Source organism: Galendromus occidentalis, unplaced genomic scaffold, assembly GCF_000255335.2.
Source record: "Galendromus occidentalis unplaced genomic scaffold, Mocc_1.1 scf7180000075836, whole genome shotgun sequence".
NCBI lineage: Eukaryota > Metazoa > Arthropoda > Arachnida > Mesostigmata > Phytoseiidae > Galendromus > Galendromus occidentalis.
Genome location: NW_003803826.1, coordinates 162,663 through 223,610, shown reverse-complemented (window position 1 = coordinate 223,610; position 60,948 = coordinate 162,663). Strand labels below are relative to the sequence as shown.

At 50.8% G+C, this 60,948-nt stretch overlaps 6 protein-coding genes across 6 annotated transcripts; 1 reads left to right on the top strand and 5 right to left on the bottom strand.

Moving 5' to 3' along the window:
- Positions 1-359: 359 nt before the first annotated feature.
- LOC100908341 (GATA-binding factor C) lies at positions 360-25,559 on the bottom strand. Its single transcript, XM_003738229.1, has 4 exons — positions 25,373-25,559; positions 2,420-2,724; positions 1,257-1,621; positions 360-432 (listed from the first exon to the last, which is right to left on the bottom strand). The coding sequence occupies exons 2-4, from the start codon at positions 2,663-2,665 to the stop codon at positions 360-362; spliced, it is 684 nt and encodes a 227-aa protein (XP_003738277.1). The 5' UTR covers positions 2,666-2,724; positions 25,373-25,559.
- Positions 25,560-32,750: 7,191 nt separating this feature from the next.
- Positions 32,751-34,559, top strand: Syn2 (Syntrophin-like 2). The gene is made up of 4 exons (XM_029112988.1): positions 32,751-32,942; positions 33,210-33,485; positions 33,590-33,778; positions 33,885-34,559. Exons 1-4 carry the CDS (start codon positions 32,751-32,753, stop codon positions 34,557-34,559), a joined length of 1,332 nt encoding a protein of 443 aa, XP_028968821.1.
- A 1,079-nt stretch (positions 34,560-35,638) lies between these two features.
- RpL37A (ribosomal protein L37A) lies at positions 35,639-36,012 on the bottom strand. Its single transcript, XM_003738213.1, has one exon. The coding sequence runs from the start codon at positions 35,946-35,948 to the stop codon at positions 35,670-35,672; it is 279 nt and encodes a 92-aa protein (XP_003738261.1). The 5' UTR covers positions 35,949-36,012; the 3' UTR covers positions 35,639-35,669.
- Positions 36,013-36,631: 619 nt separating this feature from the next.
- On the bottom strand, positions 36,632-39,458 carry Uba3 (Ubiquitin-like activating enzyme 3). Its single transcript, XM_003738212.1, has 10 exons — positions 39,333-39,458; positions 39,075-39,176; positions 38,817-38,979; positions 38,569-38,682; positions 38,153-38,409; positions 37,886-38,049; positions 37,572-37,773; positions 37,319-37,454; positions 37,073-37,238; positions 36,632-36,918 (listed from the first exon to the last, which is right to left on the bottom strand). The coding sequence occupies exons 2-10, from the start codon at positions 39,119-39,121 to the stop codon at positions 36,833-36,835; spliced, it is 1,335 nt and encodes a 444-aa protein (XP_003738260.1). The 5' UTR covers positions 39,122-39,176; positions 39,333-39,458; the 3' UTR covers positions 36,632-36,832.
- A 1,329-nt stretch (positions 39,459-40,787) lies between these two features.
- Positions 40,788-43,624, bottom strand: LOC100905752 (monocarboxylate transporter 12). The gene is made up of 11 exons (XM_003738211.2): positions 43,468-43,624; positions 43,292-43,372; positions 42,994-43,125; positions 42,767-42,882; positions 42,486-42,642; positions 42,139-42,297; positions 41,845-41,985; positions 41,669-41,749; positions 41,426-41,551; positions 41,203-41,315; positions 40,788-41,078 (listed from the first exon to the last, which is right to left on the bottom strand). The coding sequence occupies exons 1-11, from the start codon at positions 43,592-43,594 to the stop codon at positions 40,845-40,847; spliced, it is 1,467 nt and encodes a 488-aa protein (XP_003738259.1). The 5' UTR covers positions 43,595-43,624; the 3' UTR covers positions 40,788-40,844.
- A 1,646-nt stretch (positions 43,625-45,270) lies between these two features.
- LOC100908059 (long-chain-fatty-acid--CoA ligase 4) lies at positions 45,271-48,717 on the bottom strand. Its single transcript, XM_029112990.1, has 5 exons — positions 48,592-48,717; positions 47,680-47,902; positions 47,296-47,508; positions 46,936-47,102; positions 45,271-46,827 (listed from the first exon to the last, which is right to left on the bottom strand). Exons 1-5 carry the CDS (start codon positions 48,715-48,717, stop codon positions 45,613-45,615), a joined length of 1,944 nt encoding a protein of 647 aa, XP_028968823.1. The 3' UTR covers positions 45,271-45,612.
- Between the last annotated feature and the right edge of the window lie 12,231 nt (positions 48,718-60,948).

Genomic DNA, 60,948 nt, shown 5'->3' with positions numbered 1-60,948 from the left:
TGGAAACCGATCGACCTATCTCGGATTGGCGTTCTGTGTGGGATTTTCGCTTCTGATTCAGGGGAGGAACTTTGTTTTGCGGTTCCAATGATCCGTTGTGATTTAAGGCACAGTGCTCCGATTGAGGAGAAGGTCCGGGGACGCAACGGTGAGCCTAATTCTAATGAGATTCAGTCAGTCGTCAATAAATAGCCTCAAGGAACATGTGGACACGCTCAGTCACGCGGTGGAGCAGACGTTTTCAAGACGTAGGAACTTCGTCTCGCGTTCTTTCTTTTCTAACGGAGATTCTCGGTAGCGATTGACGTAGATGTCGAGATTAGCCTTGCGCCGCTCCACAATCGGTTGCTGACACTTCCTCATAGATCTTCGTTTGAAGACTGCGATATACTCAGCGCGGATTGACTGTTTGAAGGCATGGCAATAACGAGTCTGTAAGAATGAAATTCGAACATTATTATTATTATTATCATCAGTCGACGTCACCATCGGAAGCCTGGGACTTGCTCGTAAATCGTCAATAATATAATGAAACTATTTTCGAGAAAACATAGGTAGGATGCGGCGGATGGAAACCCCGGTTTCCCTCCGGTGAAATGACCCATAATTTCATGTTTGCAGGTGAGCTACGACGACGATATGGGATCATCCGTGAGCGATTGATAACCTCAATCTAACACGTCGCAGGAGATGCTGACCTCGATCAGCGGCGAAATACATCGACCTCACGGAAAATTCATATCGGGAAGTATTTGCTCCATAGCTAACTCATTCGAGAATATCATCGATATCTCTTTATCTTTCCTCAATCAATCCTTCACCGCGTAAACGATCCGAGATGCCGAGCATGATTCGGCTGAATGAAAATGCGCGATTTCTCGGTTATCAGTAAACTTGGGACTGAGCTATGAATACGGGCTCGAATTACGATTATTTTCACTATCCGAAAACCTCCTCTAGTGTCACTATGAGCGCCGACTTCGAGAATACCCAACGACGAATTTCGCCCCGTAGAACCTATCTGTGGCTCGGCCGGCCGGCCGGTCGATCGATCCAACGTGGGTTTTTCGAGCTCAGAAGAAAGTTCGACTCATGGGATTTATTTGCATTCGAGCAGATATGTTAGGCACGGATTTTATTCAGCGCACCATTCCGCGCAGGTCGATACACCGCGCTAGCTGAGGACGTATTCTTTCCCCGAGACTATGACCGCACCGACAGATATAAGCATATCGCATTCGATTGAGCTAACTCACCTGTCTGATGGAGATTGACTTCGACTGTGTTGCGGAGTCTGATTGCCGGCGACTTGGACCATGAGCTGTCTTTGTTGTGAGGGCTGCGGACTCGATATGGGCCGAATCTGGAGGCTCTGATTCAGATTCTGCAATGATGTCTGCAACGCCATATTCTGTCCGAGCATCTGCCAAGCGGCTCCCATGGAGGCCGTGAGGAGTGAGGGATTTAGAATAGGAGGGACCCGGTCTCCGAGGGAACTTCCACCGCCGACATTGATGATGCCCGAAGAAGCTGGGAGATCTTTCTTTTTCAGTTGACCTCCACCGCTTTTCCGGCGACGAGTTTGAATGTCCTTCTTCTTGAGAGCCAGCGGTCGGTTCGTCTGCAATTAAGCAACATCACGATTTGGTATTCGAGGAGACACAGAATGATAGGAAGGGAAGTCGCGATGATCACGGAAAGTTAGAAAGGAGATTCGGGCAAATCAACTCTCCATCAATGCCCGATAGCGGATGAAGAGAACGAATATTTTTTCCGCTTTCTACTCTCACGGTCTAGACCGAGAATGCGAATTTTTCCTGTTCGCGGCCAAGCCTCCTTTTCGTGAATTCGGTCTCCTTTCTTCATCGCACTTCATTGGTGGTCGATGAAGACGTTCAAGCCGAAGGTACGGCATCCGCAGAACAGTTAGCTCTGATCGAAGCTCGCAATGAAGCTCGAAGATGGCTGAATCAGACGATATTCAATCTGGCCGACCGGATGGCCGAGCCCGTCCTCAGTTGCCATTAATAACCGAGTCTTCGGGCCAAGACAGCCGAACACTTGGTCGGTGAAGGAAGAGGGCACCTCTTTGCGGGGTAAATAAATGAATAGATAGGATCGACATCGACGTCTTCAATGCAAACATCGCACACCGAATCAATCATCATGTTTTATGCATGACGCCAGTAGTCCTCCGCGCTATTGCAATTGGTGGACATGCGCAGAAAAATCTGCTCGGCGATCAGATCAGGAAAGTGAATGAGACAAATGGATTATTTCCTTCACTTGTGACTCGTGACCCTCGACCAAGGCGGATCGACGCATCACCGAATCGATAACTTTATCAAACCTTCCGGAAGCTAGAGGGCTCTTCATTTTTTGAACCCCACCAGCAATGAAAAGTCGCCCGGATACTCACATTGTGCAGCTTATAGTAGAGGCCACATGCATTACAGACGGGGAAACCCTCGATGTTCCTCCGCCATAGTGTCGTGGTTGTCGTGTTGCAGTTGTGGCAAACCATACCCGCAGATCCTCCGTTGCGTTTCTCGCGAGAATTCCAATCGGATTCACTCCGAGGGGGCGCGCACTGAGCGCACATTTTACACAGAGTATTCCCGCCCTCATCGACGGCCCAATGGGACGAGTGGGTCGCGCCACACATAACGCACTCAACATCGGGTCGGATCTCCTGATCCTCGGCTTTTATTTGAATCAGAGGTGCTGTAAGGGCAGACAAGTTCTAGTTGATACGGTGAGCTCTCCGATATCTATCACGAAGCATGCAGAGCGAAAATCGGTCGTGCTGGATTCGGATGCGAAATGAGCGGAGCTTTCATCACCGTCTTTGGACGAGGCCGTGCAACTAATCGTTAGGAGCTGTGACTTTTCTTCTGACAGTGCCTCGCTCCGAACGACGAAGAAAGCTATCAGAGACATAGCGAGTGAAAGACAAATCTTAAAGGTTAGGGTGAAGGAGACGAAACAACGACGAATTTAATGCTATCCGATGGCGATGCGGTGTGACGCTGGAAGAGTACCTGGAAGGAAATCTCTTTTTAAAATATTGAAGTCTCTATCAGTCGCAGTCGCAAGTTTTGTTGGCGGCGTCCGTGTGACTTTCGGGTACACAGCTCTGTCTGTGACCGTCGGCATGAACGATTGCGATCGTTAGCGTCGCTGCCGTCGCGGCACTACTGAAGTGCGTTGAAGTGTCGTGAGGAATTCTGAGCTTCTGCGCGGGCGTCTCCGTCGTCATGCTGAGCATGCGGTAGAAGAAAAACCCGAAAGAGTACTTTCGATGGATAACCCTCGAACCGTGACGCAGTCAAGAGAAGTGTCATCAGGCTCCCACCATAAGCCACGGAAAACACCTGAAAAAAAGAAGAAACATTCGGTCAGATCTCGAGCATCCGGCAAGACTCACGTCGGAAGCTACTCGGGCTGATCAACTTCAGCTACAATTCACTACGGAAGGGAGAAGATCGCGTGGGATCTTCCTTGCTCACACTCGTCTGGGGCGAATACTGAATCGCACAAATCTCTTGCCCCTCGTGCCAACGGAGGACAAGGTTAATCACCACCCGAGAGCGGGGCGACATTCCAATGCAACGCCACCGGATACAGCCGGGGAGGAAGATCGTTTGCTGAACGGATGAGGAGATGGAAATGCGCGGACCGAGGGCCGCAGGCCGGATTCTCTATCGGATCTTCCTCTGCTCTCGTCGTCTCGGTGGTTCTCGATTTCATCTAGAATGAACCCTTGATCTTGACTCCTAGTTCATCGTCTCTCTCGGCTCATCCGCCGGCCCGCCCCTTGTCCGGCAGCAATACATTTTAACGAAAAGCAACGACTGTGGTGATGACGATTCAACCAATGTCACGGTCAAATTTCTTGTAGCCAATCGACATATCGAATATCTTCCAACGAACACCGCCGATTCCCGCAAAAGTGGCCACAAACGAGTAACCACAAAACCCTATCTCGAATTACTCCAACACACAGAAGAAATGATGAGACGGAAGGTTCATGGGCAGGAAGTCTCCGCTCCTCTCGCAGTCACTGAGATTGTGACTAGGATTCAACCGAGAGTTGAGACTGAAAACCGAGTCATGAATATCCACGAGTTACTCGGCTTTCACAGAAGCTTACTGAGAACAGGCTGGCCCGCTTGCTATCGCCGGACGCTCAATCGCTCAGACAGAGAGAGATGCGGTTCCGCCGCCAGCAGGTCGTCTGCGGACCGCGCGGCGAGAACGAGGAGGAGAAGAAGAAAAAATCCTCTGGAAGCGGGTCCGCAGCCCTCCGCCTTCACACAAAGAGAAAATTCTCAACCATTCCGTTCAAATTTCTTCGTTTTTCTGGGCAGCCGCCGCTTGCCGTCGCGTCCCTGCAGGATCGCTTTTCGGGCTGAACTTTCCGAACTGATCACCGCCAGCTAGCAGTTGCTCGGCTCTTCAGTCAGTGAGTCAGTCAGCGCGTCGCAGGGGAAGCAGATACCGTGCGAGGAAATCCTCGGCTTTTTGAGTTTCGTACTTCCGAGCTCAATCCGTATTTGTGCGCGTCAAATCTTGGTCGGATCGTAGTCAGACTCTAAGATGGTCAGATTTCTGCGCCGGCCGCCGTTCAGCAAGACTACAGATGGAGGCTTACGGAATGAGAGAACGCTCCCCGATTTTTTGTCTCACACCTCTGCTTCCGGGATCGAGAGTGTCAAAGGCCGGGACCGCGAGGGGAACACGAGAACCGGGAATTTCCTCCGGCTGAATTATATCTACCCGAAGGGAAGGAACCGCGAGTTTCGCGTTCACCCACAAACATGCGATCTCTCCTTGACGGCGACACCGGCGCGGCTTTCTGAAGACCTGGGCCAATTCCACGGATTCCAATAATTAAATTTCAAATCCGACACCGCCTTAACCCCATTCACGAACGTTTCCACGAAACATCGTGGAAAACATCGTGCGCGACGGCAGAGTGTCTACGCTTCTACGTATAATTTGAATAGTTTCGAAGCGGCGTTTCTGCCGACCCTCGCAGCGGAAGCATGGATGGCATCAGTCTGTGTTTTTGCATGCAACGCCCTGATCGTCATTTCAGGCCCGCCTTCGCCTCCTCCTCGACGGCTCCATCCACGTCGAGCGATCGAAGACGCGCCTGATGATGATGTCGTCTCGTGGCGGCCGCCACCGCCGTCGCTCACTTGTGTAAGGGATGAGCGGCCGAACAGGCAGCCAGCAACATCAGGAACAACACAGTCAAGTGATCCGTCCCGCATGATGCGTGGAGACCCACGGCAACTGATAACACCCGACACAGAAGCCACTCTCGTGCGCGCCTACAGGCACAGGGCGACTGTCGTTCGCCGCGACCGTCATCAAGAGCTCCGGGTATTCCTGAACGGTATTAGAGGAATCCTTCGACGTCGCCGTTGAGCTCGATGTTGGCATCGTGGAGAAATGACAGCGAGCTAGGTCGGCATCATGGCGTCACCGAAATCGTCGATTTCATTATTCCGATCGGTACCAGCTGGAGATCTCGATGCGAAGGAATCGCTCATTCAGTTTATTTCGACGATCATTCGACGCTAAGCCTGGCCAAGCCTGGGTCAGAGATCCCTGCTCCGATTCCCCCGATCTCCTCCCTGACCCATCCCGAAGGAACCAAATCGTTGGAATTCATTTCCGGTATCGAGCATCCTGGAATTCACGAAAAGTCGCCTTGACCGCCCGGTCTCGTCGAAGGCTGGTCGCGGCTTATCGTCGAGAAAACGTCAGCGTCGGTTCCTCACCGAATTATATATTCCCCATCGGGACACTGCACCAAGTTCTCTGATTGAAATTCATTCTGCAGCTCATCCTCAAGTCGAATTGTTGTGAACGATTCTTGTTTTTTCAACCCGTAAATCCCAGCCTCAAGAGACCGGCCCTGAATTCATCCGACGTCGCATGATAATGCACTTGGATGATCCAGAGGCAGAACCCAAGATCAGCTCAGAGTCGAAGTAAAAACTCAGGATGACTTGGCCTCGACAAATCAATCAGGAGAAGAGTACACCACAACAAATCGGAAAAGTCGAGCGCTCATGTCTCATGGTCGCTCCCTTCGCTGATCCGGTTAGCTGTGTAATTGAGAAGCGCAATTTTTCTTCCCCGACTCGTTCTCTTCGTACGCTCCTGTGGTGTGGCACGTCAATGAAATCGAGTGATTTTCTGCCAAGGCACGGGACCCATTCTCTAGGTCGGATCGTATACGAGACCGGTTTCATCGAGCCCCAGCAACGACTGCTGCCTGAGACGGCCGCGCGGTCGTGTCGACCTGCGTATCGACAAATCACAAGAAACGAGCGAGTTTCTCCCTTTTTCAATTTTCCATCAAAAACTTGACAGCGAGATGTGCTGCCAAACGTTCCACTTCTCGTCGCGGGTATTCGGTTCTCGATGACCGTTCCCATCGTAAGATGTCGACGATGGGAAGATGAGCTCATCCAGCCGAATACTCAGCGAGCGAAAGCATTCTGTCGTGTAAAAAAGAGTCACTCGGAAATTTTGAGCGCGTTCCCGGAATGCAACCCGCGATATTCCGATCGCGTCGTGGAATCCGATCGATGGGACACCCAGGCAGGCCGGTCAATTATCTGCGGACCACGCAAACAGAAAGAAGAAACAACAATGAATGTACCTACACGGTCGCGAATTGTTTGTACGGCGCCGGTAGGGGGGGATCGTCACCGGCACCAGGGACAAATATTTAGTCTGTCAATAGCCTCGGTCAGTCAGTAGAACGATTTCCTCTGTTTCTAAATGATCCATCACTGGGGTGATTCTCTTCAACAATTTAAATATATTTTTTCAGGGCTTGAATCAGACGTGAGACGTGAGGAATAAGCAATGATGATGCGACCACACATGAACAGCTCTCGGCGGGAAGTTACGAGCAGTTTCTGCCCAGAACCACGGTATAGATACTCCGAAAAATTCATACCGGTCCTTGCATGCTGGTTCTTGCAATCCTTCTTTCGATTTCCGCAACATTGCAAACGCGCTGGTTTCTCACACCTGCTCCACTGCCCTTGAATTCTCGCGGGAATATAATGCGATTCTATTTCAACGGCCGAAGGAAGCGTCAACGATGGTCGCTTACGAATTGTGAGTCGTAATGCAGCCCCAGCGCGGAATTAAGTCGATACGATTGATGAAAGTGATTCACGAATCGAGTCGAGTCCTTGCTGACGTCAAACCGGACGGCTCGGGGGCAAACGGGAAGGAAGGGCTGATCGACTGAGGGATTATTTCTGCCCATGAGCCACCCACGCGCAACCTAGTCCTGACGATGCCGGTCATGGTTAAGCGCTCCATGGAAATGTCGTCAATCGACCCTTTTTCGAGCACCCCGTTGCAATTCATGTCTCGGTTTCGACCATCGTCAGAACATCGAAAAAAACAGCTCATCAATAGAGCGAGTAGTTTGTCTCGCCGAGGCGGTCCTGATCGCCGCTATAAATAAGAATCGGGGGTCGAACGGTATAAGACCCATCGCTCAACGGTTCCCCTCCGCTTCCAGATGGAAATACTTGAGAGTAGTCGCGAACTCCTCTGAGGCGAGACTCTTTCTATCATTGATCCGGCTCAGGGCTGCGAATGAGCCACCTTCATGAACTATCGGAGGGAGATTCTTCTCCTCGACCCACTCGCATCAGACAAGAATTCCGGTTTGGATAGAGTCAAAAAGAGGCAGCAGCTTCTATGAAGATCTTCCACGCTCTTTTCGAGATCATCCCGAGCTTTCTATCGAATAAAAAGCGCCCGAGAGAGGTAGCCCATCTTGTGACTGCGGGCCACATATCCAGCAGGCCGGCTCGGCTCTCGCCAATAACGTCATGAGATGGATCGATTAAAATTATTTGGCGCTCAATCATTATTCAAGACCAGATTCCTTGGTCGCATCGATATTGCGTCCTCGCTTCGTCGACTGAATCGGTGAATCCAATGATCGGACAGCCGATTCGAATAAATTCGAATCACCTCTGCTGGAGCCATCCCTCCGCCCGCATGAGACCAGTAGAGAGGAGCGCATAGCGCCAATGGGCATCGAGCATAATCGATTTCGGCAAGAAAAAGAAAACGGCGCACTGAATTAATAAAGATCCTTCCTGGATCGTCCCCGGCGTCCCGCCCGGCGGGCTGGCGTTGCAAAGATCACCGCGCCCTCGCCGCTACTCTCAGGTTCGCATACTCCCGCAATGCTGGCGATATTAATAAAAGAAAAAGTATCGCAGATGGAGTGATGACTGCATTTGACGATGAGAAATTTACAGTCCCCGAAACTAATAACAAATAAAAGTCCGAAACGCCGGCCACACATCGGTCTAAGAACATCTGATCCAGAGTTTAAAACGTCCATAGGACCGAGCAGTCCCCTGACCGCAAAACTTAGCGAACACCAGCGGAGCTTGACAGAAAATCCAAATATTTCCGGGCGGTCGTCACCCTCTCGGATTCCGGGCTGTCCCACAGAAGCTCTCTATCAATCTCGATATCTGCAACGGAAGTCGAAGCCACGATGGGTGACGGAAAAATCCGACAGCTGCCACCTATCTGTATCTAAGGTAGGGAGCGTGATGATCCGACCAGCTCGCATACCGGGACCTATTCCAGTGCCGGGAACTGATCTTCTCCGCCCGAACCATCCCACTGGATACTGGATGAAGCATGGGGAGATATGATTTGACACGCACAGCTAGAAGCGGCCACGTCTCTCGGGAAGCCGAATTAATCAACAAGCTCAAGTCGAAGACGCGACAGGGAGAGCGAGCATGGGGCGGCTCGGTCGAGGAGCGTCTGAGACCACGGAGTCAGATGTTCACGAGCTGAGCGAGCTAGAATCTCCGAAATCTCGGCAAGGAACAGCGAGCGCTCTTATCTATGGTTAGACATCCTCTCTCGCAAGTGATAAACATTGTCTAAATATAGATCCTCCACCCGGTCGGTAGGTCGGCCGCAGCTCGTCTGGCTGAGCGGCAGCTCAGCGGCCGTAGCTTGGGCCTCGCGTCTCAGATCTGATCCGCTCTCGTAGTTCTCCGGAACATCAACGGCGGCGACCACGACGACGATGATCGGACCGAAGAGACCAGTTGGAAGCGAGTCAGCGAGAGTCTGACTGGCGAGCAGGGAAGTTTTCCTCAATAGATTCCGGGACCCAATCGGTACGCGCACCGAACGCGAATAAACCGAGAGAACCGGGAGACCAGCGACACGCATTAGGATAACATTCTCATCACGACCGTTTCTAAACATTAGAAGAAATCCCTCCTTCCGGCGGGCTGACAGTCAACCGAGCAGACGCATGTGTTGGATGTCGACGAACTCCGATATTTTGACGGGGTGCTCATGAGATTGAGATCATCGAGTTTCCAGGAACTTCGATTGGCTCCTGCTATTCCGAACTAATTGATTGCTTATTCCCGCCGATCGCGTCCGAACGGGACACGGATCAAACCAACACCGAGAGCTGATTAATCGAAGCAGGACGTCTTCCAAAAACAGGAGACTGAAAATTCACAGGCCGGACGGGCAACGATCCCTTCAGAGCAGGAATGGACACATCCCTCTCGACTAACCTGAAGACCTGAGGAGATGCTGTTAACAGACACCGTTGACGGAGGTAAACAGAGGCATTGGTGCTTCGGAGAAGATGCGAGTTTCTTCCCAGAGCCTCTATTTGGATCTTGGACGCGCCAGTCGAAAGAGTTCCCCAGGAACATTGGCACCGAGAATCTTCCTCCATTCCGGAGCACTCGTTGACGCGTTGAAGCCAGTCCTTGGGCACCATTAAATTCCCCCGAATCCCTGAGTCACAAGTTTCCTGGAAAATCACGATCGGTATTGAAGATCACTCGTTCGGCGGATCTATTGGAGATAAGTTCGATTGAGGTATCCGAGAAGAGGCCTGAACAGCCGGCGGTGCTCGGTCGATGCGGAGATCATCGAAGCAGAGAGAAGCTTTACACAAGGAACACGGGAAAATCGAGAGTAGAATAGAAATGGGTCGCGAATGTTCCGATAGCTCAGCTGTCCGCCGTTGTCAAATTCGAGAGATAGTGCCAAGAGCCACGGCGACTTACGCCGGCTCGCTCGTCGAACGTAACATGATCATTGATCGTTCGATCTACCGGATTTAACATTCTTTCCGGATCAAGGTAGAGATTTGGATCGCTCCGCCGCCGATCGCGTTTGCTTCAGTACGGAATTTCCCTCCGGTTCCTCTGGGGCCAGAAAGGCTGGAATCATCTGATTTCGGTTTCAATGTCACCTCTCATGCTCCGAGCAAGGTCTCATGCCACTCAACGGTGAAGAGTCGTTGTGTCGCTTCTACAACAAACGGCTCCCGACAAGGTACGCGCGAAGGCGACTCTCACGCAGTCTTTCGTGACTCGTTCCAAAGGGAGAAAAACACTGACAGTTAAGGTTCTCATCATGACAGCTTCAAAGTTAGCTCGAAACGTCCTTTCGCGGAGGCGTTTATCACCGAGAGAAAAAAAGCGAAGTTCCGAGCAGTTTTCTGAGTTTTCCCTCTCTTTTCCGCCATCTTCGATTTTTTCTTTTTCGTTGTCGGGGACTTTATCTATTATCTGATGCGTCGCTCACGACTCCAGAAAACGTTCAGCTATTCTTTCTTCGATTATCTTTTCCACGGTGCTCACTCGCACGCCCGCAGCTCCGCGAGCTGATCTTGTACTCCTTATCCGTAACTTCATCCATATCCATCCAATCTTTGTCGATCGATCCCTCTCGTTTCGATCAATCAAATCCCTCTCGCTCCCGATGTGATTCCTGACTATGATTCGTGTTCGACGAGTATCAGGCGAAAAAGAAAAAACGAAAAAAAACTGAAGGTCGAAGTGAACCATTCACCAGGTAATTTCCGGACCATTTCTCTCTTTTTCCGTGACCGCGGACTCGGTACTTATCGTTTCACTGAAGTTGCGTTGTGCTGTTCTGCTCCCCTCGCGCTGAGTTCAGATTTTGAGCCGACTGAATGAAAAAACTCTATTCCGCGGATTTTTCCCCTCTCGTGTCAGTCGTGTGCTCCATCAACCACATTGAGCCATCGATTGAATCTCTCGGATCTTATCTCTAGGTATATGCAGGAAATCCCGGATGTCGTTCCGGCTCCTGTCGCTCACGGTGAGGAGCGCGCGGCCATGACTTCTCGGAAGTTGCCTCGAGGGGTGTCAAGAGGACCTGGATGTACATCATTCCTCCGTCGACTTGGATTGAAGGCGGGGACGAGATACGGCTTCTGCGCGGCGGTCGTTGGTAACAACGGCAACAGCGGCAAAAACATCAGCAGATGCTGCACGCTATCGGCGCTTCACTATCGCTCTGAACAAGCAGGAGAGCCAGTCCGACCGACCGCCCGCCCGTCCATTCGTTCGTCTGTCTGTTCGTTTGTTCGTCGAGTCGGCAAGCGCGATCTGGCGTCGCTGCTACGTTCGCCATTGTGACAGAGCCAACAGAAACCATGACTCCCTGGTCGTCGGCGGCGGCCAACTACACAGCAAGTCGAGTGACTGGGTGGTTAGGCTGCTACGTCCGCCACTGCGGCGATGCGATAAATCAGTGGAACAACGTCAATTAGCGACCGGTTCTAAATCAGCCTGATAGCTGATTTGACAGCGTCGAAACCCGCCGAACGATCCCACTACGTACTCCACACTCGACTCCACCGCTTGATCCGGAACCGTGCTCTATACACGTCGTCCACTCCATGCGAATTCAATACTGACGGACGGGGCCGAAATTTCAGGTTTCCTCTAGCGAACCTCGCTGACAGGAGCGAGGAGCAGATGAGCGTAGCTGATAAGCATATTCCTTGATAAAGGTCCGCCGAGCTTGGAACATACCCCAGGGATTAATTTCATTTTAATTTGGGATTTATTTTATTTTTATTGATTTTTGGGATTCACCCCGCCCCGCCGCGGAGGCAATCAAGGAACACAGGAATCAAGGCTTTCCCAATCGGTCCCAGCGTCTCTGTCGATGAATTTCCGGGCACATGGCTTCTGGAAATTCTCCATACCTAATCGAGATTTTCTCATGCGAGTTCTGGTAGCCCTCCGAATCGAGGCGATACCGGTCGACAACGGGAATGGCGGAAAGCGTAATGATTATAACGCATTCCTCCGATAGGGGAACCTCGCTCAGGCACGTTCGAAAACTCGTTGGTGGGACAGCTGAATGTCGCATATGCTGGTAGGCAAGCCATTGAACGTTTGCGAACGATAGAATCTAAAGCGGTAACCTCAATCGCGATCATGGGACGGGTTACGTATCGCGGCACCAACAGCCGAAAATAACAACAACGACGTAGACGAGAACAATAATATTTAGATAGTAATAAATCGACTATATTATTGATTTGGAGCGACCGTGCCGTGATTTAGCGGGAACGACTCGCCGTCAGACGCGACTGAGTAATTTTCAGACTCGACTCAAGGAGCGTATTTTCGAAGAATCGAAATGCTTCTCCGCCCTATGCTATGGTGAGTTTCATCCCGCCAGAGGGACGGAATGAACCAGAATGCAACGAATTGGAATTTCCATTCACGCGACCAGATTCCTCCGCGACACGACAGAATCGATGTCGTTGTCACTGTGCAGGCTTTCCGATGCATGACATGGCTCTGCATGTCCAACACGGCGTGGCAGAAACACATTCAGACACGATGATGCAGTTAACTACATCGTAGCTCATGTCTGCCCGTTTGCTCCGCCGGCTGAATGACTGACTTACTGACTGACTGCTCGCCCCGACAATCAGCGGCGGAGCGCAGACCGATAATGTCTCCGAAGCGATTTTCAGAAAAGCCTCCTGGCGCTTGTAGAACCGAGTAGACGTCGAGACTCTAGACTTGCCGAAAATGTCGGGAACAGCGTCATGTCACCATGGAGAAGGCTCAGCTCCCGAATGTGACGAAATTCCCAACCTCCATTTTCAAGTGGGTGATTTTCTCTCTCACGTCAGATGCATGCTCGCATTCAGCGATTTACACGTGACTCGTATGACGAGCTCCGAGAGCTCTTTTCGGTGCTACCTGGAAGATTTGCCGCGAGGTGGAATCAAGCGTACCCTCTCCAGGGATTATCTTAAGGAAGAAATACCTTCTGATCACCCTGTATCCCGGGGGAGCGAGGGGGAGAAAAGGTCGGAGTTCCGGTGTGTTCTCCGAGACCGTCCGCTCGCCTTTTGAACATTCGTCCTTTAGGGAGCTTCTAAAATTCGTGTTTCACATGACAGTTCTAGATATTCCAAGAACATCTGTTCCGTTCTAGCCGAAGAGCTAATAAGTCAATGAGACGACCGCGCCGAATGAGCGGAGCGTATCTATGAATTTCCAAAGTTCGTCTTCCAAGAGGCTATAGAGCGATGCCGGGACGCTCTAGCCCTAGATCGCATTTTCAACGAGAATAATAAATTAATAATAATCACTGAGCCTTCGCTTTGAGGTCGAAAAAATCACCCCGTCTCTCGATGGGCCGGAGCCTGGAATCTACGGAGCTTGGCTTGCGACAGGGAGCATTGACCCGGTCTGGGGATCATGAGATCGGTGCGACTTAATTCGAGGCTTCGGGAGATCGGAGCGGAGCCTCAGATACAACTCCTTGATCGCTCGTCGTTCTTGAACCCAGAGACATCGATTCCGGTCTTCCGGCGGAAAGAATGAAGTGACGCATCGGCAAACGGCTAGACTTGGAAACGTTCGGAACCCTGTCAGATTTCGACGAGGGCCCAGATCATCCCCCGAGGCGATCGCCGCTCCGAGATCTGTTCTCAGAAATCGTACCTAATCGAAAACCCGCCTCTGTTCCTCCAGGTTGGTAGTGGAACATCTGGTCACGGTATCGATGCGTTAGGCTAGAAACTCATATCCATGATCCATGACTTTATGTGCACTATCTTGATTCTGGATTCCTCAATGCATTCCACGGCTGGGATCCCACTGAGCGAATCAGACAAGGAACCTCCCTCGGAACGATAACGATAACCCCGGGAGGAAGCGTCAGAGGGGTATGATTCTACCTTTCGCGGGAGATCAAACCTTATTCCGATGCGGACAGGCTCGGCGAGGCCTTGTTCCTCTCTCCCTGTGTTTCTGAAACGTTCAAGATGGCCGGTTCCGAACTGAAGCGCACTGTCTATAGCACCCAGAGGTCCAAGGGGAACAGTCACAGCATAACAGGCAGGCGCAGTGATTCAGACAATCCTGTCGGAGCAAACGTCGTTCCAGCGTGTGTAGGCCGGGCGATCGTTGGCCCGCTCGGGCGCTCTGTTCGGAGACCCTTATCGGAGATCGACAGAGCCACAGGGCCCCGAAGAGAACTATGCGTAGCTAAGCAACTATCAGATAGTAGCTACAAATGATAAAAACCAAAGATAACTTGCGCTCGGTCGGCGAGGCGCCTATTCAGCAATGCTTACAGCAGCAGACGGACTACAAGCCTGTGCTCGGTCAGATCTGCGCCCTGGACGCAGCACAATGGAACTCCACGTCAGAGATAAGATGAGATCCCTCGATAAAATAAATGAACGAATGAATGAAGTGAAAACTCTGGGATAATAACTTGTCTCGCGCGTAGTGTTCAGCGGTCGATTCCCTCGGATCCGATAGGGGCGCCTGTGCGGACTGGGCAGAAAGCCCGTCGAACTTCACCGGAAAGTCTGAAGTCAAAGCTTTCCCCGGGATGACGAGACTTAGCGAAAGACTCTGCTGACACTATCCCGAGCGTTGATTCTGAGCTCTTCGCGGGATTTCGCGGTGGAACTCGGGGAGCGCGACTCGACATGCCGATCGCGTCGTCAAGGAGTGGAAGATCGGCGACTTCATTCATTCCAAGCTTCTCCATCTCTCCTCGTGGAGAAAAAATGCCAGCACGGTGGGCCGGAGCTAATTACCACATCATTGAATAATTTTCTATACAGACGTTAATATTTTATTTGCTCGTTGAGTATGACGGCTTTCACATCACGGGTCGTAATTTTCATCACCGTAATCTGGTGAAGTAAGTGAGATCGATTTCCAGCTATACGGGAGGGACGACGACGACAAGGGCATACATCAGCTGTCACGAAACTAATCGTGAGTGAGTGATTGCAATCGGATACAACAATATGATCTCGCCTCATGGGAGCGTCCGGGGTCCGGGTGCTCACCTTCCACCGGGACTTCGCGTCTTTCGGAGAGCATGCTCGCTAATCCGAGAGTCCTTCGGAGTCAGCAGCGTACAAATAAACAATTCGAATCCTTGGCTCCCGGCTATTGCGACTTTAGTCGTCAGCGATGAAACCGTGACGTAGAATGCTGACGATTCTCATGGACAGATCCGTATCATTTCCGACTTCGCTCAGATAAGTCCATTGTTGGGTCCCTTATCAAATCCAAGTTTTCGCCTAATGGTTCGGCATGACTTCCTCGGTCGTCCACTCACTGCTCACATCACCTCACTTTCATGAGACCGGCGTGCTTACGGACTAATGTACCCCTTGCTTCGAATATTTTTTCCGCGAATCCGTTATTAACTCACGATGGTCATCCCCATGCGATATTTAATAGCGAGGCTAAATTACTTCGATCTTGGATCGTCTCATTTCGATCGATTACAATCGAGCATCAATCGATAGTCCAAAACGTCAACCGCTCAACCTACACACAGACTGAGGCAGGCGTTCGCTCCAGTCGCCGACAAGGCTTCTATTGGTGTCATTCGATGCAGTCCGTCTTATCTCTCATGGCTATCCTAATGAACCTGCTCACATGTTGTTGTCGTCTCCGACGATTACACGCACCAGGCTCGCTCTCCTCCACTCAGCCATTTCTCCTCATTTCGTGTTTCTCGGTGACTCGCTCGCCGCTTCAGAAATGTGAGCGCATAGGCTGCAATTAGACACAAGCATACAGATGTCCCCCAGGAACCCAAGCTGGCCTCTCTCACACGACATCCACTCGAAAATCGGGCCGTATTCAGATCTCCTGCCCTTACAACGTACCCACAGAAACGCCCGTTTTTCCGCGGGAAATTCGCGCTCTCATTGCTCTCCCCGTCTCTCATTTGCTCCGATTTCGGAGAAGCAACGATTTCGCGACACAGAATCAGAAGTCGATGAGCAGAGTCAGAGCGGGAACAGAGAGCAGGCAGGAAACCTTCGTTTGGAAACCTGGACGCCGGCGGAGCGGTGAAGGGAATGTAATGTCTGCGTTTCATTTCCGTCAGGCTGCTGGATTGTCTTTATCGACGGTCCTTACGTCAGACCTGATAGCGATTGTTTGTAAAATTAAATATCTTCCGCTCCGTTTTCCTCATGCTCTTACCCTGATGAACACTCTTCGGTGCTCGTCTGAATCTGACGGAGGCTCGTTTGCGGACGGTCCGGCTCAACGGCGGATTTATGCTAGTCTGGCGAATTCGCCGAAAATCATGTCGAGAGCGTCAGCTTTAGGCCGGGAATCCTCTCCGATCTGTCCGATAGCCGTCAGTGAAAGACCATGACGCATTGAGACTAAATCTGCCAACGAAGCGCGCTCATTCATAACGTCTGAGATCAACCAAGGCTCGCGTTGCGATGTGACTGGTGTGCGATACGCCGGAATCCTTGGATAACCGAAAGCGAGCTGAATGATTTTCACAGAGAAAAGCACCCGATTCTGGCGTACAGTCGTCAAAAAATCTCCGATGATTCGCTCACGGGCGATCAGAATATATTTTTATTCTTCGACCGGCATTGAGAAGTTCGCTCAATTTCGGAATTTCTAAAATAAACACCGCGTCAATTCTGATTTTTCTAGACCGCAATAGATCCGCGCACCTTTTGTTCCCTTGGACAATATTGTTCTAACCGATGGCGAACTGTTCCGAAGCAACATTCGAAACGTTCACTCGGGCGTCTCTCAAGGGGTTGATGCCCTTTGATGTGCTAACACGTTTACGTCTACGAAATTCCTCATTCTTGTTCATCTTCGGCAAGCCAGAAGCCGAACGCGGATGCATCACGAGAGCCCCAGATGCCCGCGCGCAATTCGATTATCAGACATTTGACTGACAAGCAAGCAGCAAGACATTAGCGGTAGCCAGAAATATTACGTCGGAAGTTTAATGCTTCCACAACTGCAAGCCGATCTTCGACCGATCGGTCGTTTATGGCACGCGCGGTCGAATGTCGTCTTCAAGAACACCCGACAGAATCGGATTACGACTCTTATCAATCCGAGAAACATAAACACCGCCACCAGTCGAATGGTGACAGCTTCAAATGGCCCTCCGCGAGAGCGGAAATATATAAAAAAGTAATGAAGCGGTATCTTCAGCGAAGTCCTTGCCATTCACACACGCTAATGGCATCATCGGCGATTGAATGGATCACCGAAGGAGCGCAAACAACTATAGATTCGCATCGGAGGAAATCAGGAGGATAACGCCGCATGACCAGCGCACTCAGATTTGCGTTTTGCGGATCCCAAAGTGAAGGAAACGTCTCCACAGAATAATTTCCTATCGTTGGCTCATCGCTACGCTTGCCGATTCGAAACCCAAAGAAAAGCATCGCAGCGGCTCTTGAATTCGCTCTTCCCAATATTCTGACATATGTATGCTCGCTCCTCAGTCAGCAAAGTTCAAATTTCTGTGCTACGCCCACGCATCACCCACGTAGCCGTGATGAAAAAGACGTATTCCGCGGTTGGCATTGCTCCTTGAAAGATGAATGGGGGATTCGACTGAATTCGAGCTTGAGACGTCGGCCTGAACGTGTTATTCGCGCCGAATCAGAACATATGTATGTACGCTTTCCATTTTCCATATCAGGCTTCGCCAAGGAATCTTTCCAGCATCATGATCCTAACGCATCCACGAAGCTTCGAGCGGCGCTCGAATTCGGCCCCTCACCACCGGATTTGCTTCGCACAACGATTGTAAAACGGAAATCCGAAGATACTGTGATCGGATGGTAATTGAATAACATTCGCCCCTATGAAGCGTTCAGCGGAACTCCAAGTCATCGTATCACACGCTGTGACGTCTTTGGCCCTCGCTCATCCATCAAACAAGCCGTCGTCCACGGTCCGAACTATATTTTGGAAACACTTCAAGAAACGACCTTCTTCTTCAGTTTTCGTCGCTTGTAACAGAATTCTCGCTTGTACTTCTTCCACAATAAATTTGACCTTGAATCCTTATCGTGCGATAGGATGGAGCATTTGATACATCAAATGAGCAATTCCGCTGGTATCGCGGATCATGATGGATGTGATCGGTGGCTTGGGGGGAGACTTGAGCTATCGTTGAGGAATTCACGAAGAGAATTTAGTTTTTAGAGCTTCGAACGCTGATCGCTCCATTGTCGAGTATGCAAAACAGTTCATGAGCGCTATATGACTCACCGACAAGAGGAAAAAGTCGTTCCCTAGTAGGATCGGTGAGCGTCATCATCACCGGCTTTGGGAAAGGTAAACTCGCGGCATCATATCTTCGGTAAATTATTCGGAAAGATCGGCGGAGACATCCTCGATTGACATTGTCTCGACTAGAGCAGCTTCTCGTGCTCTGAAATCAATTCCGGCCTCTCATTAGGAGAGCAGCGCCATGAAGCCACAACCTCATACGCGAACTGATCAGCGTTTTCAGATTGCCGACAACCGCCGACCCACGAACCGATATAAAATTGCCGTGGAGCCATCAGACAGACGGCGTGGACGACGACATGGTCGTCTCATGTGAGTTTTGATTAATGAAGCCTGAATGAAAAAACACGTATAGCCCGAGAAGGGATGGTCAGTTAAGCAATCACGAGTCTTCGCTATGAGTTATAGGGTCCAGCACAGATTGAAACGTCAGTCAACAGCTGGAGCGAATCAACAGCACCCTTGAGCGATTTTTAATTGAAAACCAGATGATTCCGAGCCGCGATCTTCTATCGACCGCGCGACCATATCTGCGGAATTCACCATCATAGACCGGTCGGGGAGTCGCTTGAGGCATTGGGGGGTTCTCCCGATCGGGGTGAGATCAGGCGTCGGCTCTCAATTGAAGCGACCTAATGGGTGGGCCGGTGAACTCGTGAGGGAGGATGGGCCGGGAAGTCGAAATTCAGATGAGCGGCGGAACGTAACGCAGGACGGGATGCCGAGAGTTCGTCATTTTCTCGCTGAACGCTAGAGAGCCATCCGCGGACTTCGGGGATCTTCGTACTCTCGTCGGCCGTCCGATACTGCACGAAAAATTTTCTAAACCCAAAATTATCTTTGATCTTGCAACGCGTCTGTATCTTCCGCAGGCGCAGTAGCCCTGAAGACGGGAGACGGAGCGCTCCCAGTCCGCTCCATCGGCTAACGATGAGGTCTTGTGATGACGATCTGACTAATAATGCCGATGAGTGATCGCGACCAGAAATGAGAATCCGGTCTCATTGTATCAGTCTTCGTCACTGAAGGAGCTTAGTACACGCCTGATTCCTTGATGAACAAGCGAATCGAAGAATAGAATGGAGAACGTCAAACATCGTTCGCGCGAGCGCCGCGTCTCGGCGCGAGAATACGTGGAAGAGCGAGCGAGGGACTCATCGAGAGAGAGTTTGTGTGTATCGATCGGTGTTTCGTTTGTGGTGCTGTTGTGATAAGAGGCCCAGCGAGAGCTGGCCAGCTCGTCTAGCAAGCAACTCTGGGTGTGGTTGGTAACTGCGTTCGTCTACCAGCGTGTTGTTCCGTCGCCGTCGCGACTATGATCGCTCTCGCGGCCGCTGCCGTCGATGTCAGTGTGAAGAGAAAAGTCAGCTCGGTCACACCTAGCGGAAATTTTCGAATTTCAATTCGAAAGGAATCGGAACAGGCATCGATTGCGGGGACTATTCCACCGATGGATGGGTCGATCAAAATTCTCTCTGCACAACTTAATTGCTCTCTCGTCGGGTCTACGTTTTTTTATGGGACTCCGATAAGGATCCAGTGGCGACGGCCGAATCTCGTCGTGATTTTATCGACTGCTCGTTAAGCTGATAAGGTCCAGAAACAAGTGAGAACATGGATTAAGGAATTGATCTCTCTGGTTATCAGGCGTGAACATCGATGAAAGTGAAGCGGCTCGATTTATCAGAGCCTCGCTGGCTTCCGGAGGCGTCGCAGACAGGAGCCGTAGGTTTGGCAGCCTAATGTGCGACGGGTTTCTGGGCGGAATCGCGGAGTTCCCGGAGCACGCGTTCACGCTCGAGATGTGAACTTCGGATCGACGGAGACTCTGTAAAACTACCTGCTGTACCTTATTGCCCGATGACGAACGTATCCATATGGAAGGCGAACCTCATAGATGACGTATTTCAGCGGGGCGAGGAAGAGCAGGAAATCGTATGGGTGCTCCGAGTCAACGATTCCGGGATCGTGTGAAAGAGCCGCCGGAGAACTCCTTGCACAATCAGGATTCTCTCCTGCTCTCACCAGGGAGTAAACGACTCCGCGAAGGAGAGACTTTTTCTCAAGATCCTGGGTGAATGTGGTTCAGAATTCGCATTAATGTCGTGTGGTCTGAGGCACGAATTGCTCCACGGATATCGCACTTTCCTGCCTCAACTTCGAATGGAAGCGCCATCCGATTTCGGGGTATTTTCCCGGCGGAATCCGAATACCACTCTTGCCAAAACCGAATTCGATCAACACCGCCATCATCTGTGTGATCACGGATGCAAAGCGATGCATGAATTACTAGAAGCTGCGACACCGCTGGAATCAAGAAAGCATAGCGAAGCTGAACACATCGGACTTTTGTGGCGACGACACGCCCTCAATACACACACACGCAGACACGTATAAATCGGCAATCGTCAAACCCTCAGACTCGAAGACGAATCGAATTATTTATCAGGGTCACAAGACACCGGGCGACGAAAACATCGAACAAAAAAATCCTCCGCAGGAACGAGCGAAATCGTTTCAACGAAACGAAATCTGACTGACTGGCTGCGTTCAATTTTCCTCCTTATCGTTGTGCTGGTCTCAGCCGTGAAAAAGAAGAAGAAGACGAAGAAGACGAAGGCGTTACTCGTCGTTGGGGTTTTCAGTCCGTCAGCTTCGTCAGCCGAGCAACCGAATTTCTTACTGTATGTTGTCGGAGCGGTCCGACTCGAAGGCCCCATCCATCGGAAGCTTTCTTTTTTTCTCAGAGCCCTCACGACCGCTGGATCGCCTTCTTGTCTGCCTACCCGCCCGCCCGCCTGCCTGCTTGCCTGCGTTTTCATGAAGAACCACTCCACATTTTGGTGAGCAGGTACCGTGAGCACGAAGTTCAGCACCAATTCGCTCATGATAGCTCTGCTCGGAGACGATTCCGACTTGAATTTTACAGACTGTCATCTCTCAGCTAATGAATAATCGGGGGGGGCGGAAGGCTCACAAGGGTATGAGTCGGTGAGTCCCCTGAACCCGGAGGGTTTTTGATGAGAATCGGGGATCATCAAAATCAAGCGCTATCGGCATTTCGAAGATCGGAGGCCTTGCGACCCGAGTTCAAAGTCCCGTTCGAGCATCGGAATTCCCATTTTCAGAATTTTCAAGGGGGGCTGTCGATCTGAATCGGGAAGGTCTGCAACGAAATTCGGAAGGTTTCCGATTTTTCTTCGGGACGAGAACGTAGATTCGGAGCGAACTTTCCTCAGAGCTTCGAGGAGCTCTCCCTCAACTTGGAAAATCTTCAGCTAAGGCCTGACGAGCTCGAGGTCCTCGGGAAGAATATCGTCTTCGTTTCGATTGCGGAGGGATAAAATCTTGCTGGAGATTGAATGCACTGCGGATCGATACATTGAACGACTCTTGAAGCGTCGTGTCGTTCGGCGTACATTTCTCGTACATGTGTTCCGTTCGTGGTTCGACCCGAGAGAAAACGAACCTCATCGCTCGGAGTCGGATGACGAAAACGAAGAACAACGGAAGGCCGAGCCTGGTTATATGAGGGGCTTACCGACGTTGGTGTTGCCGTGAGTGCAAACGATTCTTTTTCTGGATTCTGTTGTTATCGGCGCACAGAAACCTTTCCACTCATCGCGGACGCTTATCCCCTCTACCGTTCGCTTGTCCATCATTTCTTCATTGAATGAACAAACCAAGCAAGCAAGCAAGCAAGCTGACGGACAGATGGATGGAAGCGAACATTTTTGACTTTGACAAGGACATCATCATCGGCGTCGTCGACATCATCAGCGACGTCTAAGCATATCGCGTCTACTTCACAAGCAAATTATACACTAGTGCCGCGCCGTTTCGTCGTTCGAGAGAAAATAAAGTCTGTTCTTGCTGCTAGTAGTATGCCGCCGCCAAGGTTCCGAACATCGCGATAAGAACAGAACAATCATCGACGATGAACACAAAGTCTGCTATTCCTTTTCCCTGCCTTCTTCCCTGTTCCTCGCTGTACTCCGGAAAAACCATCCGCCGACGGATCAGAGTCATCCAGAAACGGATGCCGGAATCATTGTAAAGTGTCATCGGTTTTCTCCGTAGCTCAGTCGGACGGTCAGAGAGTTCTCTGGTTGTTTTTTTTTGCTTCATTTCCAAGCTGAGCCTCGACACGCAGGTCTTGAACAGTTTCCGCGGCTGATCCGAATCGGAAAGGTTCGAAGCATCGAGAATTCAGGATGAGGCTGCCGTAGCTTCCATCCGAAATCGCGACCTGAGCGTAAGCAAGATACACAAGATCGACGTCCGGGAAGCGAATAGAGGACTCCCGAATCAAGTCAGAAACGAAAACTCGCTCGGCTGAGATGGGAGAGAGCGGATCGCTCCATCATGAAATGCAGTAAAAGCAACACCTTTGCAGATCAATCGAATAGCTCTTGATAGCTTCTGCAACCGTAACGAACGACCCAGCGTACCAGATCGAACTTTTCAATCAGTATCCTTCGTCCGCTTAATTAAACACCGAAGATAAATCGAGCGAACGCTTCCACTCGGAAGATTGTCAATCAAAGCTCTTGCGTGGTACTTCAAACCCACGATATTTACGTCTTGAGCTTTCGAAGAGCCAGAATTTCGGCTCTCCGATATGAGAATTTTCACGTTATGTTCTCAATCGATTGAAAGTCGGGAAAATCGAATAATAGATTTCTATGGTCCCGGATCATTCCCCTCAGCTGCTGCCGAGGACTGTCGGACAATTTCGTGCGGTTTTCCGGTAACCAACATCGGCGACGCATATTTCTATCGAAGATCTGCGCCAATCACGGTTGGCATCCGGATCGAATTTGGATTCGAACTGCCCTCCAAGGGCGTTCTCGAGTCTCTCAGCACGGCGGGTGGCAGAGCACTGCTCATTGTCAGGAGCGGAGTGCGCACTTGGGATTCCTCGAGGCGAGGAGGTCGCGAGATGCTGAATCCGAAAATCGAAGAATCTGAACTCTGCGAGATCACTTCGATTTCAGGATCTGGTTAGCAGTGAGATAAGAGCCGAAGTGAGGCCTCTTCCACATAAGGAGTTGTTTCGGAAACGGCGTCTTTCACTGAATGACCTCTCTCGTGGATTCTCGAACATGCGCGGATGTCTCTTCCTCCGGCATCAGAAACGCCATGGAGTTCATTCACAGCTGATCCGAAACGGATTGAAGACGCGACCAAGAGCACACGGTATCCAGAGCTTCCCATGAGGGAACATGAGCATTTCGATGACCCCGCTTCCGTGAATCGTATCGGAATACAATACAGTCGGAACTGCCAACCGGGGTTGAAACTGTGGATTTCAGCCGCCCCCTTCAACATCTTAGTGCCGAGGGTCGAGTGTCCACTTCCCACGTTGGCAGGTCTCTTCTCTGCACGAATTCTGGACGACGAGACTGCGAGAGAGGACCTTTATGCCTATCGAGAGTTATCCGGGACTTTTCTCGATCGGGCTCGATATCGGATCCTACGGTCGATTCAAGGTGTATATGTGCTGATGGCACGGCATCCCTCGCTATGAAACGGCAGCCTCCTGCCTCGGACTCCTCACTCGATGCATGCAGGTTACGCGCATAGCGTCATCTTACGTCTGAATCGTTCGCGTTCTGATACTCCGTCTCGGGTTCCTCAATCGCAGGCTGTTGATTATAGTATTAAGAAAGTTATTCGTGTGAACCCATGTGTTTTCCGTAGATGGCCTTCGAATCGTTCGCTGTCAGAGCATTGATCCATGTCTCGATCTAGCCCCGGAATTCCCCGCTCCCTCCCGTTTTCGCGTGAATGTGGGATTCCGGGAGTAGGTACACTCGCACCGCGTGATCACCGCCACCTCAGAGAGTTCTGATATCTAGGAGCACGTGTCTTCATGCCCGGTCACAACAAGCAGGAAGGTCTCCGCACTCGCACCTTTCTGCTACACGATCGCCGTGCCTGGATCCAGGTGAGCGAACGAATAGACACGGACCCTCACAACCGAGCGAGCTCTATGCTCAACCGAATCCCAGAAGCGCCGAGGTTCGCAAAATCTTCACCTCTCTCAAACGTCGATCTTTGCGCTAGCCGATCCTTCAAAGTACCGGAAACGGCGGTACTGTCAATCAGCGAGCCTGGAATTTCCCTCGAGGAAGAAAGCGTGACATATTCGGAAGTCACAGAAGACGTTCCCTCCACGGCTAACGTGACGTTCCGCCCCGATAATGTCACTCTAGTCTGCTTCTACCGGCCATGGAATGTACCTACATGATGCGAATGAGCTACGCGAAGACTCGAGATTCTCTGTCGTTGTATTCCAGGATTTAGGAGTGCCGGAGCTGATCCCAACGATCGAATATCTCTGATGGGAACGGGACATTCCAACAGATAAGCTCCCATCGTTGGCATGTCACCAGCGATGATCAGATTTTCAACTTTTGGGAGAAGGGGAGCATCCGTTGTAGCCTGAAGTCGATTCTACTGAGGGTCGGAACTCGGTACAGCTCGAAGGATACTTGACATAGCGAGTAAATCTCATGATTCACACTTACCGAGAAACTCCGCGTTTGCTTCTGAGAAGAGAACTACACACAGAAACTATGGCGGACCATAATTACGAGACCCGAGCGGCGGTTTCGATGCGAGAACACGAGGATCGGAGCCGATAAGGAGAATTCATATATTCTCGTCGAATGCGTTCTCGAGCTATAATCCTAAATGCGTCGCTTTAGCACACCGATCGAGCTTGATTCCGCTCAGCTGGAACCAAGTGTTCGAATCGGCGCATGGTCTCGAAGCCTCTGCTGTCCCGCTTCTGCCTCCCTCAAGGAGATAACACTCCTTATCACTGATAAAGTCGACTCCGAGCGATCCGGGCGGATAGCCCTGTTTGTAGAGATCTATCCCTTAAGTCATTTCACAGACATCGGTTTTACCTCTGTCGTCAGAAGCACAATTACGGCACAACACGCACAGTCCACCACAGCATGAGGAGGAAACGCGTACTTCGACAAGCAGCCTCCACAACAAAACACCGTATACAGCACTAGTGCTTCAAACATCAGCAGCATCAGCAACAAATACAGCACCACCACAACCAAAGCAAGAGCAGCAGTCTGCACCACCACCATCAGCAGCTCTCGTTCAACAGAACAGATCGCCGGACCGACGGACCGACTGTACCCAACAACACAAAACCCTCTTTCTCTTGTTCGGGAAATGTGAAGCGGTCGCAGCAGCTGAATTCTCTGAGCGGTCGGTGATGCGCGCCGCCAACAAGATCCCGAAGAGAGGAGAGGCGGCGACTACGACTGCTATTGGGTATTGGCGGCCGCAGCTGATAGCACTCTGAATTCGAGAAAGAAATTCGCGCGCGAACAATGAACAATCGCATGAGTTTCCGCCTGAGGTGGTCGAGCTTCATGCGTATGTATCCCTTATGTATAAAAGCGGACGGAGATGCGTCCCGGATTCCGCGATCCCCAATCCAGAATGCGTCCTGAACGGGTCAACCATCTCCACCCTGAGCACATCGATTTGAGGACGTGTGGGATTTGTATGAGGGCTGAGCTCATCCCCACCCCTTCCATGTTTCCTTTTTTTTTATTCGTCCGCAATGCTGGAGCATGGAAGCGTGCCATGGCTCCGGAGCCCTTGCCTCCCTGAACGTGAATTCGAGGAATCGCCTATGTATACATCATAGCGTTTCGCTTGTCGGATAGCCACGCGGCTTTTTCGGATGCCAGCGCCTCTCCATTCAGTCTGCTCAGGGAAAATTCTCCAAGCGGCGAATGATCCCGACTTTCTCTAACAAGCCGAATTCTCCGCATGAGATTCCCTGTCGAGGGCTTCTCGAGGGATCTGATGTTTGCGGGTGTATGATCGCAGCAATTTCCCGTGTGATATCCCTTGAAATTAGAAGCAAGCACTCATGTGCGAAGTTTTGCTTGCAGATCTTCGCCTGATGGGTATCACTGAGCCGAATGCCGAACTCGTCAAGAGTGAAGGTAGGATCGGGAAAAAATAAACAGAAAAAGACTTCGCGTCTGCCCCATCCTTGAGATACTTCCATGAGGCGGGATGCAGGAGGAAGCCGTTTCATTTCGAAAAGTTGACGATTCCGCTGAAGACTGAATGACCGGCGTGAAATTACAAGGTCGGCTGCTACCAGCAAAGTAGAAACGCAACTCAGCACCAAGTAGTCTGGGGAAATTCTGATTGTCAACCCTCTCCTGGATAAACTACGTCCAGAACTATGCGAAAGCAAGCCAACCGTTCGTTGTGCGGGAGTTTCCTGTTTTGTCGTTCGATTCTATTCTGAATTGTACCATTGTAAATTCGCAATGTGATCCAGCTGGAAGGAGTTTATCATTTTCATATGCATCAGCTTCGCTGGAGCTTCTCCGGTCTCCGATTGCGAGATCTGATAGCGAGACATCGATCACGACCCTCCCTTGTGGGCAGGTGATGGAGGATTTCTGAGGGCGGGAGGAAGAACCGCGCTTCCGCTTGACGCGAATGTAGTCAATGAGTCGTCGAGTCTTCGGTCACTTCGGAAATCCTCCTGCCGGAGCGGAGCACAGATCTTCCTGAGCGCAGGGTTGTCTCTGATGCTACTCTGATCTCTGATACCTCCGAAATTCTACACCCGCATCTGGATCGGATTGCCGAGACGCTAGGAAGTTCCGCTTTCTATTGGTCCTGGCCGGTATCGCTGAGAAGTAGAAGCTCCAGAGGAAACTTTTCGTGACAATTCCTCTTCCTCGCGGTACGCGGAGGTGCAAACGTCAACCAAGTCACCCGAATCGCCTGCTGTAATAATTTCAATTATAATGCTGACAGCCGTGAGGGCACCTCGCACCCGTCAGGAGGGGATAGCAGGATAATCATAATATTATAGAGACTCAGGTAGGCACAAACATGCTGTGTCGGGAGTCGAGAGACATTGTATGCAGATGGAAGCCGACGTGTATTCCGGGTGATAATTTTTTAGAGCTTTCGTAAGCGAAGCTGCGCAGTCGAGGAAGCTCAATCCTGCCTGAGCTCTGCCGAGCTCGCAGAGTGCTTCCTCTTTTTGCGGCGGAATTGCTCAGGGGCGGAATCATGGTGTAAGCCTAGTCGCTCGTCCCTTCACCGACTTGCATTCATTTGAATCGGTGCGTCGCGTCGTGGGATCGGACTCACACCTTTACGCAATACGGACTTTTCTGAAGAAAAAGCAGAACCGAACTGAATTTATTCGCTGTCTCGTTCAAAGATGGAGCGATCGATGGCGCCGTCACAGAGAGTCTTTCCCTCGAGGAAATAGCGAATTGAATCTTGGAGCTCGATTCCCCCACAGTCCTCTGTCCCTGGCCATCGGCCACATGGCGGCTGCGGCGCGGCGTAGCCAGAGGCGCACGACAGCAACTCTCCCTCTAAGCGCGGAGCGCCCGCATTGCAGAGATCAAGAGATCCTCAAAGTGGGGTCATCCCCGTGCGAAACAATGCTTGCCCTCCCAACCCATAATCCGAGCCTACGCATCGTTCGCGGAAGTTGGGAGGACCTCTAGTCTCAATTAGAGGACTATGCTTAAACTTCGTTCCAATCAACCTACTCGAAAAGAATTCCAGAATCGAAGGAGGTCCCTCCCTCCGATCGGGGATTATCTATGAGGTCCCCACGATGAACATGGCCTTTGAATTCTTCCGCTGTTCTGAGAATTCTATCGGGATCCGGTGTCACCCTCCCTCAGAGTCTAGACCCTAGACGATGACTTCCACAAAGTACACCGGAAACTCGTATCGATTTGTCCAGCTCTCTCAATGCTCCGCTGATGGCACAATGAATTTCACCGAGACCCATGGAGACCCTTAATGAGTTCATGGGTCGACGAAGCTGGAGCTTGGTTAGCGTGATGCTGGTACCGCCACTATCATAGACAAATGACCAATCTCGCAAGCCTGAAGCGAGATTTGGGAACGGGGAATGAAGAATCCCCCTCATCGGAATGTTTCGCAGAATGATCCCAAGAAGAAAATCTCCCGCCTTTGGAATTTCGCAGCCTTCGCGGGTCTCGGAGACCCGACGAGTTGTACCCTTTCCGTGGATTGATCCGTGACGCGAGAATATGTTTATCGCGAACCGTCCCCTTTGGCGCCATTGGAGTTTCGAAAACCGACTATCTCCCTCGCCCCAGGTACTCTCTTCCATTTTTCCTCTCTGTTCTGTACGTATCATCCTCTTGCGGGGCCACACGCGCGCCGACGAGAAGCCCTCCGCCTTGAAGGCGTGAAATCGGCTTGTATGCTCGCCTGATTGGCCGCCTTATTTCTCAATGCCGCAGACATGACTGAGACAGCGTACAACTGTATGTATGTTATTCTGTTGAGAAACAAAAGATGTCATGAGACCGCGAGATGAACAGAAAGCCCAGTACCCACAACCTGCGTGAAGATACAGTGTGTCTGTCTGAGGGACTGGGAGACAATGATTTCCATGATCTTTGTCGCCGTTTTAGCGCAGTCGGGCTATCACTCCCCTTTGATTTCAAAATTCATGGTTTGATTGGAAACTCTGGGGCATTGCGATGAGTATAACATCGACCAGGCGACCAGGCGACGCCAGGCGACGAAATCTCAAGCGGAAGACGACGCCTTGAGCATTTGGAGTAGACATTTCGTCAATACATTGTTCGAGGACCAGACGCCTACGATTCATAAGTCATATATGGTTGAAGTCAGTAAGCGAATGGTGGCCATCTAAGACCGCCGGGCTTCGCGAGCGCTGACCCGGCGCAGCTCCGGGAAACTCGCCAGTAATGTATTGTTGCTCGGGTTCGTACACTTCAATGTTAAGGAGTTCACCGGGCGAATCTCTCGGAGGACTCCCAGGAAATACCCGAGCCTCCTCTACAAGGGAAGTCGTCCGTGAGTCGAATCTTCGTACGAGAGTCGAGGCAGATTCGTTCATCAAAAAAAGATCCTGAATTCAAAAGTGGGTATGCTCGCCAGAGGTTCGTGAATCGGGGTCCGACTGCAATCCATCTCTGGAATCCGAGAGCCAGAAAATGAGGGGGGAGGTTCCAACTGTTTCGGCAGAGGAGCCGACGACCGCCACTTGGCGTGATTTGAAGCAATTATTATTTTTCAGGGATTCCCTGAAGAGCCAACGGTTTCTACTCGGTGTGATGTCTGATCTCGTGGAGATACGGCTCACGGGGAATCCAATCCTGAAGATGCGCCGAGCTCCGCGCCTGATGTGACGTCGCCAATCGGAGCTGCTCATGCAAGTTGTTGGAGCAGGGAGTCTCCATTAAGGGGATAAGTTATGCAACGTCAACAAGGGAAGGAAGCCCATTCGTAGATCAGCTTTCCTTCTCCAATCGAAACCCTGTGGATAAAGATGGAGTGGATAGAATGCCGAGTGGACTATGCCTCGAGCAACAGCCTCCATCTTTCTTGGGCACGTATCTCACTCACCGAAGTTATCGAAGAGCGGGTGGAGAGAAGAGAAGGCGGCGACCAAGGCCGGAGAGTCCCGGGGAAGGCCCTATGAGAATCAAATCAAAGACACCTGTTTCCGAGAAGAGACTGGAAGCCGAAGAGGTGGACACCTCAATATCGGTGGAAGTTACAGACTGCTCACAAAACCGCTCTAAATGAAATAAACTCAGGACACCGGATCGCACTGGACGAGTGAAACTGAACTCTCGCGGGAATATTGCCGGGTGATCAAACCCCCAATCCCTCCATTGGGATGGCTGTACCGCTGTCATCTCGGAGCGGTGCCGAGAAGATCGACCGTAAAAGTCAGGGAATCTCTCCTTCCAGATCGGAATAGTCGCGAGCGGAAGGCTTCAAAATCGAACTCGACTTGAGCCAATCCAATCAGATCTTGGGACATTGGGACGGGGCGGAACGTAAGCAACGAGACTATTCCATACAGCATTTCATGAACCGGGGCAGAGGAGATACTTCGAACCACTCGGCGCACATCAGAGAGATTCATAGGCGAAGCCGTCGCGGGCCGATCAGTGAGAGGAACTCTTCTACAGCATAGATCATCGACATCATTCTCTTGACTCTCCCCTCTCCCATCGTCGACAGATTTGTCATTTGTCTTCGTGGTATTCACCGCGCGTTACTATTTCGAACAATCCCCATCGACCCGACAGACGCAAAATTGTACGCTGTCTCAACCATACATGCAGTCGTACAAAAGTACGTCGCGAAACTCATGCGAGCGTCTACCGCACAAGCCGAATTCCGCATTTACTCTCTTGTCATTATTTCTTCGTGAGCAGCGGCGAGCGAGCATCCACTACCTTACGATTCCTCTCACTCAGAAATATCACTCCGCCGTCGTCTTCTGAGCAGAAACGCGCGCGAAAGACTCTCTCATCTTCTTGTACCATATCCTCTCTCATATCCCAGCTCGCCTATCTCATGGCTCATGGTCAATGGCAGAAGGAGATGTGAGTCTTATCGCGTCGGCTGGTGCCGCAGGTCCGGTCACAGATCCGATACCTTCCCACGCGCAGGCGGGGGGAAACCCAATCTCCCGTCGTTCGAGCACCCTCCCTCTCGAGCAATCATAGCGATCATCATAAAGAAACGTCATATTTTATCATCGGAGAGATGGTGAAAGATCACGTTTCCGCAAATTCGGCAATACCTGGCTTAGATATTTGGTGGATTCTAACATACAGAATCAAAATCCTTATCGTCAACGAGAAACAAGGAGATTAGTGAAACTTGATTCTCGCCAGAAGAATGGAAGGATGGGTGGGCGATCTAGATTATTCCTTCAAGTCGGAGGATGGACCGTCTGATGACCCATTCCTCTCTAATTTGCTCGTGAACCGGATCTTCAGGGCGCCGAAGAACGATCCGAAGAAATTGGTCACGTCGGGTGTCATATTTCCCAAAAGCCCGAGTATCTGACGGATGAGACGACATTGAGAGCTGCCTGATGTCTCCCAGGCCATCACGTCCTCCGAGGCGTTAGGCCATTCAATTCGGGCATAACGGCTAGGCACAAATCGAATGGTGTACTCCCCGCTTGGGGCCGGTCGGTAGTGCATTCCGATACATGGTGGACAGAGAGTACTTCTTATCTGACTGGGAACAGAGGGCCCGTTCCGAACTCCGTACACGGATTAGATGGCATTTCCGCTTTGAATTCCCATTGTCTGTATCTGTGTATCAGTTTCGACCTCCGGACAGCGGGTCATCTGCGGCGGAAGGAAGGAAGCAAACTTTGGGAAACCACGGGATGAGACGGTATCCTCGACGCTTCCCCGATATAGAGGTCGATATGAGCCTATTTGCTGGATGTTTCCAGTGACCGATTGGATGCCCTCCTGCGAGGCAGCACAGACCGTTTTCTTCTCATCAGCTCCTCGGATTGATGAAGTCGGAACGACAGTAGTCAGGGGGGTTCTGACTTAGGGTACGAGGAAGTGCCTATGCCTGGATTCAACCTCCATTCATATCAGAGATCATCGGCATCATTGTTTCACTCTCCCACCCTTCCGACGAGCTCCGTTTTCGCGGAATTTCACGCTGTGGTGAGCTCTTCCCGCGCGTTCTCCGGGAAGATCATGCGGAGGACTGGAAGTTCTCCCCGTCAGGAGCACCACCGAGCGGAGGGATCGTAATGCCCCACGAGCAGAGTTGAAACATTCTCCCCGCGTTGCAGCCGAGATTCTCCACAAACACAGAGAGACGACGACGAGAACGAAGAAGAGCAACAACAAAGGAGCAACATAAGCAAGGCTCAGCTCGAAACATGGAGACCACTAGTGAGCTTTCGGAAAAGCTCACGTCAATTTCCTTTCGCAAGGCCCAGCGGCGGAGAACTCGAACTTCTTCGGTCTAGCACAGAGAGCTCCTCGGCACACAGGTAGGCTGACGTCCAGAAACAGGTTCCGAGCCGAACGAGCGATCGAATGGTCTCCCCGAGAGAACCCTTCACAATCGGTGGGAACTCAGGTCTCATGATGGTGAGATCCGAATTCACCAATACATCTTTCTGTCCTGTATGGAGTAGCTTCCACCATTCGAGGGGAAAGTTTCCAGATAGTTTCTGTTGCAATCAGAGCTCGAGAATGACTGATGTGGGGTTCTGAGTGGGAGAAAAAGTGGAATGCGAGGAGGACATGACAGGAGAGACGCTCGCGCGGGAGAAGAAGACTCGCTGCTTACAGAGCTTGACCCTCTCTATCGTTTCAATCTGGTTCTCGTGGTAATCGGAGACACCTTGTTCGCCGTTGCAGTGAATTTCGTAAACAACGTTACTTCCCGCTTGCAGATGAACACGACCATGTCGCAATGTGCAGCTTCCTCGGAGCCCCTGCCATCACTTCTGATACCGAGCGAGTGTCCCTTCAAATGAAACCTACGAAGATGTTCGTCTGCTCAGCGAACGGAAAGAAACGTCTCAATGTGCAGCTTGAATTGCGTGATCACAGTTTGCTCATCGTTCCGAATGGAGACTCCAATAGATACTCCGTTCCCAACAAGGTATGGGATGGTCTGGCACGCTTCCAAATCTCGGGTGGGAATTCGCTTCCCTAGTCAAAAGAACACAACGTATCCGTCGAGTTCTCGAAGTACTTTATGATACTTCGGAAGAAGCATCATACCGTAGAGGAGGAGAAGGCTAGCACTCCCTCTTTCGCAGCCAGGAGGGAGCGAGCGGGGACTGCTGATATAAGAAAAGAATGAGTTTGTCCCCGACCCCTACCGTCCACGACCTATTGGTCTGACGAGTTTCCAAACTTTTTACAGGAACGTGTCATCACTCTTTCACGAAAGCCTGAAGGTGGCTTCGGAGTCGCCATCAAGGGCGGGAGGGAGCACAACCTCCCCATTATAATCTCAAAAATTCTACGTCAAGACTCGTCGTCTATCAAATTGTACGTTGGAGACGCGATACTCAAAGTCAATGACACTCCCACCAGAGGTCTGAGCCGAGAACAGGCGACCGAGCTCCTCCGAAGCAGCGGTGACAAGGTTGTGCTGACAGTGAAACACTACAAGGAAGTCGCTGCGCTCCTGAAAAAGGTATTGGAGCATCCTGAGAGCCCAAGTCGACCGGTAATGTGCTCAACAGTCGGATCATCATCGGACGGTAGTCGGATCATTCATCAAGGTCTTCTTTTTCTCAGGATGAAGAGCAGGGCAAGTGTCTCGAGCTGTCGTTCGCCTACGTGCAAGAAATGGAGGAACAGCGAGCATTCAAGCTACAGGCGTCCAATTCGAAAGATGAGACCGTAGTGCAATGCTCTGATAAAGGGAACCGCGAGATGTGGCTCAAACTCATTCATGCCGCGGTACAGAGATGCAACGACCAAGGGGTCAGTGAAGTTTCAATTAGGCGAAGGAATAAGGAACATTGATCAACATTCCCACTGTAGGAGCAATCGTAGTCCTAATCTTAAACTTGGGTCCAATCATTTCCAGATCGAAGGGCTAAACAAAAACCTCGAAGAGGCCAACAAAGTTCACTGGATGGACTGGATCAGTAAGAAATGCTACTTCCCCTGGAATCGACAACGAACTCTACCGCTGTTCCTCGCGTTCAAGGGCGGCTCCGTGTTTCAGTTTGACCGAGCGCCGGTCAGTCTTGCTCAGTTCGAAGAATGTCAAGTTGTTTACAAAGCATATCAGTGCTCACTCCTTCCGGACACGGACTGTATCGACATGGCTGTCGCGTTGCGGCACTACGTCCTGGAAACGCCTCATCATTGTATTCGCTTCTCGCTCAATGCGACCGTCAGCGCCGCCCTGGAGCGTTCGTGGGCGCTTTGTACATACCTCAGCGTGATCACTCTGAGCAGCAGGACGTTCAGTGTGCACTTTGAGGGCAAGGCGGCATCGCTGACCATCGACTGGAATATGGGGTTCGCGCTTTACGACATCGCCAGCAAGGAGTACCTATGGAAATACGGTTTTGTTCAGTATCGCAGCTCGTCGCATGACGGCAGCAAAGTCAAGATGGTGTTCGGTCTCAAGGATACCGGACGCAAGAGTGAGGTCAATCGGACCGTCAGTCTGACGAGCGAGGCGCTTGCCAAGCAGTTGGTATTTTGCATCAACGCGTTCCTATCTTCGAAATCTGCAGCTCCTTTCCAATGATCGAGGAAGCAAAACGCGGGAAGACCAAGCATTGCTCTATCGATCTCGGTGGGGGATCGAAAGATCTTTGTTCGGTCCGAAAACTGCCAGAGTTGCTTGCACAAAGTCTAAGTTGATGGCGATTGGACGAATTCAATGAGCGTTCGGTTGTCGGCTGCGTCTGGTATCAAGTCTCCGGCGGCGCCCGATTTTTGGTCAGGAAGCTTCAGGCTAGCTCGGATCGAGTTCTGCCAAAACTATTATGCAAGGTACATTCGGAAATTTTTAGACTTCTGGACGTAGTTCTTTGGAAGTATTATCGGTCAGCCGGAGGAATCCTTCGAGCTTCGGGAGCAGTCGGTATCTCTCTCTCGATGCTCCTCTACGGCAGAGGCATCTCGCCAAACTAGTGCACACTTTTGTTTTTGCCAAAGCAGCGGCAACAACGCGGGGTATCTACCGGTTTTGATGCTTGAGATATCATCATCATCATTCAGCCTTTGAAATACTATATCACCTAGTCGCAGTAAGCATTGTGGATAATTAGTCACTGGGCGGTGAGCTGGAGTCAATCAGGAGGAGGAGGAGGAGGAGGAAATATTCGCTGAAAATTAGATTCGACGATTATCGGGACCCAAGAATTCCCAAAACCCCACCCGGCTTGAACTCACCTGGAAACCTAGAACCCACAGTGGACAGCTTGCATTCGTTGTGTTGTGAACCCACTCTGTTGCCTTGAAGACGGCGGATATACTGCATAAGTTCAATTGAAAGAATAAAGCTCATCCCAACGTCTATTTTTCGCTACATTCCGTTGTTCTCTCTTCCGACTGTGACCCATGACCCACTGATTCCGAAGTACGGGACGGGATCCCAAACCTTCAATCATCCGGATCAGGATCCCGCTCAGCCGAGATCTACCTTTAATCGCTGAAATCGAACCTGAGCCCAGAGGCGCACTCTACACTCCGACATTGCGTCGGGACCGCCGATCATCATCAATCTCACATAAGAGGACGGCTCCCCTCCAAATCATTGAAAAATTCAGAACTTTCGGAGTTGATGAACCCATTTCCAAGCTTCGAACAAAGAAGACACGGCTTTGTTTCGCAAAGGGAGTCACAGATTTATTTAGACCTCCTTGGTTTCACGAAGTCGACGCACTGATGACCTCACGGTGGCAGCGGCGGTGGTTGCGAAGACGTAAGCCCCGCCGGCGACGGTTTTCCTGCACGATTTACAACTCCAAATGCCGACACAGGTTCGCTTCATCGACTCCTTGCCACAGAAAGTGCACGTGTACTTGGCGTGCTGGGTGATTTCCACTTTCTTGACCATCTTACGCAGCGAGGCTCCATAACGGGTACCATACTTCCCGACGACTCCGACCTTCTTCGTACGCTTGGCCATTTTTTTGGGTAACTTTGCGAAGTTTTCCGCACACGATGTCGACGCGTGCTCGGCCGGAAGCGAAAAGGTTGCTGTCAGGCGCAGATCGGCTCTTGATACCGATCCGCAAAAGGAAACATCCGGGTGGCGGTGAAGCGGCCCGGCGATCTTGTTGACGCTCCGAATGCCGCGCGATTCCAGGCCGTAGCGACAAGCTGGATATTTTTTTCTCATATCTCGTATCTGCTTCGAGAGCAAAACTGTTCGTGTAACAGCGGGTTTCAACCATGCATTTTCCGATGAATCGAAACATTGCCCATCGTCTTTTATCCCCATTCTCATCGTCTCTCCGCTGTTTCGGTGTATTACCCTGCCAGAAAGCTGACGGGAGTTTGATCCATTTTAAGATTTTTAAGACTGACTAAGGGTTCCCGGTGTCAGCACTTGTCAGAATTCCTCCCTTGTCTCAAGTCCCGAGCCCTGATGGCGGGACTTTTCCATGCTTAGCCTCGCTAGACTAACTCAGATGAAGGTACGGCAAATAATCGTTCCGGTAGTACCCCATGTCCGATTCGGGGATATCCGCGATCCCAGAGAAAAAACTTCGAGAATAAAACTTCAGGTTGGAGCTGACCCGGGGCCATAGAAAACGGCGACTTATGCGATCGATGAGAGACTTGTAATGTACGGTTCCGTCTTGGAAGCATATAATTATCATTTATTCACTGTTGCGTTCTGTCACGTTCGTTGTCTCGCAAGCTTTCTCGCTGCAGTTCCTCGCTCTCGATACCGAAAGGAGTCAAACAGGGTTTTGTCCGGATGTGATGCGGCGAAAGACGAGAAAGAAAGAAACATTCAACACTCGGAGCTCAGTTCGCGGTTCACTTGCGACCGGATTTCTGAGATTATTCGTAACGAATCTTGAAGGTGAATCCCGTCGGAGATGTTTTGTCGGTCACATTCAGTTCTTGACCGTCGACGAATCCTAGCTCTGGAATGTGATCGAAGAGACGTTAGCTCGAGAGAAACCTCAAGCTCGTCTGCCACGGGGAATATTTCTTGGAAATGTTTGTTCGTTAATTCGTCCATTAATTATCGGCGCCATGGGTGGAGGTATCGCCTCGACCCGAAAAATATTCAACAACCTTCTAGAGTTTTGCTCAGATTCGGCTTCGTCTGATCCTCCAGCGACTTGATGCCGGGTATGTACAAGGTTTTCTGGCCTTCGTGCGTCGCCGTGGTTGCGCCAGGATTCGACATCTGATACTGCGGTGATTCTTTGAGAAAATCTAGAACGTCCTCCAGCGTTGCCTGGAATCGGAAACAGCGGTGAGGATGAGCGCCCGAGCTCGATTTCACGATCCGTACGTCAGACCATAGTGAGCTCTCACCGATCGCGGGAATCGCAGCATACGCGGCTTGATACTGCATGACATACAGTCCGCTAATCGTTCAGGCTCCAATACGTCAGTGTAGATACCAGCTGTATCGTTGAACATGACGTATGTCTTCAAATTCGGGTAGCAGCTGTCGGGAAGAGACATTAGAGAAACGAAGCGAGACTCTCTCTTTCAACCTCCCGTCAACCTTCCGTTCTCATTCTGTATACTTCGAAGAGAGGTGATCATCAGAGAGGAAAATCACCTGTAAGCGATCTTGAAGACTTCGTTGGCGCAGATGGCAGCGATCACCGCATTGGTCGAAGCTACCGCAGGTATGATGCGTTTCACGACGCCCTGAGTCAGACGGTACGTGATCCCGTGAATGCCGAACTGTGCTGCTCGTTCCAAGGACTTCTCGTGGATCCAGAGTATGTGTTCCGGGTTGTCGCCGTCGATTTCGGTCTCTGAAAGAGCCTCGTTGCCTCGGTACTCGTTCGCGTCAAAGAAAGACGCCCGAGAACTCATTCGTTACAAGCCTCGTCGCCTGAGGATGATATCGAATGCTGGGAGACGTACCACCGAAGGGTTTGTCTTTCGGCCACTGTATTAGCTTGACGTATTCGATGCAATGCTCGGGCAATCTTGGTGTTTGGGCCAGTGTGCACATGGGGAAATTCACCGCCGGTGGATAGAAGGATAGTGTGCATTCGATGCACGCGGTAATGCCCGGCGCCATGACTCTGGGGGAATGAAAGTTCCTCGTAAACGTTCCGCATATCGAATACGAATGTGAGCCCGATACGAGATAGATATCGTGATCACCTCTATAATTGAAACCCCTACCTCGCATTTCCCTTAAATCCTTCAGTTCCGCCATCGACAAGCGGGTGGATGGTCTCAGGCTCGAGTTCCTCGTGGTCATCGTACTCCAGCATTGAGCATAGGAGTCGATTTATCCACCTGCGAGGCGCTATCGCATCCAAACCGCAGACGATGATGCTAAACTCCTTGTAGAACTCGGCGTCGAAATCCTCGATTTTCGCATAGTAAGGTGTGACTTTCACTCCGGGTACCCGATTGTTGATAAACTCAGCAGCTACCTGCTCGTGGAAATATAATTGAGGAGGAAACTCCCGCGTACGTAAGGGTCCCAATGTACGTGAGGGTCTCGATTTCGCGGCATTAGTGGAGGGATAGACTCCCAATCAGTATCGTGATCGCCCGGGAGTCGGTAACTGAAAATTCGATCTCTCCATTACCTGGGCCTTGGGTCGGCCGATGTCTTTCTCCCTGAAGAGGAACTGCCGATTCAAGTTCGACAGATCGATGGTGTCCATGTCGATCACCGATATGTTTATGAATCCCATCATGGCCTGAAATGCCAACCCATTAGAGCAACTTTTTCCGCCCGCGCGAATATCTGGATGCAGCCCGGACCGATGAATGCGAGCTCTTCGAGGAAGCTCCAAGAAAACGGGCGGGGCAATGGCCGTGATGGTTTGCTCACCAGATTTTTCAAAAGTTCACAGCCGAGACCGCCCGCTCCGATGACGAGAATGTTGCAGTCTTTCTGAACCGCCGGCAATTTGCCCTCTTCGAATTCGGGCATGGACAGAGGTCCTGTACGGTTAAGGATTTTCTCGATATCACTCCATCGGGAAGGCCAGTGGCTGAGGAGAGCGTCGATCGTTATGTTAGCGAGATTCATGCGGGAAAATTGGAGACAATCGAACAGTATATATGGAATATAGCGCTCAATACTCACGAGCTCTCCGTCGTCGATTCTGACGCACCCTGATCCATAGCCTCCATAGCAGCAATTTTTTCTGCACACAGAAGAAACTTCTTCTCCTTTGTCCTGACGATCCTGAGACGGAAAGCTGTCATGAGGCGCCAAACAGCACAGACGGTACATTGGTAATCCAAGGGTGGGAATATCTTGTCGATTTGATTGATGACCTACAGAAGCGACAGTCATTCACGAATGAGCCTCTCGAGGCGATGGCTCTGAGTTTGAGCTTACCCCCGAACTAGTGGCCACGATGTAACTCCAGAGTTTTCGGTCCAGAGAAGAGGGACGGGGAAAACCGCTGCGGTTTCAGAATGTTCCGTCCTCTTTGTTTTGCAGGAAAACTTCGTCTGCGCGCGAACGCCGGTGATCGCGGTGCCCCTGAGTCAGAATCTCAGTCTGTAGAGTCTTGTGATATCGCAAATTGTATACAGCGTTCGCCCCGGCCGAGATCGGTATGCGATGGTCGGAACCGGTTCCAGTCCTCGGTTGTTCAATCAATGAATGAATGGTGAGCGGTATTAGCGATCAGCTGATCGAGGGCTCTCCGTCTCTCTGCTCGGAATTTGAATTTACCCGCCAAGTGGGAGGCGTAGATTTCCCAAGGTGCGTTCTGGATTCCTGGAACTTCATCGCCTCGTCGCTCCATTGCAATCCAGGAGAAACTCTGTATACGGCTCTCGCTCGGAGAGAGTAACTAGGAGCGGGTCTATCACGACCAAGCGCGTTCCTTCAGCTCGTTGCTCGAAGCTGCCGAATGGAGAGATATAAAATAGACAGTGGCTCATCTACTCGGAATCCACTGGTACGGTATTCTGTGGACCATGTCTCCTTTTCTCACATTCGTCATGTATTCCTCTCGCTGGCGGGGGATTCATTGACTGGAAGAACGCAAGAGCTCATTTCGAGAAGCACGAACGATCAAGGGTGTGCAAAAAATCCGCGCTAACGCTCGGGACGAGAAGTCTCGGGCATGATGAATGATGAGTGTCATGCTCAAATCAGAGCGAGCTCAGGAGGTGGGATATTGGAAGGAAGTCAAGAAACGAGTGGTCGCCGTCGTGAGGAAGTTGACGAGTCGCGGGCTCCCGATGAGGGGTTCGAATGAGCTTCTAAAGTCGTCGCACAATGGGAATTTCCTCTTGGTATTGGCGATCCTCGCCGAATTCGATTTCTCCTTGAAAGAGCAGCTAACAAAGCATGGAGCTCAAGGCAGCGGCAAAACGAGTTTTCTCGCCTCGACCACCTTCGAGGAGATCGTGCGAGTGATGGCTCGGAAATGCAGGCGATTTTGTGTATCGAGTCTTATATGGACGAAGCCATCTCTTCCGAAGACACAGTCGAGACCTTTTGTGGTGGGAAGCTCCGCAAACGCCTTTGAATTCATCGATTCCATCTCCATCATCACCAGCTAGTACGGTCGCTAGTTCATAGTGTCCAAGCATGAATCGCGTTTGTGCCGCGGCCGCGCGCCCATACATGAATATATTACATGTAACTAATATGTATATGTAAATGAATACTTGGACAATAACGGTCTTTGGGAGGTGAAGTTTCAAGTTTCTTCCCAGATGATCCCTTCTCCAGATCCCTTCTTCCTCGGGGCGGAATCCACTGGACATGGTGGTCTGGCTGCTGTAGTTCTCGACGTGATGCTCAATCACTCCCAATCTAAATGACCATCTTTTCTTAATTCGAATGAAACTCGCTTCAATGCGGGTTTATTTATTTTATTCCGTTCTCAATTCAAAGTCTTTGCTCGAAAGTTTCTTCAGCAACGTACGCCAAGTTATCTACCGCAACCGACATGCGAGTCTTGACGTACAGTCCTTCGGGTGACGAAATGTTGGAACAAGCGGAGAGCATGGAACCTCGGCGAACAGCCTCTAAAGCGGTCGAGGGTGCCACAGCTGCGGCTGCGCTGTAAGCGGCCGCTTCTCTCGTGCTGAGCTCCACATCAGACTTTTCCTCTTCCGCGCCCTGCATTGTGTAGGTGTTTTCTCTCAATTTCATAACAGGTTTCGCATCGACTGAGATATAATTCATGCGAAGTCCCACCGAACGAGATCCAGCCCCCGGATTGGAATAGGAATATTCGGCCCACCTGTCGTCTTAGGTAGATGAGGAGCCCGATCCACATGAAGCCGGTGAATAAACCGAGGGAGGAACAGAACCAAAACATTCCATCGTAGGATTTTATATTGTCCCGGAAAAATCCTGAAATTGATTGATCGTAAGCAACGCTTCAAATATCGAAGGCTGAACGGGAGACTCTCGTCGCCCTGTCATCGATGTCTTTCAATCCTCGATCAACAAAGATATCTCACCGAAAAAAGTGGGTTTCAAGAAGAAGAACATTCCATTAGAAACACCGAGGATTGCGAAGGCTATCGGGAGTCGTTCCAGCCCGACAAAGTCTCCAACCATACAAGCGAACAACACCAAGGAGGTCCCTAAGAACAAAAGGAGTACTCTTAATTGAGATGTGCCCTCGAAATCAGTTTCCGAACTCCAATCACCGGTTGGAACGATTCTATTCTTATTATTATCGCTTCAAGGGGCGACATTACCCATGAAAAGACCCATGAACAGGATCGCGCACACCAACGAGGGGTAGTCATAAGAAAGCGGCAGAGTGGACAACCCCACGCCTGGAATAGATGAGGTACGTCCAAATTATCCTTCTCTAATCCAGGTTGCCTATTCGTCCTGCGGCCTATGGTTGAATATCTCGATCGACTCTCACCGCACATGGTGTAGGAGATCGTGATCAAGTTTTGCCGTTTGATGAGACCCCGATCGCAGGCGATTGGCATTATAACCCGTCCAATGAAATCAGCGACGGAGAACCACGGTAGGAGGTCGACGGCTTGCGTCAAAGTGCAACCTAGAATCGCAAATACCTACTTCAAAGGTTCTCACGCTGTCATCGTATCAGAGCTCGGGAGCATCGTAGAAGGGTCTTCTCGACCATCGACAGGAGATGAGACCGAAATCTCCCAGATCCGCGACATGCTATCTTGTCGGTCCTAAAATTCACCTTTGTCCATGGCGAAGTCCACGAGAGTAGTCATAAAGGCATCGAAGGCCCATTGAAGAGCTATGTTCGAAATGAGTAAGACGTAGAAAGGAACTGTTGTCATCAAGGACTTTATCATGTCGAGACTTACTCCCCTCTTCTGTGTGCTGTCGGCAGCGACTGGAAAGATCGGTATTCGCCATCATTGCGTGGAGCTGAGGATCCCCATTAGAGTCAAAAGCCATTAAATGTCCGGGACAGGTAATTCGGCAAACTTTCCCGAACGACGACATCCAAAGATTGCTACAGTTATCGATTTGGTCGGTTTCGAGAATACTATATTATAGTCAGAGCTTGGAGAAGCCTACCTTCCTTCTTCATCTGAACGATGTATTCCGGTTCGTAAACCAACAAACTGAGAACGAACATATTCAGCAGTATGCCTCCGAGTGTGAGGAGCACGTAGTTGAACGCGAAAAATCCGCTCAGCCACAGGAGCAATGTGGGGAATATGACGGAGGCTAACTGATGGGAGTCGGGCTCATGTTATTCCGCCGTACGAAGCGCTTACTCGGAGCTCGCAGTCGATACGAGTCCGGGAGAACCGTAGTGTAACATACGGTATCTGATTGACAATAAGAATACCCACGGTCGAGCCTCCATATACGATGCCGAAAGCGATCGCGCGATATTCTACGAAATGTTGAGTGATGAAGATATTGGTCGTAGTCAGAACTAGCCCATTCCCGAGTCCATAGACGAGACCTGCCAATTTGAGGGTTGAAAAATGTTTCATCGAGAGCCGAATTCGCTCCTTGAAGCTACTGAAGTCTCTCGTTCAAGGCGGAGAGGTTCATGTGCCGAGGTTCGACAGACCCATGGTGACCGTGAGTTGGAAGACGTTCTGTGCAATTGACGACAACATCATGCCAGAGGAGGCAATGAGCGTCCCGATCAAGAGGAGAGGCCTCGGGGAGTACATCTGACACAAAGGTCCCGATATCACACCTGAAATAACCAGGAAATTCTTATCTGCAAAGCTCCAGGAAGAAAGTCCCTGCCAATTCTTTAGCGAGGAATATTCTACGGCTCGATAAAATTCAATTTGTTTCCGGCGCACAACTCCGCTGCTGCGTAGCGTGAAATACATACATATGCGGAAAAAGGGTCTCACCGGAAAGATGTGTCACCGCGCCGATCAGACTCAGAGGCCATGACGCTTCCCCGCGTGAAACTTTCATCGTGTCCATAATTCCTTCACGGAGAAAGTTCGGCCCATGAGCTTCGATTCTACGCGGAATGCCATGGAGCACTCCTGGCGCCTCGACTGAGTGATCAGTCCCTTCTTACCGATGTACAGAAATCCCGCTGAGCGGAACCCTGACGATGACATGCACAAGACGAGTGTCAGTAGGGCAGCCGTCATGAAACTCCGCCGGGAGTCAGGCCCCGTCGCCGGAATCGAAGAAAAAATCATTTTGTCGCGGGATCTCGATCTATTGACCTCTAAATCTGAAAGACACATTCGTCCATTGTGAGGAGAACACTCGCTGGGGAAATGATGAGTTGAGGTGATCTCGGAGGTCTCGGTTCAAGCTAGATCAGCTTTCCTAAATGTCCTTTTGTCTGAGCTCCCTATGAAAATTCTATCTTTCTTCCGCTAATATATTGATTTACTTATTAGACGCACTCCGCTATAGTGCCCCAGGGCGGTAGCATAGTCATGAGCCGAGGAAAAAGACATGCACACGAGCAAGATAGACGCCGCGCAACTCCACATCCGTGATGGAATTTGAACCCTTCTCGCGACCTCGTGTCAGGTCGAGAGAAAACGGATCACGGCGGGACGTAGCTATGGGTTCCGGTGGGAATGTACCGTAGATGTTATGTGTCCCGTGTACAAGAAGATCCCCTGGTCCGGCCGTCAGAAGCGAATATCATAGCATCGATGAGCAAACTCGTTCCTTTCGCATCGCAGTATTCGGCGACCCCTACCGCGTGAGATTCGCTCAGAAGACGGCTTCTACACGAAAGCAAAGGAATCGCTCGCCTCCGACAGTCCGGTCATATGTACTTCAGTGCACCGGCTTCGTTTCGTTGATCTCGATATCTCTCTCTACATGCATAGTGATATTCCTCCTCCACGAGATATTGTTCCTTCCGGTGGTCTCCTCCGCAGTTCCGGAGGAAATTAGTCGGACATCGGAGAGAATCCGAAAAGTCCAGCTCAGAACTAGGATCGAGGTTTTTCATTGCTATTTCGTCAGACTCACCGAATCCGCTCCGGTGAATGACGGAAGTTCCCCTGTCGTTTTCCTCCAGGAGGGCGCGAATCGCCTGGCATGAACAAAAAGGAGCTTTGTCTCGGGTCTGGAGGTTCGATCCCACTTTTCAGTCAACTCCAGATCAGCTGCATGTTTGGAGTGTCTTGTAGACGTTCGAAAGATCGCGGGACCCGCAGTGGGATGCGTCGGGCAGACACAAACTTTGGAGTAGGTGCCGGCGTCCCGAATCCCAAAACCCTCAATAGTCATTTTACGATCCGGGGCGCTTTATAACACGCTCTCAACTCTGTCGTGGGCTCGATGATTAGAGTGGCCGCCGTCGGGCAGAGCTCACTATTGACTTTTGAAGCGCCCGCTCTGTCTCGTAATGTTCTCTTGATCTTCGCCGCGATTCAGGGTCAGCCCGAGTATCGTGAACTTGCGAGAATTGGCAGCAGCGAGGGAGGAACTACGCATCGCGACGGTCTGGGGAAACTGGCCGTCCTCGACTTCGCTCCGAACAAGTCGACGCGAGATTCGAATGGAGCTCAGCAATGGGAATCACGGAGTGGAAAGAATCGAAATTATAGTTCTGGAGATCATCGAGACAAGGCAAGTTGGTCAACTCGGAATCACCGAACAACATGGTGAGGAATTCGCTCCCGGGAGCGATGATATGAATGTCGCGCAAAACTTAAGCGGCTACAGGCGGGGGTTCTCCCCACGATTTCTTCTCGCGTTGCTACTCAAATCTCTCGCTGCTGACGTCCCACATGACGCGGAATCTTGTTGACTTGCATTCATTGGGCGCTTCTTGCCACCGCTTTCTGGCGGAGGAAGGTCAGTCCTATCCGGAGGACGTCTTCGAGAGCAAAAGCCGGAATCTGACTTGAAATCAAGCCTCAGATATTTATTATTTATCTTCATTATTTAATTGAGCAATTCTCACTTTGAAGTTATTGTTCATGTGCATGCATAAAACAACACTTGGGGAAATTCGAGACGATCTCAAGAAGAACACTTGCACGGGGGGATCTCGTTCCGATCCCTTTTTTGTTGCACTTTTTTGTTTCCGCTCAGAAACTCCGACAATCCGGAAGCTATAACGACTACTACTTTCACTACTGCTGGACCCGTCGGACGCTCCGACATTGATAACGTCAAAGCCCCAAAACAATACGCGGTCCTGTCAAATTGTTCTGAAATATCGGACTTCTGCCTTTTTTCCTTCTCAAGTAGACTTGCTATACATCTCATCGATGTGCTTCTGATAGTAATTAGTGATCTGCTTTCGTCTAATCTTGAAACCCGCCGTGACCAAGCCGGTGTCCGGCTGCCACGATTCCGAGCACAGCTTGACTTTGGTGGGAATCTCCATTTTGTGGAGCTGACATTTCTTCGAGTGCTCGTGGATCTCCCGCTTGGCAGCGTTCACGATCTCCGGATCTTCGCACATTTCCTCGAAGGACAGATTTTCTTTGTTGAGAGTTGACGCTAGTTGCTCGAGATATTTTTCGTTCGGAGCCACCAGCGCTATCAAGTAGGTATGCATCGAGCTCCCGTATACGCACACGTTCTCCACAAGAGGACAAGACTTGAGTAGCGCTTCGATTTTGCCGAGCGAGATGTACTCTCCGAATTGCAGTTTCACTAAATCTTTCTTACGGTCAATGACCTTGACGGTTCCGTCGGGGAAGACCTCGGCGACGTCGCCGGTATAGAACCATCGGGTGCCGTCTTCCACCTTGAAGCATTCTCTCGTCAGCTGTTCGTTCTTGTAGTAGCCTTTGGAGACGGTGGCACCGCCGACGACGATCTCTCCGCGGGGGTTGGGTCGATCCGTACTGAAATAACCCCCTTCGGGCCAATCGACCAGACGGAGTACTGTTCCTGTCAGAGGAGCCCCGACACAGCCCAAACGGGTGTCGGTCAGCTCGGTCCCACAGGCTGCGGCTGTGGTCTCTGTCAAACCGTATCCTTGCACAACGTCACAGCACAGGATGGCTTTGATGAACGCGTGGGTGTCGGCAGGGAGAGGAGCGGATCCGGTGGCCATGACTTTGATGCGTCCTCCGACGAGAGCTCTCATCTTGCTGAAGACCATTGCGTTGAGAATCGGCGTGTCGTACCCGAGTTTCTGCCAGAACATTTTGTACGAAACCGCGTGCTTGAAGAACATGTGAGCAAACTCTCCTTTTGATCTGGCGACCTCAGAGACGCTCTTCCGGATTCTGTCAAGGATCAAGGGCACCGAGGCCATCGCGGTCGGCTTGAGTAAGGTGGCGTCTCCCTTAGCTCCGGCCTTCACGCCGGTCGATTTATCCGTGAGGGTGAGAGGCGACGCGAATCCGATTCGCAAACCGAGGGAGAGCGCCACGATCTCGCTGCATAATTCGAATATGTGCGCCAAGGGCAGATAAGCGATGTAGGCATGTCCCGGATCTCCCTGAAAATGAGAGACGTGATGAGCTCAGCTCCGAAATAAATTTGTCGGATACGGCACGTTTGCGAGTGGTCGCGAACGCTTCCCGCGGACGATGTTGAGATTCTGGACTCGCAAATCCCCGAAGCATTCGATGGAACTTACGCTGGGCATGATGGTCTGGAAACCGCGAGCTGTGGCTACGATGTTAGACTGGGTTATCATCACCCCTTTCGGAGTTCCAGTTGAGCCACTCGTATACATGATGATCGCTGTGTCATCGGGTGAGGGGGTTTCGCCTAGAAAACAAAGAAAATTGAATTTCTGCCTCCGTTGTCCTGTAGGACACCGCATCAGATATTCTGATATGAAGACCGAGGTGCAAGATGAAATTGCGCATAATCCGGAACACCGATAGGAGCTCTCTGATTATCAATGGGCAACGAGATTCAACACAAGGGAGCCTATGATGAAGTTTATGGGAAAACGCACCTCGCAGTTCCTGATCGGCCTTCTCGCCCAGGGTTTCCAGCTGAGAGAAAACGATGAAATGGACTCCACTCGGGAAGACCGGCTTTTCCTTCTCGAGTTTAGATTCCATGTATATCACGTGCGTCACTGAGGGCAGCTGCGGCAATAATTTGATGACTTTCGGCAGAAGCTCCTGAGACGTGATGAGGTGAGTGATCTCCGTCTCGTTGATACCTGTGCGAGATAGATAAGCTCTTCCAATAATCGCTCTCTAGAAGTAGACCGTTCGAGAATATATTTCGCGAAACTAGTCCGGTCGTGGCTTGTAGGAAGAAATTCTCATCTGAATCTGCTTTCAGTCTCGAGAGCTTCGAGGTATCGCGCATATCACACGAGAAAAATTACCGTGAATAATTCCTTCTTCCCCCAGAGTGGCATATAGCGTCACGACGGGAATGTTGATTCGAAGACATGCTTGCGCTGATAGCATCCATTCCATCCTCGTTTCAGCCAAGATGCAAACGTTTTGCCGAGGGCGGACGCCGAGCGACATCAAACCTTTACCGACGAGATCGATTCTGCGATCGAACTCGCAGTACGACATCCATTTGTAGTCGCCTTGGATGATCTGGAAACAATTATTGAAAGCTTTCAGAGTGGCGCTCTTCGACGCGAAAACGTCTTTTCCGTTTCCCTCTTCAGTCGATTCTTCGAAACAATCAATTTTTCAATTGCAGGTAACTGCTGGAGGATTCGTTCCACGGCGGTCTGATGAGAACAATCGTCAAGCGGTTAGACCAAGCTCCGGAGGATCTCATTTTGATTTGGACAACTCTGGTGAATGACAGGAAGTAGTCAAGCTGAGAACATCGGCGAATCGACTGCTCGTATCCAAGCAAACAGTCTTCAATTCTCGGCTGGGTTTGGTAGTCTCATGATTCGTAATTGTTCTCCGTCTGTTCCTCTCGATGGGAAACGCGTTTCCGAGCACAGAACTTATTCTGAACGATGAGTGCCAGAAAAGTGTAACTTCTGTTTTTATGAGTTCTACTTCTTTCCGCGCCGATGGCTGAGTGCGCTCAAGCCAGCGAATCCGCCGTCTGGAATTCGGGCGAACGAGGAGTCCCTGTCCCTTGGAATGGGGCATTCTCTACTGTTGATATCATACTGAACCGGAAAAACGAGATTACCATGCGACCGAACGAAAGAAACAGAAATCAGAATTGAGCGAGACACGGCAGAGAAAAAGGAAGACTTCCATCATCCCCCACTGGTGGGCTTTCTGCGCAATATCTCCGGAATTCCAGACTGGCTTACCTTTTTGAAAACTTTGCCGTCGGGCTGGACCTCCTCTTCCGCGCCGAAACATTCCCTCCAGCCGAAGCAGAGCTCGTCTCCGTACAGGCTTATGGATTTTCGCATAAGCTGGTCGACGGTCTTCATTCCCTGGTACACGACTTCGTTGATCTGGTCTATTCTTCGGGTGTACGGGCCGGCGGGTGAGGCACCGGGTACATCGTCAACCTCCGAGAACTTCACGAACCTTAAGAAGGAAAAGAAGGATTATTCCTCGGCAACTCAAAATCAGTTTGAAATCCGATGATTCTCGAGCATAGTCCGGACAGTGGTGTTTCATTAGCCGTCGGTGAATGTCCCCCGGGCATCTGATCCCTAAACGCAACGATTTGGGGAAGCCGGCGACAACCGTTGCCATCATCCTACATGAACATTTGACCGAGTGACACGCGATTCCCGATCCCAATTCGAAACTCGAACGGTTGCGTGAGCGACCGAAATTCCTGGATCTTTTCGGATCGGCAAAGGGTCGTTGGCCTGCGGTTGATCCTGCCTTCTTTCGATGTAGTGATGTAGCCATCGACTCCTTGCCTTGGCTGATAACGCGCAAATTTTACACCGAAGCCTCTTCCGAAGCATCGATTCCGGAGGGGATGTTTACATAAACGGGAACGAGAAACGAATGTCTCGAACCTTCGGACGGAGTTGAGTATCATGGCACGAATCGGAAGGTCGTGAGCTCGCATCGAGGCGGAATTTATCGAGGATTTCGGGAATCAGCTGGAAGATCTGAGAATAGACCCACGCGTGACAGAAAATCGTTCGGGAGTGTTTCGGTCTGCTCATCTAGATTTCTCCATCCTTCACCTGAGATTCTAACGGACATCAGAGCTCAATCAAGATTAGAGGAACCGCTACGATGAAGTGTGAGGTAATTCAGACCAGAATCACTTGCCGATCGGAATCAGCCGTCAAGTTTCCTCTCGTAGGCGGAAGCCTCAGCGGGGATCACTCAACTCACGGATGTTGTTTGTCCAAAACAGGCGGCGAGAAATCAAAACAAGAATTCCCCCTTCATCCGATGGGCTCCCTCTGGAGTCGATGAATCATATAGGACCCTTTCCTCTCGACCGCATCATCGGACTCAGATTGACTCAGCACTTCCTTTGAGCAAAGGTATCTTCCGTGAAAAAAAAATCGACGACCGTCCTGAGCTGCGCACAACAACGAGCAAAATTACCACGAAAGCAATAAGTGCTCATGATAGGCTCCAGTCGTATTCAGGCTTCCGTTTCTAGATGTCTAGTGAAACTGACATCACTGCGACATCCATCCATGAGAGCTGCAACCGAGGCGACCAATTCCCATCCGTCCCCTGCACTTAGGGACTTGTTCCATTCCCTCCAGCGCGGATCGTCCTCCTTAGGTGGCACGGAGGTGCGGGCGCACCGCCGTCTGTGAGAACCTTGAGCAGGATTCTGTAGCGGCACCGAACGCCTGCATCTGACAATTGGCCGCAGTGTGTGAAACGTTTTTCTAAAGCAAATGAGTATTGTATTCTTCAAGGGCGTAATCCTACCGAGCTCTGTCACGCAAGGCTTTATTCTGTTTTCCCCCGCAAAAAAAAATCTATTCCGGGCTCGTCTTGAAAATTCTTCGTTTTCTGACGTTCGGATCTCGAATCGATGGATTTCAACTTGGACTTTCAACTTCAGCTCCGCGCTACCATCGGTTCGCGATAGACTCGATCGGAGATCGATCGAGAGCGAAACACGCCGGCGCCGTGAGCTGTGACTTGAGGATCGACTCGGAGCCAAACCATTGAATGTCTAAAAGCTTCAGTGAACAGGAAGCCGTACCTAAAGTTCTTCTTATTCTAGTCCAAAGTTCGTGCCACTCACTTATATCGCCACGTCCTCCACGGTCGTTGCACTAGAGTGTACACTGGCAAAGTGACCAAATCGTAGGTGTAGTTCAGGGCCTTCACTGCTCCGATGGCGACGTTGGCTCCGACGACCCGAGCTCTGGAGCGTTTTGCTTTGTCGCCTTTCGCCATTGCTGAATTTCGGGCCTCAAAGTTTTGGACTCTGGTCTCGAATAATGTCCCTTCTGCAAGAAAAGAAATTTACGCGTTATAGCTTGCTTACTCGTTTGAAAGGTCGATAGTCGCGCATCGGAAGGCATCGATGTCTACCAATAGTCTCGAAGCTGGCGTCGAGGCTCGACTTCCCTTCTGAAGACGAACCGCTATAAATCATTCCTCAAAAGTGATGTCTCCAGAATCCTTTCCCTGGTTCTTTCCTCAGTAGGATATCGCGTTGCCGGAGGGGATGATCACAGCGAATCGCTGCAGAGTATCCCTTGAAAAATGAGGCCGATCGATTTGCGCCTAAAAAGCGAGCTTCGGCGAGCTCCCGTATCGCAATTAAAAGGAGGGAGAGAGAGGTCAGTCCTTGGCTCGTTTCCCTGCCAGAAATAAGAATGGAATCGAGGCGGGAAAACTCAGCATTCTGAGGCAGAGTTCGCCGATGGGTACCCTGCACCGCAATCGAGGACACGCTCGGACAATCTGGACGAAAACAGAAGAAAATATCGCAGTCAGACTGTTGTGTCCGCCGAACGTGGACGGCCAGATTCACATTTTCCCGCGAGAAACAACCGAGGGCCACTTAAACGCCCCGATGACGCGGACCTGCTTTCTGGAAACTTTCTACCAATAAAGGAATTTATTGCTCAATCGTGCGAATGCCGGCTTCTCCGCTCATCCTACCCCCTCATTGGTCAACGTCAATGCTCATCGACTAAGTGGCGTCCGCTGGTCGGCCATGTCAACAACAAAGATGCTGAACGGGGACGGCAAATAGAGCTTTCCTTGTTATCCTGGTGTCCAATGCGCGAATATCTGCATTCGCCTTGAGCGGGAAAACCCCAATGCGCTGTTTCCTGGCGAAATTCGAGATTATCTGGGGTTCTCTGATTTTTGTAGAACGTCGGTCTTTGAAATAGATCACCGAAAGTTCTGGCACAGTGACCTTCTTTCAGAGGACCCTCCATCCTAACCGAAGGCTCCGGGGATGAACAGGGTCCGAGCGCATCCTCGGCCCAGGCTTCCGGGAAATTTTCTGAACAGTCACTTCAACTCACGGCAGACTCCCGCCGAGCTGAAACCCGAATTTCCGCTCCTCCATCCGGGAATACAATCGAGAAGGTCGAACAATCGGCTCAAAATATCAACTCGACAGCCGACCGAAATGATCCAAAGTATCGGATTTCAAAGCGCGACGGCGTTTGGGTCTCGCTCTTCTCATTCAGCCGTAATCTATAGTGAAAGCCGAGAAAGAATAGAAAGAACTTCTTCGAGAAGGAATTTTGTAAGAAAGTTTTCCACTTGGCCTTGCAAGTTCAAGAAATATCTTGCCAATTGCAGACGGCAGCTTAGTGAATAGATCTCGATTCCGTTCAGGGTCCCCTATTTCGGAGGAGCATCACTGAAGATCTTCACCGGCCTGATGGCGACTGGGACGATGATCAGTCATTATCCGCAGGCTAGGAACCCACGGTTCGGCACCACGGGCAGAACCTCAGTGCGAGCTCCACTCTGACCGGTAGCTCATAGCCCAGGTTCCGATTCTCAAGGTGAGAATCGTTTGAACTTGCATCCCCCTTTTCTATATCCAAGAGATAAAAGCAGCCACCAGCCGACGAATCGACCCGTTTTCTCGTCCGCGCGTCACTTAGCGACGCAACAGAACATTTTGCGATTCAGTCCCGCGCCGAATGGCCGGTCAATTCATGTCCGTGGGTCTTTCTTCGGACACGGTCAGAGGCTTGCTCAACCTCGGCGCTACATGTTTGAATTTGTGCAGCAGAAATCGCTGCAGCCTGTACCCGCGCCGGCGCGAAGGAGCGTTCGGACCAGATGGAAAACACGAAACGGAGGAAGAACGAGAATCGGTATAGGAAAAAGTTCTATCAGGAGAACGAAGAGGTACGTTGACGAAGTAAGAACGTTCAGCGCTCCGAGGCAGAATAAACTTTGGTGGAACCTGACTCATATGATCCACTCTTATTTTGCATGTCGTCTCGTATGCAGGAAATTCGGCGGCTTCTGTGCCGGAGCGGAGGGAATCGAAAACATCCCCAGCGTCGCCATCGCGTCGCACCGATGTCGCGAAGGCATCTCTCGGATCCACTCTCAAGTTGCGTCTTCTCCCGAGACGGCGCTATTCTGTTGCAGACTGCGGGAGTAGCTCTGTAGTCCCGCCGTCGTAGAAATTGAACACCACTTTTTTTTCGAAGGAACGAGATAGACATTCACTAAACAGTTCCTTCATCAACATTGGAACCGATCGGAAACGAAACAGAAGATCTCTCTTCACCCTCAGAACTTCGTTCGTCTAGGTATCAGGTATCGTGGTTCTCGACGCGAAAACCGCAGAACTCAGAGCGATTGGGCTCGAATGACGCGACAACCCTAGTCATCGATGCAAGTTCGACGGCGCGGCGTCCCGGCGAAGACTTCTTTCAAGCGGCATCCTTCCAAGAAAGATGCCGCCACGTGGAGAGGACCCCTGAGACCCGCTGTGTGGTTACCGTAACGAGCGTTGATCTTTCGTCGTTGAAGTTCGACGGTTTCTGAGACGCTCGAACCTCGAACCGCGTGGTGAAAGAATCGGCTAGCCGCAGCGAGATACCTGGTAGTGGACCTCTCAGATCTCGTCTGATTGGGAAGATATGAGCGAACTCTTCTGAAGACTCGTTCATAGTCTCGCTCGAGTGGCGGACTCTATGCGCTCAAGGAAAATCGAAACGCGCTTATTTTCGATGCTTTAACGTCCTGGTTCTGACACGGTACTCGTCCTTTCCGACGTCACCGCATTCATATTACGTTATCGTTACGATCGCGAGCACGAATACGATATCCGCTAACTTGAGGCTGCTGACGCTCGCGATCGCTGAAGCAAGGTTTGAGTATTTGACTGAACGAATGAACACCCGCGTGCGTGATCGCGGTCGTCTCCGGAGAAAAAGACCTGCTATTCGAAGTCCGCACCAATCACCTTCGGCTGCAGCTGACAAGGCTGCCGATGGTCGTAGCGAATATGGCCTGGCTATCAGCTTCTGTCCACTTCGCTCTTGTATCATTTGCGCTTTCTTTGAAACGTCGCTGTACAGATCTTGTTTCCACGGTGGCTCTCCGCAACAAAGACGACCGATCGGCCTCGTGTCGTGCTCATTCTGATGTTTTCCTGACAACATCTTCAGACGAACCATCGCATCTTATTCATGAATACATTCCTTCTGAGGCAGGAGAGCCCCAGCAGTGTCGATTGTTCTCACATTTTGGCAGTGAGAGCGCTGCTCGGTTTTTCCGAGTTTACCGAGACGTGTGCCAATATCATCGGGGAAGAAATTCTGCGCTCGCTCGCGGAGCCTGGCGCTTTTAGAGAATGATTAATATTCTTCTCCGAATTCAAACCACACCCCGCATCGAAATTATCTACAGATTATTTTCGCAGATCTTGCACTGATCGGTCGCGCAGTGAAGGCGCCCGGAGCATCCAGAGGAGGACGGGCTATTCATCGAAGGACAGTCGAGTTGAAACACGAGTCCTTCATACACGTTGGGGCATGAACTGAGAGCTTCTGTCACGTTCGAATCTCTATCACTTCGGAACGTCGCCGCGATCCCGAGCGGGAAAAAGTGATGGATACTTCTCTGAATAATCCACAAAATAATTATTGAAGTTTTCCTCGGGCAAACCGACAATCTGACTTCGATTAGAAGACGGTTTGCCTGGTTCGAATATCTCGTATCGAAATCAGCTTCCCGAAAGAGGTTCATCACGGCGCATTCGATCGTCCGGACCGCGGTCGACTCATACCAAACAGTCGCCGAGCGGATAACTGTTCTGAACTGGATTCCCTGCTCATTCGAGCCTATGCGGTGGCCGATGCGCCAGTCGTACCGATGATTGCGGATAGAAACATTTTCACGGTCCCGCTGTCAGATGAGAAGCCGCGCTTGCCAACGTTCGGGATCACTTGACCCCGTGCATCGCGTTCGGAGCTGATGAGAGTTCCTCCACCCGTAGGAGCTGCTCCGAACGCCGTTCGGCGGAGGAAAGAGAAAGAAAATAGAAGAAGTCCGAAGGTTTTCCCGAACGGTCCGTCCGACCGCTGATCTCCGTTAAGAGAGGTCAGAAATTCAGGAGCGCTGATCACGTTTGGCCCGCTACTCTCAAAACGAGGAATCGGTCTTCGATGCCGAGCGGAGTCGCTCTTCTCGATTAAGAAACCGCGCAGGATATATCACCTGCGGTGAGATATATTCTGAGCCTTGCCCAAGGGACGAGATGGAGCTAGGAGCCAAAGCTTAGGGTGATTTTGAAAAATATCGGGGAGAAACGCGCAGCGAACTGGCTTCACTCAGACGGCAAGAAAGTATTCTGAATGCCCATTGCGACGGGGAGCGCAGCGGCTGGCTTTGTTTTAGGCGATTTTTCGCGACCCTGGCGCTCTAACCACTTTGTTGCGAGTCATCGGTGTACTTCATGTCGCGACAATTTCCAATGACACAGGACAAACGCACGTTTGCAGCGATTCTGATATCTCTTCGGGGGGAGTGAGATGGTCGGAAAAACCAACAAAAACGCACGTGGCAACGACTGTGGTTATCGTAGCCAGATTACCACATACCACGACATGTTTTGTCTTTCTGAAGGGGTGTTATGCGTGAATGTTGAATAGAGAATTCCGCTCGCCAAGCGGCGGCAGCATTTCTACACGGAATTCAATCAAGCGACGGAGAAACTCACGGAACAATTTTCTTTTCTGCGAGTGATCACGGCTGACTCGCAACGCCGTGGACTCCGCTCCATAAATTCGCAGAACGAGAAGTTTGAAAATCATTCATTCCACGAACTACTTGCGTAAAGAATCAGAAACTGATTATTTTCCTATTTCTTCTTGATTTTCCGACCAGTAGAAAGCGAAGTCTCCGATTGTAGAATCTGTGATCCGAAATTCGCACTGTGTCTCTCTACACAGAAAGGTTCCGAACCTCAAATACCACTTGCTCTCTCGTCTCTGCGAACGTTATCTGCATCCGTTCCCAACGATCCTTAAGCAAGCTGATCTCCATCAGTCAGCCAAAAGCGAATGGACCGTGATCGGAGGAAAGATCGGAGTGATGATCAGTCGTGTAATGAATTGCAGCCGATGCAAACAGAAACTCTTGCTCAATGGCGATGCACGCTGCCGGTCCCCTTTACGCTACGACATGCCCCGCATACTAACGGTCGGGCGGTTGATCGGCCACCGACCCACCGTCTTGATGCAGCTGATGACGTTATTACGCCCCTCAAGGTCAAACAATCGTCAGCTGCAGCAGCAACCTTCCTAGCTCCTCGCTCACCGATAGCATGCAGTTCAGCTCTTATTCCACTGGGTCTCCAGTAAATTTCTAACGGTTGCCACGCCGACCGACGAGCTTGCGCAATCAAATTGATTACGGCCAAACATCGTATTTCGGAACGGAAGCCTAGACCATGGTTGGTTGTTGCTTAGGGTCTCCTCGCTTGGTCGGCCACTCGCTCGCTAGGTGTTCGGTTGGTCACTGACTTCATTTCCACCTTTGCTCCAAATCCTCAACCTTCGTCGTCACCTTTATCCGTGCACTTGGTTGTCCGCTCGTATCCGTTATTTATGTTGATTTTTTCCTTCATCGTCCGGGTCGAATTCGTGGTTTGCTGACGAAAGCATTCAGTGCGGTAAAACAGAGCCTGAGTAAACATACGGGATTCTAGTCGTCGACTATTTTGGAATTCTTGAACTATTCCAAGTCTGAACGACCCGGAACGTCCGAAATGATTCATCCCAATAGATCGGGGAGAGCCGCTCTATCGAGAACCGACAAGTTGACCTTCCCAGACGAATACACTCACTCCCCGGAATCGAGTGGAATAATCTGAACGATCAGGCAAGTCGAACCCGATTCCGAGCCCGGAAAACGCAATAACGGATCAGTCTAGCCTATCCAGCCGCTTCCTTGCTGGGACACTCATGTTGTTCAGAACGGGTTCCGATGTAAAATTGGGACACCTCTCTAGACAGATTTCAATTGGCGGAGACACGACTCGATCCTCCGATCCGTTCGATGTTCACATGGCTTCCAATTTCTGGGAATGCTGTCAAGAGAAATGCGCGCCAAAAGTCGTGCTCCCCTCTGGCCCTTCGCGGACTGTCAGTAAAATATCCGATGAAATAGGTCATCCCAGTACTGATCGTTCACCGGATGCGACCTCGACGGACGCACGTGCTCCGAACATTCTCAGCAGCGACTCCGGCCGAATGGGGGAAATCTCCGCTTTCAATTCTCCTTCGGGATCGAATGAAACGTTCTGGGTATTTTATGTGCTTTGGAAACCGTGCCATTGAGCGGGAAACGCCATCAAGTGTCACAGCGACGTCAAAAGCCCGCTGTTACCAGACAGTGACAGCTAGTGTTTACCACGTATCTCCTGCCTGACGCCCGTTCCGAGTGCAGGCAGGTTACGTACAAGGTGATAGTCAATGACCGTGATGGTTTATTTTCGAATCTCCGAAACGGCCAGCAAACATCGACTGTCGATCAATAAAACTGGCGTGAGCTGCGCGTCGGAAGCATGCCTTCGGTAATGATCCTAAAACAATAATAATGATAATAACAATCAATGGAGTGACGCATGGTCGCGGGAACATCCTCTCGAGCTCGCCTCAGATATCTTCCGAAGGATCGAAACGACGAGGAGCTTCCCGGAAGGCTTCGAATGGATACATTGTTTTCGATCGAGCTCAACCGTCATCGAAGCATCTCTGGACTGTCTGAGCTTAAGTGATCCCAGATCACCATAATGACGCCAGACTGGTAAGCCTTTACGTATATACGTATATAATGAATCGCTCTTCCCAGCTTTTCGGGCTGGGGAACTCCGCCGACCGGAAGGACTCGATTTGAGGTTCATTCATCAACTTTCTGCTCAGCTGACGATCACATCGCTCTCTCCGAACGATGGGTCGATGGAGCGCATCACTGTCCTTAGCCTTATCGCGATTCTTCTCTTCTCGGTGAAGTACTTGGTATGTCTCGCGCAGCGCGCAAGCTCGCGACCTAGCGTTCGGTCAGGCTCCGTCATCGGCAGTAAATTTATCGTGGATGAGCTGATGTTCTTATCCCCTGGGGTCTCAGATTTTGAGAAAAAATGCGATGCGTCTCAGGGGTCAGACGTGGCATCCGAAAGCCTCTCTTCGACCCTTGTCCAAAACCATCAATGTCGTTATCGCCGCCGCGCCGCATGAACTCTGATCGATGCTGCAGAGGGAGTTCTGGGCAATTTTTCGGCCTGCATCCCCGCTCCGCCGCGAGAAAAAGACCGAGAAAACGATTCAAGTGGAACTTCGGTCGCGAGCGGAGCTTCCCCGAATCCCACGGGAGCGAAGCTATAATTTTTCGAGTTACGCTCAAAATGGAGCGGGTAAGAAAACTATTGTGAAAGCGTCGATCGTCGCAGTGAGCGAGGTTGGCCGTTCCCTGCGGCTACCTTTTTTTCCTTCGTCGACGAATGCTCCGCAAGCTAGAGATGTTCCAGAGCTTACGCAGGAAGCTCTTCGCGGTAGCAACGTCATGAGAGTCAAGCTGAGCGAAACCGATAACGTTCGGATCACGTGAATTCGATGAATAAGTCATCGTCGCGTTACCTCCACGGTGAGCGATATTCAATATAATTATGATAACTCCCGAAGCGAGGCAATCACACCGTTGAGCGAACATCAAACACAGAATCAGGTGTTTGATGTCTTCCTCAGACACACTTCAAACGCTGGAGCGATTCCATCCGAACGGCTTTCGGTAAGTAACGGTCCGAACATGAGAGTAGCGTTTGATTATTCAGCTTCGGAATACCTAATTAAAAACCGAAAAATGTATTCGATTTCTCAATCCATAATTCCCCTTTACGAAAGCCCAGCTTGTGGACGCCAGCGCAATCCATGCCGCTCCGGAGCATCGCACGTTTCGCTACCCCAACCAGAATTATGCCGAGCAGCATCGATCCACGGTTCAGCTTACGAGCTACGTGGCATGTCTGTGATGAAATATCGACTTCAAGACATCGAACACGAGAGACCTCGGGACCCAGTGAAAGATCAGTTGATGCGAAGGCATGGAGCACGCAATGATCTGAAGCGGATTTTTGTAGCGCGTCCCCCTCATTTCGACTCCAGCTGACCGAACTGCATCACACCGCTCTGGTTTCCGCTGTTCTCATGAGCAGTTGGTGGTCGAGCGGCACCTGAAGGAGCTTCAGGCAGCGCGGAACTTCAGTCCAGTCCGCGGAAAAATTCCGGCGGCACCAGCTGTCGAGTCCATTCGGTGTGTTTCCAGGCCAATGGCAGAATATTCCGCTTTCAGGGATTGCGAAATTCTTCGAAGCTATCGCTGGGGCTCCACGAAAACCGTGGCGGCTCCGAAGGAGTCGCAACGACGGATCCTATTACCAATACTGCCAAGGTATCTTGAGAGCTTCATCCCGACAACTACATATCCCATTCTCACGTTTGGTCATCCATCGATGACAGCCCCAGAAGTATTAGGAACCCGGAGGTAATGCGATCCCAGCAACCGGACCGATGAAAGACATCGACCGCGTACTTGAACCCCAGATAAGGCATTGGACTAGATGGGGTCCTTGAGTTGGACTACGTTCCCGAGGGTTTGTATCGACACAAGTAGAATGCCACCGACCGAGAAAGCGCTGGATCAAGCGCGGCGGTGACTTTCGCCAGTCTGTGAGAAGCGGTGCCCCGGAGTCGCATTGTCGGATCGATTTTCCTCCCTGATCACGAATCACGAGTCTTTCACGATACTTCGCCATCCGTCTGAGAAGCATGGATCTATACGATTCGAATTTGAAGGTTCAGGAGGAGAAATAAACTCATTTTCCGGCATCATTTCGAGCTCACCGCTTCCTCTCAATGGATCCGTAGTATCCTTAACACGCACTTTCAGACACACGTATCCTCTCAATGAGCTCCTTTCTCTCCTTGAACTTCCTCGTCACTTTACAGCACGCGTATGATGCCGGTACCTCCAGACTGACAATGATTGACGGGATGAACGGTCTCCCGCCGTGGAGAAATCACTTTACTCCACGCGACCTTTACGCTGACAGATCACCGTGGGAATCGAAGAGTCCAGCAGAAAAATCACCTCCGGCCATCCGACACCGCCGACAGATCACTGACCGCGTCAAGCACTCCGAAGAACGGGATCATCGGAGAATCACGGAGAATTTTCTCTTCTGACTGATATAATGCTTAGTGGACACTTTGCTTTGAAAAACAAACATCTCACATTCGGACGAGTGCGGTTTGTTGTGGTTGTTGTTGGCGAGCAGTTGACACCTCTCCTCCACCCACGAGGAATTTGCTTTCTTTGATTCGATGGTCAGCTGTGTGCCGACGTATCTCTCAGTCAGCGGTTCATTCTCCCCCAGATTCGGGAAAGTGCAGCGTTCTCACGAGACGTTCGCCGAAGCGCTTGGGGTTTCTTCGGCACACCGAATTTTTCGCTCTCTCACTCGCCCGCTAGACAACGGTGAGGCGAGGAGGTCGACAGTCGAACGTCGAATCGCGGACATGCCCAAGAGCTTCGCCTCAAAGCGGAGTAACTTTAAGCCCCAGAAAACTTCGCTTCTCGCTCCGTCATAGTCGATGAAATTTCTCTTCAAAGAACCGCGTTCGAAAACGGAGTTTCTGAGCTAAACGAGTCGAAGACCGAATGGAGGCATGCGATATGGGAACATATCGGGACGGTCTCGAGGGCTCCAGTGCCAGCCACAATTTGTTTGCATGTGGGAATGCGCGACGGCAAGAGCCATTATGTTATACGACTAATTAGCATTCCTCGTTATTTTGGAATGATAACTTCGCACCCTTTCGACTCAATGTAATTTTCTTCAGGTCATCATTAGCGATCGTCCCGCGCATAGAGTGAGGATGGAATGACCCGTCAAGGAGCATAATCGGGTTCTCGCATTCGGGACTTGATTTTCCTTCCGATGGCAGGGTTATTTCCTCATCTCAGAATTGAATACATACCTTCTAAATGAGGTTTCCTCGATTTGACTCTCCTGAGCTTCCGGGAAATTCAGGATCCAAGAATCGTTTCTCATTGAACCCTCGATAGACTATTATATTTCTCGGCAAGAACTTTCTAGCAAAAAATTATGAATAAACTCTCCGAAAGTCGACTTGTCCCTCATTCAACGATCGCGACCGAATCCAAGTTTTTCAACTTCGCGGGACATTTGTCAAGGCGAAACAGAGCTATTTTTCCGC

Coding starts and splice junctions, on each gene's coding strand:
- Uba3 (XM_003738212.1), bottom strand. CDS start 39,121: ATGGAGGCTATGGATCAGGGTGCGTCAGAATCGACGACGGAGAGCTC. Junction 38,050..38,152: donor GGATTTAAGGGAAATGCGAG/GTAGGGGTTTCA, acceptor TCATTCCCCCAG/AGTCATGGCGCCGGGCATTA. Junction 37,774..37,885: donor GAAAGACAAACCCTTCGGTG/GTACGTCTCCCA, acceptor AGGCTCTTTCAG/AGACCGAAATCGACGGCGAC.
- LOC100905752 (XM_003738211.2), bottom strand. CDS start 43,594: ATGATTTTTTCTTCGATTCCGGCGACGGGGCCTGACTCCCGGCGGAGT. Junction 43,373..43,467: donor AGCGGGATTTCTGTACATCG/GTAAGAAGGGAC, acceptor TTCTCCGTGAAG/GAATTATGGACACGATGAAA. Junction 42,883..42,993: donor CCAACTCACGGTCACCATGG/GTCTGTCGAACC, acceptor TCAAATTGGCAG/GTCTCGTCTATGGACTCGGG.
- Syn2 (XM_029112988.1), top strand. CDS start 32,751: ATGTGCAGCTTCCTCGGAGCCCCTGCCATCACTTCTGATACCGAGCGA. Junction 33,486..33,589: donor TCGCTGCGCTCCTGAAAAAG/GTATTGGAGCAT, acceptor TCTTTTTCTCAG/GATGAAGAGCAGGGCAAGTG. Junction 33,779..33,884: donor AGAGATGCAACGACCAAGGG/GTCAGTGAAGTT, acceptor AATCATTTCCAG/ATCGAAGGGCTAAACAAAAA.
- LOC100908059 (XM_029112990.1), bottom strand. CDS start 48,717: ATGAAGACCGTCGACCAGCTTATGCGAAAATCCATAAGCCTGTACGGA. Junction 47,903..48,591: donor ACGGCAAAGTTTTCAAAAAG/GTAAGCCAGTCT, acceptor AATTGTTTCCAG/ATCATCCAAGGCGACTACAA. Junction 47,103..47,295: donor GGCCGATCAGGAACTGCGAG/GTGCGTTTTCCC, acceptor TTTGTTTTCTAG/GCGAAACCCCCTCACCCGAT.
- RpL37A (XM_003738213.1), bottom strand. CDS start 35,948: ATGGCCAAGCGTACGAAGAAGGTCGGAGTCGTCGGGAAGTATGGTACC.
- LOC100908341 (XM_003738229.1), bottom strand. CDS start 2,665: ATGTGTGGCGCGACCCACTCGTCCCATTGGGCCGTCGATGAGGGCGGG. Junction 1,622..2,419: donor TCTACTATAAGCTGCACAAT/GTGAGTATCCGG, acceptor GCTTAATTGCAG/ACGAACCGACCGCTGGCTCT. Junction 433..1,256: donor AGTCAATCTCCATCAGACAG/GTGAGTTAGCTC, acceptor TCATTCTTACAG/ACTCGTTATTGCCATGCCTT.